Genomic DNA, 71,402 nt, shown 5'->3' on the forward strand with positions numbered 1-71,402 from the left:
TCGATTAGAGGAGGAAAGAATTAAATCATCCGAGCTACGCCATCGATCCCGACACCCCTGTAACTCGAGCACCACGTCTCGAACTTATTCCCAGACGCACCGGGGAAAAACTACACACCTGGATGGCTGTTTAACGCGGATCTAGCCCATAAAGCCGTCGAATATACACTCGCTGGCAACGATAACGTAGTTCACGTTTCACCCCTGTCGGGGCTGGCCGTTCATCACGGCTAAAAGCCTATACCTTATCGGGGCCGACCGATAAGGGGATCACGCCTACGCTGCTCCCCACGAAGGTCACCCATTGCAACGCGAGTACCTGCAGACGTGGCCGCAGGTGAATAAGGGCCCACTTAGCGCGGAACCTTCGCCCTGTGTTCCCACGTCTGCCTCGCGACCCCCGTGATACTCGAGCTACCCTTTGCTGACCCGTTCCGCGACTTATGTTGCGAGAGAGAACCCGCTTTCAACGTGTTTTCGCGATTCTGTTGCAGCATCACGTAAAACTGAGGCACGAGAGACACCGTCGTCAACACGGAGAGAGCTATCTGACCAGCAGCTTCGTGTTGGACACGGATGAGCCTGAACGAGGAACCTGGGGACCATGGTCGTCGCCTAGCTCCTGTTCCAGGACCTGCGGCGGAGGCGTCACTCATCAGATCAGACAGTGCCTCGACATAGAGTAAGTGACTTTAATCATTACCATAGATATAATTATTCGTTGACACTGGTGATAATCCTTTAGTATACGGAGTTTAGACTAGGGTAAGGGATAGGAATAGGATCGGGACGGTAAGCCTAGCAAGGCTGTTATTAGCATTAGTACGTCACCTCTCACGTGATAACTGTACTGTGTCGATATGGTCGTGCGTCACGTGGGAGGTGACAAGTCGGAAATCTTTCGCATATTTACCGAAACCAACTACAATCTAGTGAGAATCACGTATAAAAAGCTAGCGTTCGATAAGAGGGTAACCCTTTCCAGTGCCATCGAGTCCACGAAATCCGGGCCCAAACGGTAGATGTCAACGCACGGTAAACAGACCAGACTGATGCTCGAAAATAGTCGCAATACGAGCCGAAATGTAAATACGTGTGATATGTCCACATGCCTGGTTCGTGGTATTCGTGTTTGGGCCAAAATCCTCGTCACGAGTCAGACTCGTCAAAGTACGGGAAGGGGTTAAAGATTGAAACGAATTTATATATAACGAGTTCTCGTTGTACCTCCGGTTCCAATTATCGCGATTCAGCCGTGGTATCGATGCAAATCCGATTTCTAAACGAAGCAATGTAATAATAGGTTATCGAGTTATCGTTATCGGGTATTTTGGTTAATTATCCCACTATCGCCGCGGGCACTCTTTCACTCTAACACTTGGAATTAAATAGCTGCATGTACGCGCGATTCACTGTTGCCTATGGGGGGCGTTTTAATTAAATCCTGGAAACATGAAATATCCAAATAGAGTCCCGGGAAAGGGAAACAACGCGGAATTACGGCACACGCCGCGAGTAAGATCCGCGAATATTTTCGTCGTATAAATATTCACGAGACTTTTTCCCGCATTCGGAATCACCGCGTTAATATTAATTACAAGATGGCTACAAGCAGACGTTGGCGAAGTTGGTCTGAAAATTCCAGCGACTGGCAAAACGTTGCCAGTCGTGGCTGGTAATGGAAAATTAATTTTTTATCTCGTCATTTCTCGCGAAGATGGGTTTGCTCAAATTCAATCCCGCCCCGCCGGCTTTTCCACGCTTCGAGGACTTTCCTCGCGGAATTTTTTCACGGGCCAACTTCTTCCCGGGGAATCACGGTAAATCCTTCTTATCTCGGGGGATGCTCGGCCGGGATTAATCGCGACCGCTTCCGGTGCCTCGCGAAACCCTCGCGTCTCAAAGGAACCCCTCGCTGAGGAGATCTGAGAATTTGTTGGCGAGTTTGTCGGCCGATCTGTTGCGCAAACGAAACGCGGAAACGGGGACGGGGTGGAAATGGAAGGTGAAAAGGACGGGTATCGACGGAAGAAATCGAGAGCGGAATAATGAGTCGTTAATAACACGTTGGAGGGAACGAGAAAGCGGGCTAATCGCATCGTGAAAGCATTCGACGTGTACGGAATGATCTCGCGGATCGTGTCGTAGGTCAGGCTTAATCGCGCCGCTTTACAGTTCTTTTCAATTTACGATCTTCGCTCACCGCTTCCGCCATTGGAATTTCCAAACTGAACGGCGTTCCTGCGTTTACTGCAATTCCACGGATACCCGGTGTTAGATTAATTTCGCGTTACGCTCGGTCGATTATATCGGAGGTAGTTCGAAGCTAGCGAGTCGAAATTGAACATGAAATGTCCTGGAAAGTGTTCAGAACGAGGAGAATCCACTTTCTAGACGATGCTTTTATTTCCTTTGGATCGTACCTGTTTTTAACGCGTTCGATTATGTGAGAGATATCGATGATTCTCCTTGTAGGAATTAATTGGTTAATTTATTATTCGTGTACTGTTTGTGGTACCTCGTATGCCATATATTGCTTAAAAAATTGTATTACTTAACACTAGAACTACCGATCTTTACTGGATATCTAAACATAGCTGCACAGATAATAGAAATTTTATAATATTTGATAAAATATTATATATATATAAGTCATTGATAATTTTTTGAAAAGCAGGTATATATTTCTGGTAATTGCAAAATGGAACATTCCGAGATCAATCGTTTTGACTAGATTGATAGTTCTAGTGTTAATGAAGCAGGATTCGAACTATAAAATAATAGCACAGCTTGTAATTTTCAGTGTTTCTTGAAACTAATGCAGTGTATGCGTATGTTAAAAAAAATTGATTTTTGTCATTTTTAGGGAAATATTCCGAGGATAGTAATTTTTTTCCAACATTTTCCTTAACTGTTTTCAATAATACTAACCTCCCCCTGTAAAATCACATTTGATTTATCATCGGACGATTTTTTTTTATCGAGATATACCTCTTTGAAGTCACTCGAGAAACACTGAAAATCGTAGAGTGTGCTATCATTTTGCCACCTGCTGTACAATTTTGCACGCCATATTTTATAAAAATCACCATCGATCCAAAGGTGTAGAATCGAACTGTGATAGTCATTACAAATAATTTCGATACACCCTTTGTCTAAAATTCATCTACCTCCCAACAACGAACAGTAAATAATTTTCGTACACCGGTTATCCAAAATTTCTTTAACACCCAACGCGAGAACCGCAAAATAAATTTCTTAAAGCTTACTTCTCTCGCTCTATCGGAGAGTTTAAAGTTCTATCTCGAACCGGGAAAAGAAATATCGAAAGTTTTCACCGCGACATGCAGTGGAACTTATCCGAAGCTAGCCTCGAATCTCTGAACTCGATGTTCCAAAAATCCCAGCGAGTAGTTCAACTTGCACGGTTCAACTTATCCGAAGCGGAAATTCACTGACACTTTACAAGCGCATTAAGCTGATACGTTAGATTCCTTCCACCTGATTTCCGGATGAAAATTTCATTGGAATGGAAACCGCGCGGGGCGAGAGAACGCAATTTTCCCGAAAGGATTGCGCGCGAATTATTTAGGAACCGACTGCAGCGAGTCGCATTTTTACCTGGCGCGGTGCTGGAGGACGTTGGCGGTTTACGGGGCGAGAAAAAATTTGTCGTTCCACTTTTCCTGCGAGTTTTCCTCGAAAGAAGCTCGTTAACGAGGAGGCACGACCGACGCGGAATTTAACGGAGTGTGAATTTCCGATTAGAGTCGCGAGCCGCCATGTTTCGCCGAATCGAGATTCGAGATTCAAACGAATCGGTGGTTCGTACTTCCGATATTCCCGTGTTTATTTCACCCGTTACATTTTTGTTAAGTCCCTATTAAATTCCTGTTACCAGTGGATTAACAATTAACCATTTGCACTCGAGAGGTGACCATCAGTCACCATTTCGTAAAATTTGGAAGATCGATATTAATTAATATATCAAATTTAATGGAATGTAATAGTATGCGAGGAATCGAAATCAAATAATTCGAAAATTCTATTATTATACAATTCTTTACTTACTGCTCAAAAAGGTATCGTTAGTTTTTTGGTGGAGAATCTATGATTCTCTATTCTTCGCTAGCCAAAAAGTCGTCCAGTGCAAAGGGTTAATTGTTAAGTTAATTGTTAACCACTTGCGCTACCTATAAACTTACAGACGCGTGTGCCAGAACGGTGCAGTGTTTCTGTGACAATGCTTGACGACGTGTATACCACGTAGTTGACGATTTTGCGACAAAAGCATTACGACGTGCGTGGCACGTCTTTCTAGCGCAAGTGGTTAACCTTTACTCGCGATGAATTTCGAAATTTTTCAGGAATTTGGCATTCTCGTGTTATTACTTTTATTCGATATCAGGTACGATGAGTTTTTGACTTTTTAAAGTTCATTTTATAATCGAATATAGAGAGTTTTAGATCATTTTTTAAAATGTCACTTCGGTGTTCTTTCAGTTTGTCGAGTATTAATTTTTGGTCTACGGCAGTGATTTATTTGCAAAGATTTATAGCATCGGCCTTATTGACTGCCTAGTCGTATACTATTATGAGAAGACCCAGTTCGATCGCTATAAAATCGTCTTATCGTTGCAGTGACAATGGCTACAACAGGTGCACTGGTGCGTCCAGGCGATACTTCTCCTGCAACATTCAGGTGAGTCTGATCTATAAAATACGGTATTAGAATATTGGATGCACGTTAAGGTTCGTACAATATCAACGCGATAATGTAATACCAAATCCATAACGTCTAGTGAAGCTTAATATATAAAATTCATAGCGCACGTGAACTTTTCAAGTAATTTAAACATGGTCTTAACGATCGTCGCGAAAGAGAGACTCATTTATCCGAATAATTTAAAAAATTTTTATTATACCGGATAAAAGGGATGAACATAAAAATGATGACGAAAAATACGCGAATGGAATACACAGTTACACTCGAGCCAGAGAAGATTTATGCGATTTATTTTAATTTATCCGTCCGCTTGACAGTCTATCAAAGGACTAGATCATCGACGCGTGACGCGAGTCTCAATTATTTGCATCTGCACGAATCAACGAATCGTTCTCTATTATCTAGCATTACTCGATATTTTCACTTTCTGTGAACCGCTAGTGCACACTTGAATCTATCATTATTAATTCGTAGATAACGCTTGGAATATTATTATATTAAAAAATTTTATAATAGTACCAGCGATGATTATACTTTATATCATAAAATCTTCTTTATTAATTGAATTTCCATCGTCCATATTCTTCACGGAAAAATCATTTTCGTACAATATCTATTTTTGTTTTACACTTCTTAATCTCCAGTTCATGCTCCGCTTTCTACCCGACGTCACAAGTACCCATATCGATCATAAGGCCATCTGCATACCGACTCAAGTACGAAACGCAAATAGAGAATGCGAATTTGCATAACGAATGTATTCCAGCTAAAATAAATTGCAAACTCGAAAACTTGGAGTTCACTAGCAACGCGACGATTGCCCGCTTAACACCGATTCGCAGATATCGGAAGAAGATGCAACGATTCTTCACCTCTGATCTTTCGATGCAGGATTTTGCAATCCGCCCGAACCCGAATACTCGTCAATTAAATTTCTCCCGGCTACTCGCAGAAGCGTGTCTCTCGTTGATCCAACATCACTCGCCCGAGTATACACGTTTCATCGCGCACGTCCCTAACCTTTAAACATGTCGGTCAATTTCTCGCGGATCGGTTCGACGGTCTTTAATAAAATGATTTATACGATTATTTAATCGAGTTCGTTAAATGTCAGCCGCAGCCTGGTTGAACTTTGAACCCGGGACGTCTGCCGACGACGAGGTTTTCACGTGTGGCCCGTGGAAAGAGCTTTCGTCTGTTGGACGCGATTCATCCGTTTAGGCCGAATCGATCCGACGATTATTCTCCACGGCCGCACGTGGCAAGCCCGTCCGAGATTCATTTAAAACCACTTAATCAAAGCGATACTGTTAATCTCCATTCCTTTCTGCCCGCCTTGCTTCATTTTGACAAATTGATCCGGTGATCGATTAATCCGCCCGAATCGTCGCGACTCCAGCGCGACTTCTGAATCGAGATCGCAGAGTGAGTGATTAGCGGGCGGTGTCGGGCAGAAATAAACTATTTAGCCGAGATCATTCCTCCTCGAATGGATTTTAACCTCTTTGAGGACGAATTTTTTAAAGTGGGAAAAAAATCCGTATGATTTTTTATTTATTTTATATCGATAACAATTCTACGAGTACTCGACGAGGGTTTTTCATCATCGTTAACGGATTCTGTGGCGAATAATTCTCTAACTAATTCTAATTTGTCCCTTACTTACACTGATCATAATTTTGTCAGTATTTCTGAAGAGGTTAAACCGATTATCTTTTTAAAATTGGTATGATTATTATTATCGCTAAATTGTTTCTCGAATTGCTAAAGAATGGTGCAAAACGTGCTCGTTTCTTGCAACAAATTTTTACAAGGATATAGGAAACCCTCCTCGGGGACTAATTTTTTAAAATGGGAAAAAATCTATATAATTTTTATTGTTATTTTTTATTCGTTTTATATCGATGACAATTCTAGGAGTACTCGATGAGGTTTCATCTTCATCGCTGATGGATCCTGTCGCGAATAGTTCTCCAACTGATTCTAATTTGCTCTCCAATTATAATAATCATAATTATATCAGTATTCCTGAAGAGGTTAAACCGATTATCTTTTCAAAATTGGTATGATTATTATTATCGCTAAATTGTTTCTCGAATTGCTAAAAAGTGGTGCAAAACGTGCTCGTTTCTTGCAACAAATTTTTACAAGGATATAGGAAATATGTAATTTCGAATAATCTCGAGATCTACGCTAATGAGAATGTTAGGTTTCTCTAAATTGTCTCTTAAATTGCTAAGAAGCTGTATAAGACGCGATTGAATAGGAACAGGGAAAAACGTGTAATTTCAAGCGATTTAAAAACCACGTCCCGTTAATGATAATGTCAGTCTTGTCGAACCTTCGTGACTCGAGCTACGAATCCTAAATAGTCTGACGAAGAGTGAGAAACTGTGACAGTTAGAATCACATACATGTGTACTTCCTTTCGTAACTACTGTATTACGTCACTAGGTCGGTCTTGTTTGGCGCCGGTTACGATGGACGAATCCAAAGGGATATTGTGTGGTTCTTGAAACGAGTAGTGGACAGTGTTTTTCAGTGGTGTTTTTGTCTATAATAGACAACGACTGTCTTGTGCTCCTCGCCAGAGTGTCACAGAATCCAGAGATCATAAGAACTCTCGATAGGGCTAAGTATTTTTCTATTCCTTAAAATCGAGATGAATTATTACCCCATACATCACTTGACGCATATGGTCGCTAAGAGTCGATATTTCATCATGCTTTATCCGAGATACGGGGTCGGCAATATGGTATTTTCTCTTCTAGAATAATTATCTCGAAGGAAGGGTACTCCAGGTCCAACAACAACTTTTCTCAAAGCGTTTTTCGCTAATAGCTCTACTCGGGAACACACAGATCCCTGGCGAAAACTCGGTCACGCAGACTAAGGATTTCCACGTGAAAAGGAGTCTACTTCCAAGGATCCTACTCCTTTACCGTCAGACTCCGAAGTATCGGCAACTGATTTAATCCACGAAATTAATGGCACTCTGCTTTTTCCTCGATCCTTGGAACGATCGCCTTCCAAGAGAAACTCTGACACCAGCCGATTTAGCAGACAATTGATCTCGAAGCTATCCTTCCCTCGCATCTCCGGATTACCCGCCGCGCCCCCAAAAACACGATCACTGGTCGCGATAAATTTCTCCAGCGACGCGAAAAACACGCGACCATATTCTGTCCATGACACGTTGGACTCGAATGAACCACCGGCCGAGAGGACGGAATGGGACGGGATGAAATTATCGATTAATAACCACGCGAAACGAAGGGTTAATAGTCGGTGACAAGCAACCGGTCCCTGGAACCGTGCCCGCCGCTCTGTTCCAGCCGGCTCGAGCTCACGGGGTCACCGGGACGCCGTAAAATCCCCGGTCCAGGTAGCGTTGCAGCAGCCACGACGATCGTTTCGTAGTACATCCGTTCGTTGATGGACGCGTTGACCCGTTTCGAGCCACGAGCAGGGATTAAAAGTTTATGGCCGCAGTTAAGATCGACCTCCCGCGAGCCAATACTAAATCCTGCCTCGAGGGCACTCGGGGGTGTACCTGGCTGCGTGGTCCAGGTTCAAACCGCACGATCTCGCCGCGGCAGTCGTAAACACGCGTCGTCGAACATAGTCGTCCTCGCGGATGATCCAATGGTCGGCTCTGGGATCCATGAATTTTCTTCTTCGAGTTCCCCTCAAGTCGGGGGTCCTTCGTGGTAACTGTACGACACTGGTCAAAGTTCTTTTTCGAGGTTCGGAATTTGGGAAGAAGGAATTTTAATGACTTTTAACCCCTTAGGCACGATACGTCACTATAGTGGCTTTCGCGGATGTCATCTTTCTGAACGATACGCCACTATAGTGGCTCTTTTTGATATACCAATGTCAGGTATGCAGTGCCGTATCATTTACGCAAACTCTGTCGTACAGAAAATCAGCTTCGCAAAATTCAGTCGTGCCTAAGAGGTTAACGGTGAACTTTTACCCTGTCTGTACACTGAGTTTGTGTGTTGTGGTTGGTGGTATTCTGGTATTCGAGGTGGAGAAGAATTGTACGTGTCTGGGGTTAATTGGATCGAGATAAAAATTGGGAATGAATAATTGATGTTTATATGTACGTCAGTTGTAAGGTACCTGGAGTTGTCTTAACGCGCAGTGTCTGTGGTATTGCTCCATCTAAAAATACCGATATACTCGAAAGCCTGGATGACGTGACGGACAGATATTAAAGGAGTTTCATCCGAGGATCTTTTTCGTGTAACATTTTAATCAAAGTTACAAGAGCAGCGTTGAATTTTTGAAACGGAGAGAAACAGTTTAGAAGCTTAACGAGATCAGCTACTTAAATAATTTAATGGTTCAACAAGACGCTTAATTAAGGGCTGCACGAGCTGATGACAGCGTAAATTAGTTAGCCAAATACGTCTCGTCTCATTTCATCTTTCTAAACTATTTAAAACTCCAAATAACTCGTGGCATTTGAAACTTCATTTCCAATTATCGAAAGATCGATGAAATAAATTAAGCTACGTTTAGGGTCAATTTCGAATTAGAATAGACTATCTCGATCGAGATGAAACGAACTTTTCCTCGGATTCGGACTCGTTTTATCTTTTATTTTTTATTTCCAATTCTGCGAGCAGTACAGACTGTCGGTACTCGAAACAACGGAAACAACGGAAAGTATCGAAGCGCATTGTTAGCAGTTGAAGTGGCCACGTGACTGAAACAACGAGCCTAATTTTTGTTCCATGGCATCGATGGAGCAAACTTTGGAAAACCGCGCGAGGGGCCGGAACGAGGTTTCCCTTTCGTGTTAAAAATTAATTTCACCGTCACACACGGTCCGAGGGATTTTCCCTCGCTGCCCGCCGATAATTGAAGCTACGTCGCATCAATTTCCACCAACGCCCACCACGCCAATCGAGCCACCGATCCCACCGCTTTAATTTAATTTTCCCCAGTCACGAACCCCCGATCCGGCCTACCGAGACACAAGAAACTACTTCAAGAAGAGGACCACTTGCTTAACCCTCGTCCACTTCCTCCCGGGACGCCAGGCTGGAAATATATTTCCGAAAGTCACGTAGACCCCATAAAAATTATTTTCACCGTATCGCGAAACTTCCAGTCGCTTTTTCGCTAAATCGATCGTGGAGACTATCCTTCCACTCATCCTTCCCAATGAAATTTTTATTACTATAAAATTTCTAGATACTGTAGAAATTACGTAGAAGGTATAGGAAACGTTTCAACCATATCTATCGATTTATCGAGAACATTTTATACATATAAAATTTCGATAACACGTATACCACTTCAACGGTGAAATTCGCGTTGACAGAGATTTCGGATTGTCCAAGTAAAGTTATTTTCGATATCCAAATAATAATTATTTCGAAACGAGTGAATAAATCAGCAAATCGTGGAAGAAATATTCCGTAAATTTTATAACGCGGATTTTACAACACGAATTCTCAGAAAAGGTTAGGTTTGGGTTAGACAGCCATGAAATACGTTATAACGCGACGGGTCAGCCTGTCGATGTAAAATCGTGCCACGGGACAGGAGGATCGTCGAAAATCTTGCACGGCATGAAGGTCCTTTAATGATCCTCGAGAGCAACAATATGGCCACGCGATAGTGCAGCAGTGCACTGTCGGAGATGCTAAAATTTATGAACGACCGGCCATTATGGAACGGACTCGCGAAGTATTAACTTCGTTAAAACGACGTGCTAAATGAAACGGGCCGCAAGCCACGTCGTTGTTATGCGTTCGTAGCCTATGGATATGGATCGCTGATTCATCCTGCCTGCCGATGGATAATCAGCTTCGCGTGTGTATAAATATTCATTGCCGGTAAATACGAGTATTTCCGTTATTGAAGCGAACATCGTGACTCGATGATACTGCTAACCTTTCAGCCGATGATCTAACTCGCCAAAAGCGCATTCTGAGCGTGACACGACGAACGTGCCGAGAGGGATGATAATACGAAAGGATGCAACTTACACGTGCTGTTGCATTATCTATGAAGACATCTGTAAAAAATACACGATTATGTTCTTCGATAAATACAGTATATACTAACACTTTGACTGCCAATTTTTATGTGGTACGCTCAGGGGGTCACGATAAAGTTTCCATTATTCTTAGGATATAATGATAAATAATCGAACAATATGACAAAGAAAAAAGAATTATGGAAATTATTAGTGTTTTTCATTCAGAGTTCTCTATTTATTTACGTTGTTCAAATTTTTAAAAAATAGTTAGAATAAAATAAATATAAATTTAAAAAATTAGTATCGCCAGACACTGATGACCATCATGGCAGTCAGAGTGTTAATACTAGAACTACCAAGTCGAAATGATCGAAATTTTCTCTTTCTCGGAATTATCTTCTCGGAATTTTGGTCTTGGAATTTTCCTCTTTGCAATTATTAAAAATATATAATTGCTTTTTAAAAAATTAGCGTCGACTCATATTGATACGTTTTTACTTATCTTCATCGTACTTCTAAAATTACTTTTATCTATGCCCGCTATATTTAGGCACCGATTAAAAATTGGCAGTTCTAGCGTTGATGGAAAATTAATTTTATTCGAGTGTACGGATAAGTTGACGCGTCAGACTCAGTTAAAATGTTAAATATAAACTTCAGAAGCGAGAAAGTTGCTCTTGTTCTATTCTACATATGGCGATATGGAAACGCCGACTGACGTAATCTGCCAGATATGTCTGTTAATTAATTACATTTACTCCGTACGAGGAAGCGCATAAAAGCTCACAAAATCGCGTGAGCAGCTCCACTTATGAACCCGTGTATTCCAAGAATCTCTGCTCTCTTTCAAACCTCGCTTTCATTGCCATCTGCGTTTTATTTTTACACACTCGCCGAGTATTTTTCAACCCAGCAGCGATTTCGCTATTTAACCCCTCGAGCTTCTAATTCTTCCCGATCCTCCTTCCGACAATTCCCTATTATTTCTTTATTTTACAAGAAACGTACGTAAAATGAAATAATTAAGAATATCAAGAGTAGCTCGAAATTCTTTGAAGCACCCGTGAATGAAACTGGCGTGGAATCACGGTTGATATATTGAAAATTCTTAACACAGTGTTAATTTAAAACCGCAAACTTCCGGAAAAGGGTATGAGCAAAATCGAATAGAAAAATTAAACGATCGTAAGAGAACAAAAATTTTCCTGTCCCTGTTTTATATCTCGATCTACAACTTCCTCGAGGTACAACGTCGATCCTTCTACAATTTTCCAATTATTCTTATTAAATAATTGGAACTTTCTAGTGGCGATTTCTATCGAATTATGGAAACTTAGCCGTCGTTTCTACCGAAATCGTTCGTCGTTTAATATCGTCGTTTAATTTCGTTCTCCAGCAAAGTGGCGTGCCACAGTGCGATAGATTCCTAGGGAATTGAACGGCCGCCAGGCCACTTGGAATATCACAGCGATCCATTTCTCGCTCGCCTCTGCAAAAATTCCCTCCCTCAACACCGCTCATTGTTCTCGCCCCTTTGTCCGGGCACCGCGAAACATTTCGTAATTAGTAACAATGCCTGCCGGCTAAACAGAGATTATCGAACGACGGAAACTCCCGGGGGACTTGGGCGGATGAAAGCCAGCCGGCTGGACCAGAAGGAGAAATAAAAAGGGGGCCGAAGAAGATGGATTCCTTTAACGAAGCGAACCTTTAATTGCGAGTCCTCGTAATTGCGGAAATACTCGATGCCGTATTTACGAGCCCGTTTTTACCGATTTCTCGCCAACCTGCCGGGTTTATGGTTGCAGATGGAGCGATAGCGAGTTGCATTCTGCAATATCAAGATTAACAACGATGGAAATTAGATCGTTGCGTTGCGTTACGTTGCCTCACTTGATTTTCTGCTCGAGGCTTATATTCTCTCGAAGAGAAAATTATTTTATAAAATTATTTGGCACGTCAGGATAATAGATATAGTCGTCAAATTTAAAGTACTCGCTATAACCTTGAATGACCTTTAAATATCAAGGTATAATAGATATAGTAGATTAACGAATTCACCCTGAAATGCACGTCTATTTAGCAGAAATTTGTGACCATTGTAAAATGTCTCCCTCGAGCCAGGGTAAGTTTTATTCGAAACAGTGTTTGAACGAACTATAGTTCAGAAAATAATTGAGTAGGAATCTTCAAGTGGGGCATCCTGTATATTAAAGATGACTATAGTTATCCATCAAAACGTCGCATTAACGTACAGCTCTATTGCTAATTCAGTCGACTGGTTCTTTCAATTGGAATTTCATTATTCTGACATTAAAGTTAATCATTTTATAACAGATGTCAGTGCTGATACCTGGCCTCCTAAGATCAATAGAAGCTGAAAAATGCAACTCGACCTGAAGCTAAATAAATAACCAATGCATCGACGACGCTTGGTACCCAAAGACAGCTATAAGCATTATCGAAGAACCAATTCGAGAAATGCGAGGAAAGTCTCCTCCTAAGCTGAGATCTCGTTTGATTTGGAAGTTTTCAAGAGAAACGTAGAAGTAGCTAAAGCGCAGAAGATCGATGGATCGAACTGATAGACTGAGCTTTGAATCTAGGTCTCTCGCTTGTCAGATGATCGCGTTACCAATTGGGCTATTTGAACACGCGATTGAATAAATTCTTCTTCTTTAGGACACTTCGTAGAGACGACACAGAGAACGTAAGAGACCTCCATTCGGCATCGAGTGTATTTCCTATCTCGCACTCTTTTAATAGATCCGCGGAAATAGTCGATTGGTTGGCACTCTTCTTTGCACACCTAGCGGATGTTTGTTCGAAAACCAGAACAGGCACGGATAACGTTCCTTCAGACCACGCGTGTATATTTTTCCTCTTGCTTCTATGCTGAAGGATGTTTGACGTTTAGGGGGATGAACGACACCTGGCCGAGACAAGTGGCGCATAAAGGATCGGAACAAACAGAAGACGTCCCAAACGTGAGATATTGCGATTCTTTTCAGAATTACGGCCAAGGTGTGTCAGAGAAATGACAGACCCACCGCGAACTTTAATACTAGCATCTTCATAAATCACAGGGGAAATGGAACGCGGAGTTGAATCAGCCATAACGGCCACAGTATTTCAAAAACCCCAATGCTTCATGCTATAATATTATTCTACTGATAGAATATACTAACTATATTTATGGAATTCGAAAATTTCCCATTGCTTCGCCAATTAACCCTTTGCAATCAACGACCTTTTCGTTACAGAAAAATAGTAATTCGAAGACTTTATTTTTAAAATGGTAAATGAGAAATCATATGCAAATTAAGACATGGAATTATTTTTCTTCGACATTCTACACATCGTTAGGTAATTTTAAATTTGATATATTAATTAACGTCGATCTTTATCGTCTGACTAAATAGTGACTGAGAGTCACCTCTCGAGTGCAAAGGGTTAAGAATTATTTTAAGAGGATATATTTCGATTATTAGGCAAGAAATTTTTTTTCAAAATTTTACTTGCAGAGCTGCAACCGACTCTTTCATCCGATACCATCCATCGGTTTAACCTCGGGTCCCGAGCAATAATTATAATCCCGAAAACCGTAGTCCCTGATCACGGCCCATGCATCTTGCGGACTGTCCACGAGGTTCGTGCAGGTTCCTGTGACCCTGAAACGGTGCCTCGTGAACCATCGATTCGCCAGCGGGCGTTCAAGGTCAATCGTAGGACCGCCGCGTCCCAGGAGAAAAGCGGTCCGCCATAAATCAGCGGGGTCGCGGGACCTTTGACATCGTTTCGGGATCGCGGGTCTCGCGATCGAGATTCCTCCTCTTCTGCGGTCACCGTGGCGGCCCGTTTCCCCGAATGGCCCCACCCCGTCGCACGGTCCTGTGTCTTCGCAAGAAATCTTCCGTCATAAATCCTGCCGTATCCCCCGTGCGTGTGCTGTACCAGTCCCGCCGGGATATCTCTTCGTCCTTTTTACCTCGCTCGATTTATCGACATTACCTGAACGTCCCAACTTCCCTCCTGTTGACTCGCCACGGTGCTCCGTGCTCTCCAACCACCAAATTTTTGCGACTGGTCACCGTGGAAAATAGCCTACGAGCATCTCCGATGGTACTAGGGTGGACTCACAGCCGCGTGATATCATCGGGGCTGATCGAAATGGTGTTTGCTCGTTTGATTGACGGAATCGACCAAGGGGAGTCCCGTATGGGTGTTCCTAGGTTGGTCCCAGGCCTTTCTTCATTCTGCGTGTTGGTTTACGAGCTGGTGTCAGGGGTTCTTTTTTAATTAGTCGCGTTGAGCGAGATTTATTCTCTTCGGCTTGCGGTGGATAGTTGGAAGGATGCTCGGTACACGTGTTCTACTAGTTATCCGATTATTTAACTAGTCAACGTGACAATATCGTCTCGTTCCTCGTAAAAACGATGATTAAATTTTAGCAAAGTCCAAAGATCCACTCGCATTTGTAAACCATATTCGTCCTTTTCTTTTTCATACTTGAGAGTCTGCTTGTGAGCTCGTCTCGCAACGAATGATCGTGACTCATTGTCAGTCCATGTTAGAGCGTTAATACGCAATAAACACGTGCCCAAACGATTTGTGAGCAATATGTATTAAAATTGACGTTTCGAGGGTAGGTTATACGTAACGTGTTCGGTAGTGTCATGATAAAATATCCGAAAGGAGTCGGATTTCGACTCGCTCGATACCCCCGACATTGAACCCAGTGTCGTCTGTAAATACAATCTTCCGGATCCACGCGTCTGGAACTCTACTGGGTGTGATGCTTCAGCTCCAGTCGCACCCTCGACCCCATCGCATACCGTGACCAGACACATTTTCCAATCTTCGTCCTTGCCCCTCGTACACGCGTATTTCTTCATGAAGAAGATGGGGTCTCGGCCCCTGGTCGGTTTCAATATTTATTTCGACGTCTCGCAGGGACGCGTAGGGTGAAGTGCAGTTTCGCAGGCGAACAAGGGGAGGAAAGAAAAGCACGCGAACGCACCGCACTCGTAACCGCAACCGCAAGCTTTTCGAGCGCTTTCGCATCGGGCTTTTTTCCCTCGAGCTCCCTCGCGACCCAGTAAAACACCCTCGTGTTCCAGTTCCTAGGTGGGGCTCATTTCTCGCGGCCATCCATGTCCCCATCCTCGAACGTTTAACCGATTCTATCGAATTTCCGATTTTCGCAATCGGATTTCGCGGTAATTCGTTTAGAAGATGTTTCAGATTCTTAAAATAACAACGGGGTGAAAAATTAATACGACAGACAGTGCGTTAAATTTTTCATTGGTGCTATTTATACCCGAATTGACAGGTAAAATGGGGCGAATTATTTATTAACTCGAATTTCGACTTAGTTCGTTGACTTCGTTGGATTTTATTTAATACCTAGAATATCTTAACACCTTTAAAATATCTAAATTGTCAATAACACACAGGATCACCGATCCAAAGAATTACCATTTGGAAGATAGGTAACACTTGTCATCCTTATCATCCTGATACCAGTACATTAGTCATACGAGCTTATAAAAATCGGTGCGAATTTTTCTCACACTTCTGAATTTCGTAATATCATCTAGACTTTCGCAGCGAAACGGGGGAAGAAAAATTCTCAAGGTTGGAAATTAATTCCGTGCGATTTATTCACGCTGTCCCGTGTTTCTTTGTCCAGGAATGAAGGCGAAGGACTTCAGAGCGGAGCAGTGCGCCGAATTCAACAGCATACCGTTCGAGGGAATTTACTACGAGTGAGTATCGAGAACGGTCCCAGTGACGCGTACTGTCAGCGCATCGCTGCAAATCGTTTTGGAATCCCGATGGAGTTGCTGGATACGCGGCGAATGTGATTTATCGTCGACGTCATATTCGACAGGGGAGGGTCGTGGCCTTTTCGCCGATCTCCGGCGAGATCTAATGGTCGTTCGAAGTTGAAATCCATGCTCGTTCGAACCCGCGTTCGAATTTCACGTCACCGAGACGTGTAGACGATGGAACGCGAATTGTTTCGCGAAAAGCGCTTTTTCACGGCGGGGAAATATTCCGTCGATATTTAACGGAATATTATCTCCACAGAAGGAGACATGGTTTTTCATTTTTCGAAAAATAATACGGCGGAAAGATCGTGGGATTTTTTGGCTCCAAATATTTTTACGCGAATCGAGTATATCGGCCATAAATTTTGCGAAGATTCGAACGTTCCATACGCTCGTGTACTCCTATTTCGTGGTTGAAGCGTTCGTTCCAGAGCTACTTTTTCTCATAAACGCGCGTTAATTTTAGAATGGTCCTTCCGAAGGCAATCGCAATAAAAGCGTACGTGATCTGATGGCAAAAATTGAAGGTGACCCGTTTCTCTAAGCACGACACTGAACTGACGTCATGCCTTTGCGTTTACTCCAGAGACTATAAAAAGTGATTGCGTAATTCGCCCACGAGCAAGTTGCCCAAATTTCAATCTTCCATTAGCTGGATCGTTCCACGGATAGAAATTTTTCCAACTGCCTATCGAAAAAATAAAATTTGCGTTCAACTATGCAAGAAAACTATATAGAGCATAGAATTGTAGCCTGTAAATATATTTAAATACATCTATGAAAAGGATCCCAAATATAGGTAACCCTCCTATAACACGGTAGATAGGTTCCTAGAAAATGCCGTGTTATGTGAAACCGTGTTGTATGAGACCCAGAGTCAGTAAAAAAGGTTACGTTTCGAAAACTTATTAAAAACAAATTTTTTTCTTAATTCTACATAAACAACTTAATTTTCATTGAAAATATAAACGTATGTACGACACAAAACAAAAGAAATGCAAAAATATTATTTTAATTTAACGCAACTTTGATTTAATAAATTTCTTCGTCGTCACTGCTTATGTAGAAGTACAGTGTTGTACAAAGGTTTTTGCAATTTTCTTATCGCGTTAGAGCGAAACCGTGTCATAGGATGTGTTGTAGGTGGGTTTCCGCAATTTATGAATCGTGTTATAGGATACCGTGTTGTAGGAGTACCTACCTGTACTTAGTTTACCCAGCATCAGTTTTAAACGAGCGTGTCTTTATGTGCCTCCGTAGAGTGAAGCATACAAAAAGAAATTGCAATACCACGAACAAATACGTGCTAAAAAGTCGATTCGAGTAACGTCATTGACATCCTCTTACGCAATGCAAACAATCCTGGTAAGAGCGATGGAAGGTTGAAAAAGGGCGGGAAACGCAGCGTCTAATCGCGTCAGGTGGATGCTTAAAAAGCTGGCAGCTGCTTTGAAAGAGGAGAGCAGCCAGTTATCGAGAAGATCGATGGCGATCGCCGGATCTTCGCGCCATAAAACGGCCAACGGCGAGACTAATCGCGCAAAATCGTTCGCAGTTGGATCCCGTACACCGGCGGGCCGAACAAGTGCGATTTGAATTGCATGCCGCGCGGCGAGCGTTTCTTCTACAAGCACAGGCAGATGGTGATCGACGGGACGCCATGCGAGGCCGAGAAGAACGACGTCTGTGTCGGAGGCAAATGCATGGTGAGTTAACGATCCCCGATTCACCGCGACGGGACCAACGCGAATTCATTTCCGTTCGGGCCCGTCTCGTTTTGTCGCGAGACAATCGGGGGACGGGAAAGCTTGTGATCCTGTTAGAGCAACTCGACGATACCGATCGACGCGTCAGCGTGTAATTCCTCTTTGATTGCCAGCACGTCGGATGCGACATGATGCTTGGAAGCGACGTGAAGGAGGATGCGTGCCGGGAATGCGGCGGCGATGGCTCCGACTGCAACACCGTTTCCAGTTTGTTCGACACCGACGATCTTCAACGGGGTAAGCCGAGGAATCTCTTTATCTCGATTTCTTCCTTTTCTTCGCCGGTTCCCGCACGATCAAGGCTGCGACCGAGAGATGAATGAGAAGCTGCGGCAATCGGCGAGGAGAGCAGTCAGCACAGAGTTTGCTGAAGATTCTCTTAGGACATTTCCTTTGTTTTTTAACCCCTCGTGAACGGAGGTGTCGAGGAAAGAGATATATCGAGAGATAAATTGCGAATTAATTAATTAAGGGGTACTATGCATATTATATACTCGATTGTCAAGCGTCGATGACTCGATAATCGTGGATGAACCATCGATATTTTTAGGGATGGTTCAACTCTTTGGGACACGATGTGATTAACCCTTTGCACTCGAGAGGTAACTCTCAGTCACCATTTAATCAGATTCTAAAGATCGACGTTAATATATCAAATTTAAAATTACTTAACGATGTGTGGAATGTGGAAGAGAAATAATTCTATGTCTTAATTCTACTCTATATGACAGAAAGTCTTCGAATTACTATTTTTCTGTAACGAAAAAGTCGTCGAGTGCAAGGGGTTAAAAGTGCCCCACATTTTCGATGCATTGTAATGCATGGTGCAATATAGGTTTATTTTATTATGTGAAATTCTGTTAGAAAAAGTTGACCCTTTGACTGCCACGCCGAAATCACATGTCTCGCTCAGGACGCCATGGGAGTGTACCCCTAAATGCAAGATTTGTTCTAATATTTTTTTGATCCATGTTCTAATACAAATTTGTAATTATTCAATAGGGCACTTTTTATTTCAAAGTATCTTCTAATTAGCGGTTATATTCAAATTGCACTGTCAATTTTAAGATGCAAGATTTGTTCTAATATTTTTTTGATCCATGTTCTAATACAAATTTGTAATTATTCAATGGGGCACTTTTTATTTCAAAGTATCTTCTAATTAGCGGTTATATTCAAATTGCACTGTCAATTTTCGTTCAATTTTTACAATTGTAATTTTACAAGTAGTTCAAATGATTATCTTGGCGTCACAGGAGAAACTGTGGCCGGTCATATATAACTAACGTGGCAGTCAAAGTGTTAAGAAATATTATAGGAATTAAATTGGAACACTTGCAGATAGCGATTATAGCGAATAATATGCTAGAATATCGCGAGATTTATGGTAATTGTATTTTTCCTCGAATTTTCCTCAGGATACGTCGATATCATATTGATACCCAAGGGAGCAACGAACGTGGTGGTAAAGGAGATCGAGGCGTCGAACAATTATTTAGGTGAGTGAATCTAAATATCACGATTTTCGTTCTAACGGGGAAAATTAAGAGTTGATAAAGCATCGTTCGTTGTTGACGTTTTAACTGGTTTCATACCGGCAGCTATTAGAAACACTTCGGGGCACTATTATCTAAATGGAAACTGGAGGATAGATTTTCCGCGAAGCCTGAAATTCGCCGGGACCATATTCCATTATTCGAGAGATCCGCAAGGTTTCGCGGCACCCGATACCATTACCACCTTGGGGCCGACGAGTGAACCAATTTACGTGGTGGTAAGTGGCTGCATCGCTCTTAAATAGCGAATTACACCGTCATATAGTCGAAAAGATTCGCTTCCCTTCGTTGAAACAAGTAAAACGAGTAGAACGAGTGGAACGACTAAATGGTAAAATGCTCCTTAATTCCAGCTTCTCTGCGCAAAATTAACTCATTTCGCTAAGAGTACGAGATTTAATTAAACAGACGTAATCACAGAGACAAATTATCCGAGTAAAATTATCAGTCAAATGGGACCAGTCCTAAAAATTAAAAAATAATTCCGACAGAGGAAAGAATTAATTGCTAGCTATTATTTAGCCAAATTATTAATTAATAAATTATCTAGCTAAAATTATGAAATAATTCCAACAAAGGAAGGAAATAATTGCTAGGAAAAAATAATTTGTCTCTCGATTATGCAATTTCTGTGCCACATTTCCTAACTTGAAAATCAATTAGGAGAAAGTTAACCGAATGCCAGTCGAGCGAGGAGAGTTTAGAGGGAAGCTTAATACTTTTTATCGACGATCAAGCGAGAAGAGGGATAATTCTTTTAACGCAATGTTCAACAGCTTCTCTATCAAGAGCATAACGTCGGGGTGCACTACGAGTACAGCATACAGAAGAAATTCTCTCAGCAAACAGGCGCGGATAGCTACACGTGGATAACCGAAGAATTTTCCAGCTGCAGTGCGACTTGCGGCGGAGGTAATATTTCGAAAATTAATACCTAAGTACACGGCGAACGTGATCGATAATCGGATAGCCTGGGCAGCCAGTGCGCCGAAGGACTCCATCGGTTCTAAATTTGATAGAGCAATTTACGAGCGGACGGATGCTAGGGTTTGATGAACGTTTATTAATTAATATGCTTTCCATTTAGCCTCCGTGAAACAGATCATTCCGTGTCTTTCGCGCGTTGAATTATCGGACAGGTGGATCGGCCGTTAGGGGTGAAAGTTGTCCGTGTTCCCTGCATTCGAAAGCAGATCCTCCTTCCCGTTTCTGAAATGGAATTTATTCCAGCCCGTTCACTGGAACTCGCGCTTCATCGTTCCACGAAACGTAGAATTTATTTCATTTTTCTCCCCTATGCTCGCGTTGTAATCCATCGGTGAAGCTGTAAACGATTTTAATCGTAATTTTCGGGTATCGTGCATTTTATAGCGACCAAAATTTCTGTAAAATTTCGTTCGTTACGGTATCGACGTGTCTAATACAGTGAAAAATTTGTCAACGCGAGGAAATGTTTTGTCAAAGGTTATCAATCGAGACGAGTGGCCTGCGTTCGAAGAAGAGATAACCAACCGGTGGATGAGAGCCTTTGCAACCCGGAGTTGGAACCAGCTGACACACAAGCTTGTAACCAGGACCCGTGTCCACCTGTGTGGGTGGAAAGCGAGTGGGGCCCTTGTAGCAAGGACTGCGGCGAAGGAGGTGAGCAGACCAGAGAGATCAAATGCGAGCAGGTCATCTCCGGCGGAATCCCCACGGTGGTGGACGACAGTCAGTGTCTGGAGAAGGTGGGACCAAAAGGGCCCACCAGCCAGGAGTGTAACAGGAAATTGGTGTGCCCGCAATTCCACGTAGGACCATGGAAACCGGTACGAATTCCTTACCCCGAAACAAGTACTCATCTTGCAAATTTGAAAGGGAATACGTTAATTTAATCAGTTATTTAAGAATGAAGTTTGAAAAATTATCTAGATCTAGATTTCCATTTATTTCCGACGGAGAAATGATTTTAAATCCGAAAAGAAAGCGATTATAAGATTTCGCGTTAGGGTATTCGAAGTTGACCGGAATTTTATGGAGATGTCTGTTTTATTGTTGCACAGTGCGACCGTTTGTGCGGTCCAGGGAAGCAGGTGAGAAAAGTGACGTGTTACAAGAAGATAAACGGCAGGATCCAAGTGCTGGAGGACAAGGCTTGCGAGGGAGAGGTTCCCGAGCGTGAGAAACCATGCGAATTGAGACCTTGCGCGGGCCTCGACTGGGTCACGTCGGATTGGAGTGGTGTAAGCTCGCAATTTTTCACGCGATACCACCCAAAAGCACTCGTGCCTATTCCATTTCGAATATTCCCACCGCGGAAAGTAGAAGCTTCTGATAGAAATATTTCGGCAAGCAATATTACAAGAGCACGTACTTAAATGAAAAGTGTCCCATTTCTTCCCGGACGGTTCTTCGAGATTACTGCCTGACTCTGGTCACTTTTCCCCAGTGCGACGAGAAATGTGGGCTGACTCAAGAGACCAGGACCACTCGCTGCGCCACTCAAGATGGGACCGTTTATCCGGACGAGAAATGCGACGCGACGAAGAAGCCGGAATTGACGCGGGACTGCGAGAGCAAGAAGGAGTGCGAGTTCTTGTGGTTCGCTTCTCAGTGGAGCGACGTAAGTTAATTACATATCTTCTCGGAACCTTGTCGACAGTTGTGACATTTTGCCGATGTAATTTTAACACGCGTCACACGCCATTCTCCACTGTCCCGAATTTAACGAGATTGTAAATTCTTACGCACGCGATACGTCGCCAAGTGGTGGCTCTTATCGGTCTAACGAGGTCAGACTCGTTGATTTATTCCAAGGGATGAAGAAACGGGGACGAGAGTTTAATCATACGGGACATTATCGCCAGACTTCGTACTAAACCTTAATCGCGTTAATTTATAAAGTTATGGAACACTTGTGCGAAAAAATCCCGTTTGTAGTCCAAGTCACGATCGGCTTAACGATTATTTTGGGCCCTCAGTGTTCGGCGGACTGTGGGTCAGGTGTGCAGAGCCGCAAGGTGTTCTGCGGCACTTTCGACGACGAAACGATGAAGAAAGTATCTGACGAAAACTGCGATCCGAAGAAGAGGATGAACGAGACGAAGGTCTGCACCGCCGAAGAGGAGTGCAAAGGCGAATGGTTCGCTGGACCATGGAGCAAGGTAAGCGATATTTCAAGTAATCGAGAACGATTTCCCACAAATAATGACGATCGAAGATAAATTCTTCGAAATTTTCAAAGGTTTTTCTTTCGAGCTATTTCGTAGAACCTAATTTCGCAGCTTCTTCCTTCGTTTCCTCGTTGAACAGTCGAAGATTTCGATTTGCGATTGATTTTCTTAGAAAATCTGCCCTTGCTGCGTGAGGTATTCGCGAGAAATGCACCGCGTCGTGTTCCCTTGGTCGCCGAAGAAATCCAATATCTTCGACGGCTTTGTAGCGAGCCTAACAAGAAGCGTCCGCCTCAAATTTCTTCCATTAATCACCTTATCGTGTTCCAGTGCTCGAAACCGTGCGGCAGTGGCACGATGGACCGCAAGGTGATTTGCATGAAGGACAACATGGTGTCGAGCAACTGCGGCCCCGACAAGATCATATTCTCCTTTGAACACTGCAACGACCAACCGTGCGAGGAGGGTACGTTTCAAGTCCAAGGAAATTGACTTGCGTTCGATTAAATTCAATTTCCTTCTATCTTTTCGTAATTTACTACGCAAAGTAAGAGAAAGTTAGCACAAATTGGTACGAGAAATCATTCTCGAAGTGGATTACTTCGTTGAATCATTTAGCTTCCGTTCATCCTGACGAGCTGCGATATTTATCGGTAAAAATACACGGAACTCTCGATCTTGATCCAGACCTTGTTTTCAGACCAGGTAATTCCAATGGAGCCGGACAAAATCAAAGATCTCACCGATGAGGACGAAGAATGCGAGGTATACGAGGACGAGGACTTCGTGACTGTCTCCTCCAGTCTCTCCAGCGTTAGTAAAACTTGGTTATAGTCCGAATTCCTTCCGAATTTAAATTCTTGTTGACATATTACGGAAGAATCACTGTCTAAAAATTTATTTTTCTAATCTTCCAACTGGAATCGATACAATTTCGTTCAATAGGATAAATCGAATAAGATGGCAGACCTTACCGAGGCAACTCCCCTCAGTTCACCAGACACTGGTGATACCTCTGTTAGCGACGCATATGACGGAATGTTAGGAGATGCCGGGTACACCAGGGGCGATATACCTCCTACAGAAACCGGAAGCGGTGAAGGAAGTGGCACAGACTTTACCGATTCGTTCATGTACACGTACTCGTCAGGATTCGAGACGTCGTTCGAGGGCAGTGGGACTGGCGAAACTGGGAAAGATGACGACTTGTTCACTACGGTGTCTGGAATCACGGAATCTGACATTACCGAAGAGACAGTCGAGGGATCCACCTCGGGTTCCACCGACGAGTCGACTTCTGAAACGGAGGAAACTCCGGCGTCTGGTGGTAAATTGACGAGATTCTAATTCTAAAATTATTTCACGGATAATTTTGCTACGTTTTATGATTATTTCGAATTATCCAGAAACAAACATGACAACCGAATCCGGAGCAACCGAGGAAACGACGAGCGAATCGACCGATCAGAGTTCCGAGTCCACAGTTTCTTTTGAGACGGAAGGTACCACTGTTTCGTCATTGACGGAATCTACGGAGCCAGCAGCTACTGGATTGACAGAATCTACCGAATCAGGTGCAACAGCGGAAACAGAGAGCACTGTCACTGAAGCGGATGTGAAAGGCGAACCTTGGGAGGAATCAGATGAATTAGTCACGGAGACCACAGAATCAGGTGCCACTGAAGAAACCACTGAGTCAGGACCTACAGAATCAACCATATCCACGGAATCAGGAGCTACAGAGGAATCTACAGAATCTGGAGCTACAGAAGAATCCACAGAATCTGGAGCTACGACAGAATCTGGAGGCACAACTGAGTCCGGAGCTACGACAGAGTCCGGAGCTACGACGGAGCCTGGTGCTACGACAGAATCTGGAGCCACGACAGAGTCCGGAGCTACGACAGAGCCTGGAGCTACGACAGAGCCTGGAGCTACGACAGAGCCTGGAGCCACGACAGAGCCTGGAGCTACGACAGAGCCTGGAGCTACGACAGAATCCGGAGCCACGACAGAGCCTGGAGCCACGACAGAGCCTGGAGCTACGACAGAACCTGGAGCCACGACAGAGTCTGGAGCTACGACAGAACCTGGAGCCACGACAGAGCCTGGAGCCACGACAGAGTCCGGAGCTACGACAGAGCCTGAAGTGATCGGAACAACGGAAGTCACTGAAACAACGGAATCTGGAGCGACGACAGAAGCTGGACTAACAGAAACTGGAGCTACGACAGAATCTGGAGCTACAACAGAATCAGTAGCGACGGAAATGACCGAATCAACAAAGTCAGGAGCAACTACCGAGGCCACGGAATCTGCTCTGATCGAAACTACCGAATCAGGTATGACCACCGAGTCTGGTGTAACTACCGAGTCAGGTATGACTACCGAATCTGGTATGACTACCGAATCTGGTATGACTACCGAGTCAGGAATGACTACCGAATCTGGTATGACTACCGAATCTGGCATGACTACCGAATCTGGTATGACTACCGAATCTGGCATGACTACCGAATCTGGCATGACCACGGAATCCGGCGAAACAACAACCGAGGCAACCACGGTTTCCGGTGAAACCACTGAATCTGGTGCCACCACCGAGTCAGGAGAAACTACGGAGTCTGGTGCAACAACAGAGAGCAGTGAAACCTCTGTGTCTGAAGTGACCGAGACGACAGTATCTGGATTAACACCATCGACTGACGAGGAGGAGACTGAAATGACCGAGAAAACTCACAGTAAATTATTTCAGTCGATTGATACCTCAGCTGATTCACTAACAGATCACGAAATTATACTTAACTTTTCCGTTCCAGTATCCGAATTCTGGACGACTATCGGCCCAGACGAAGAAACCGCATCGCGCAAACCTCGCATTTGCAAAATTCCTAGGAAGAAGACCTGCAAGACCTCGATCTACGGTTGTTGCTACGATGGAGTCACTATGGCACAAGGACCATTCGGCCAAGGCTGTCCCATTGCACAGACCTGTAACGATACCAAATACGGTTGCTGCGACGACGGAGTATCCCCAGCCACTGGTCCAGAGAATCAGGGCTGTCCCGAATCGAACTGCGATGAAACGCTATTCGGTTGCTGCCCCGACGGAGTTACTATTTCCGAAGGCAACGATTTTGAGGGCTGCAAGAAACCTTGCAACGAGACTGAGTTAGTTTCAACAAATTTCGTTTTCCATCCAGGCAAATATTTAAATGTTCAATAAATATTCTACCCTAATGTTTAACAAATATTCCAGATTTGGATGTTGCCCTGATAACGAGACTCCAGCCAGTGGAGAAGATAATTTGGGATGCTGCAATGTTACCGAATTCGGTTGCTGTCCTGATGGAATGAAATCCGCTGCTGGACCGGACGGAGAAGGTACAGTATCACCATCTCATTTTTGCTAGCTACGATTAAGAATCTACCATAATCGCGCAATAGTACTTAGAGGTTTGGTTCATATAATGGTTACAGGTTGCGAGGAGATTACTTCTGTCACTCCCACGACGGAAGAATACGAGACAACTACTGTACAGGAAGTTTGCACGAATACTACCTACGGATGTTGTCCAGACGGTGTCTCGTTCGCGACTGGTTTGAACTTCGAGGGCTGTGGTGTAATCAACGCAGACAATTGCACCGTGTCGTACTTCGGATGCTGTCCAGACAACACTTCCCCAGGTTAGTCACAAAACAGTATACAATCTCTACATTTACGGAAATTAATCCCTTCGTCTAGAACATCGTGCGAGACTCGTGGTAAGAAAATTGGGCCAAACACGAGTGTCACGGGTGAAAGACATGATTTATAGATAGGGCCCAATATAAGTAATACGGGTCGGATAAAATGGCGTGATTGATTGTATCGTTAATTATGGCTCATGCCATCGGAATTTAAATCGTAAGCCAAGGTATTCGATTCCTTCAAATTACATACATTTGTTATCAGAATTTCGAAATTAATCATCGGCCGATTATTGCGTATCAAAGTACTTTTATTTCATACTCGAATAACTCGAAAAATCACACAGCCCTTGGGCCCAACTACCTTGGCTGCTATATGGCCTGCGAGAACAGCACCTACGGCTGCTGCGAGGACGGTGTCACCCCAGCTCACGGTCCAAATAGAGAGGGTTGCTGCCTGTCGACACCGTACAAGTGCTGCCCAGACAACATACTCCCAGCCCGTGGGCCAGACTTTTATGGTTGTGGATGCCAGTACACGAGATTCGGCTGTTGCCCTGACAATAGCACTGCTGCTCGCGGACCGAACAGCGAGGGTTGCGGTTGCAAGTACACGCCTCACGGCTGTTGCCCTAACCGCTTCACCCCGGCCACAGGACCGAATTACGATGGCTGTCCGTGTTATACGTACCAGTTCGGATGCTGCCCTGATGGTGTCACTATCGCCAAAGGACCTCGCGGATTAGGTAATCGCACAGAAGTGAAATCTCACTAATTCTGGTATAAAACATCATCAATGCAATAATCATAGTAGTTAATCGCAGAACTCCTGTCTATCTTCCGACGATATTACACGGGATACTCCTTATCATTCTTATCTTAATCACGCGAAGACTGCATCGAATGTAAGGAGCAGAGAAAAATTCGTAGCAACCCGTCTCGTGACTAAATTCTCAGGTTGCGGTTGCGAGAATACCGAATTCAAGTGCTGCTCCGACGGAAAAACGCCGGCTAAGGGTGCAAACTACGCTGGCTGCACTTGCGACGCCTCGAAGTACGGATGTTGTCCCGACGGGCAAGAGGAAGCTCAAGGGGAGAACTTCGAGGGCTGTCTGTCGGTTCCAGTTTCCCTTGGCTCGGCTTGTGCGTTGAAGAGGGACAGAGGACCCTGCCGAGACTTTACCGTCAACTGGTACTTCGACACGGAGTATGGTGGTTGCTCGCGATTCTGGTACGGAGGCTGCGAGGGTAACAACAATCGATTCAAGACTCAAGGAGAATGCAAAGACGTGTGCGTGCAGCCTAAAGGAAAAGGTAAATTGAACCTAGTATAAATATTTTTGGAGAATTTTTCAAAAATATTTGAGCGGTTTAAGGGATGATTTAAAGTTTCCTTGTCTTCCAGATTTCAGATTTTCATTAAATCCTGTGACAAATTTCATCATTTTTTATTTCTTTTATAACCTGTAGGAGACACAAATTTTATCGAAGATATTGGAGATTAAGAAACTAATTTTTCCGACAACTTTGCAGATGTCTGCTTCCTACCAAGGATCTCCGGACCCTGCGAGGGCTATTTCCCTAAAGAAGAGTGCGAGGAACTCTGTGTCTCTACCGATCTGGGTAAGTTGGTCTTAAAAACCATGCAGCTGATGTCTCCTCCCGTGGATCGTGTTGATAAATCCACCTAATTCTCTACAAAAATTACACTCGCGAAATAACGAGTCAGGAAATAACTTGTAAAGGTGTTTAATCCGCGTCTTCGATTTTTCTATTCGTTAAGATGCTTGCGAGCAGCCGAAAGAGGCAGGTCCATGCGAAGGCAACTTCACCAGATGGTTCTACAACGCGGAATTGCAAGCCTGCGAGCAATTCCGGTACGGCGGGTGCAAAGGAAACGATAACAACTTTGCAACGGAAATCGCTTGTCACCAGCAATGCTTGCAGCCAGGAAGAAGAGGTACGTTCATCCAGCGTGATTCCTTTGATTCTACATCCGCACGTATCACGCTCGTTCTACTGCCTGAACTCATATATTTTATTAGACGTCCCTCCACTAGATACGTTTTCAAAGTGTTACATATTTTCCCGTATTTTTTTTCATTTTATCACGATTGTTTTTTATTTTAATTTCATCGGACGAATTTTTCTCAACGATTTTTTCCCTTCGATTAAGAAAGGAACGGAAACACATGTAACGACGTGAATACCGTGACGAGATTCATTGGTATCATTTATCCGAAAGGATATCGAGAGAGTTGAAGCATCGTAGAATTCGTCTCGACGAACAGAAGAATCGGTTCACGAATTGCAATGATTTTTTAATCAAAAATAACGAAGAAACTGGAAAGTGGAACCGAGATTCCTGAACCAAAATCGCCAGGAAATTAGATCAAGTTTGGCCTAAAATTTCACCCCGGTACACGAATCAGTACTCTCGTTAATCGATTCAGATCTGTGCTCTCTAATCCCGGCTCAGAGACTTAGTTACTCATCCGAATATCACATTGAACCACGAAATCGAATCGAATTCTCACTTTCAACCACACCAAACACGATATCAGCAAACACTCAGGCACCACACGCCACATTCAAGCACCAATTGGCACCTATCATCGTCGAGCGTCGAGACCTCATAGTAATCCGTGCAAATACATATTTCCAGTAAAACTGACAGACGTGTGCCGCCTGGAGAAAGATCCCGGTCCTTGTCCGGGCTCTGTGTTGCGCTGGTATTATGACGCCGGGCGTCAGACGTGTAGCCAATTTGTTTACGGCGGTTGTAAAGGCAATGCCAATAGATTCCGTTCTCGTGCTGCCTGTGAGCAGCGCTGCCCCGTAAAAGGTATCAGAAAAAGCAAAAAGAAAGCGAAAAAAAAAAAAAAGTAGAAAACGCAGAAGGAAGAGAGAGGAAGGTTGATCGAGCAGGAGAATATAGCGCGGAGAGGAAAAGAGATGGAGGAACAAGCTTGTCTGCTTCTTGAATAACAGCAATTCAGTAGAAAGGGAGTCGTTTCTCGTTATTGGGTGTCGATGGGGCTGTTTGTGCTTTCGAGAGACAATTCTCGATGTTATTGGTGTTGGTTCGTCTGTTGCCCCTGTTCGTCCTCGCAAAGCACGTCTAACGAGAGAGCTACGAGTCTAATGGATCATCTGTTTCTGTCTTAACCACTGATCGTAATCGATCGCTCCTATCATCACTGTGCACAGAAAGAGCACCCCTTTTTCTTCGAGTTGCACGCGATATCACGCTGTCGCACCGCTGATCGAACAGGTGATTCGACTTTGTCGAGGTTCTGGCCTCGAGGACGATCGTTCGATCACCTTTGCCTGGCCTGTAACGAGCTCTCTCGATGCACAAGTGCGATTTCGTTCATTGCTGTTCGTTGAATGATCGCGTCGATACGGAATTTCGAGGAGAAATATCGTTTAAACATCGATTAATTTGTTTAAGCTTGATTTGACCAATTGACCGATTTTTCATTTTTCTTATAATTTTTTCACCTTCACTGCCTTCCTGTTTTTAGTTAATCAGGGTAAAGAACAGAGCAGTGTCTCGAAATTCGACGCGAGCATTCGATACCGTTTCAGAAGTCGATTTGCTTCGGTGAGGGGAGAAATGGAATCGGTGTCTGCGAGAAGTAACTCATACATTTTCAGGAATTGAGGAAATATATTCGCTTCTAAGGATGCGAGAGTCATGATAAATTAACCGTTTGCGAATTATTCAACCCTTTTTCTCGTTAATAATAAACGAAACAGACATTGAAATACGTGAAATAGACACCGGTAAAAATTTCAAGTGATTAAATTTAATTTAATTTTTAATTAACCTTAATTAAGAATTCTAATATTTGTCATCGATTTGATGGTGAAATAAAAGGATTCGTAAATCGCAGACGGTCAATATTACTCGAGAATCTAATTCTGCATGGTGTAATAATTAATGCGATTAACAGATAGTTGCTTGCTGCCTCGAGCGGAAGGTAACTGTGGTGAGAAGCAATCTCGATGGTACTTCGATCAGTCGGAGAACCGGTGCATGCCATTCTACTATACTGGTTGCGGTGGGAATAAAAATAATTTTGAATCTAGGGATGCATGCGAGTCTGATTGCCCTGCTAAGATTGGTAAGATTTCGCCTAATCACTTTCTCGAAACGAAACTCTTCGTTTCGTTCGCTTTCCCACGAATCTCTTTCAAAGTTAATCTCGGTCAAAGTAAATCGTTGCTTACGAATCATTAACACTTTCTATGGCAATTTGAGTTGTCGTCGTTCCTTGTCTGTGTAGTCGTTTCCGATGTCAATTGTACCGTATGCACGCAAATCTGCTCTGCGAACTCTACTCTAACGCGTGTTCCTTCTAAAGAGAAACATGTTCTTAGTATACGTGTATCACGTAAATTTGCAATCAGTTTATACATGTCCTATGTTGCTTTATTTGTCAGAGAATGTGGGGTACAAAGTTCCACGAGTCTCGAGAGAAATTGAATTTTGGAAATTGGGAAATGTTTTAAATGATGGAAAAAGAAAACGCGAGAAAGACAGGAAAATAGAGATAAATTTCATTCGTGGAACTTTTTATCTCGCAAACGATGATAAGAGACATGTCCTCATATCATCATTGCTCAAACGCAGAGCAAGACACCTGTCTCTTGCCCGCGCATATGGGAGAATGCCACAACTATACCCAACGATGGTATTACGACTCGTACGAGCAACAGTGTAGACAGTTCTACTATGGTGGTTGCGGTGGGAACGAAAACAATTTCGTCTCGGAACAGGACTGCTTTAGCAGGTGTCAGACTACCATCACCACCGCTGCGCCGTCGAAAGAGGTCGAATTTAAACCAGGTAAGTAATGTCTTTCAACCTACCATTTGATATCGTGAAACGTAAAATTCAAAGCTACCTAAAACTTTACAGACTTCTGCTTCCTTCCGGACGAGCATGGTCCCTGCTCCGAGGAACAAGTTAAATGGTTCTACGACAGCAGAGAGGGCATCTGCAAGCAATTCAGGTACGGCGGCTGTCACAGCAACGGGAACAACTTCAACAGTCGCGAGGAGTGCGAGTATCGATGCGAGGACGTGCAAGGTTTGTAACCAATTTAAAGATTGTGTAAATTTACATTCGTAATTTTCAGAAAAGATCACTCGACTGTTCTTCTGTCCTCTTCAGACCCTTGCAGCCTACCCAAAGTCATCGGTCCCTGCAATGGCTTCGTCAAGCAGTACTACTATGATCATCGAACGGATTCTTGCTCAGAATTCGAGTACAGCGGTTGCCAAGGTAACAAGAATCGCTTCCAGGATAGAGAGTCCTGCGAGAGGAAGTGTCAGAAACAACCACCAACGCAGGCAACTCCAAATGTCACCGTCACACCCGCACCTCCGGTCGAGACTGTCTCGAAGAGTCCGATTTGCTACATGTCGTTTGATCCTGGCACTTGCAACGGTGATCGTACCGCTTTCTACTACGACTCGGCTAATCAGATGTGTCAGGCATTCATCTATGGTGGTTGCGAAGGAAACGCCAACAGATTCCAAACGGAGGAACAGTGCGAACGACTCTGCGGAAAGTTCCATGGACAAGGTTCCAATCTTTTAATTTACCTAGCGAGCCATACCTTTGTAAATGCATTTTTCATAGTATCTTCGCTTTTGTTTCGATATTCTTTAGGCTTGTAAAAAATATCGCGGTTCAAAACTCGGCGACATTAGAGGAAAATATTTCATTTCGGTGAAGAATTTTGTTCTCGAGGAATGCAATCTTCCTTTGCAGATATATGCAACCTACCGGTGAATGCTGGCGAGTGCAGAGGTGACTTCAGGAAGTACTATTACGACTCGGTCACTCGCATTTGCCGCGAATTTTCATACGGTGGATGCGAGGGCAATGCGAACAGATTCAGCTCGATGGTAGAGTGCGAATCCATTTGCATACATCACGAAGAACCCGTCTCCGGAAACGACACCAGCTTCTCGAGCTTGTGTAAGTAGCTCTATTCGTTGCTCGCGTAACCTGATTAGATTCGCGGGGGGAAATGTGGAAGAGAGCTCGAAAAGAATTTGTCGCAATTTTCTCCGAATATTATTGTATACGCGGGAATTCTTTTCGAGAAGAATGCAATTAGCTCGAGATAACAATAACGAGTTTTGAACGATGATGATTCAGCGGTTTGTAAAGAACCGGTCGACAGTGGATCTTGCACTTCCGGTTCGTCCAAGCGGTACTACTTCGACGAGCAAGAGCAAACCTGTCGTACGTTCGTGTACACTGGATGCGGTGGCAATCGTAACAGATTCAAGACCTTCGAGTCTTGCATTAGCACTTGTCTCAGCAGTAAGTCGTGAAAACGTGTTCCACAGCGTCCGAATATATACCTTTTTACCCGTTCAGATTTTCAGCTTCGAACGTGGTGAACGCCTTTACGTGTTACACTGTTGTACATTATATTTTCGTCGTTGTTTCGTATCTATATCTTTTCAAATCTCCATGCACCTATTCCAAACATCCCTCTTCCTTTTATGTACAAAAATTCTGCTTTTCTCTCCCTCGTATTTATAATTCTTCGATTATTTATCTTGTCAGCTTTAATCGTTTCCAAGCTTCGAGACCCTGCTGAAGAGCAAAAATGTAATATTGCTTTTGTCCTGATACTTATATTTTTATTATTATCTTTTATTCTTTTTATTGTCTTATTTCGATATTTTTCGTATCTCTGTCTGTTCGTTTCCAGAACGAATATATCCTTCTTCGTTCTAATTGCGACGAATTTTTCAACAGCTACTAACGAGATCGACGTAGACTCTGGAGCGAACGCGAAAGATCCTTGCGTGGAAACTCGCAAAGAATGCAGCACCATTCGTTGTCCTTATGGCAAGGAAGCGTTCGTGGACTCCCAGGACTGCGAGCGATGCCGTTGCGTGGATCCATGCAGGACTCAGGTTTGTCCGGATGACACCAAGTGCGCCATCACCCTCGTCGCTACTAAGGATGGCACGGAGTACAAGGGAATTTGCAGATCAGGTAACCACGGACGAGTTAAACTATTATTTTCAGTTTGAGGAATGAAACTAATAATAATTGTGATCTTTCTCGTTCTTCCCATAGTGACGAAACCAGGCCGCTGTCCAAACGTGTCGAACAGCACCAGGTGCGAGCAGGAATACGCGGATTGCTCTGGGGAAATGAAGTGCTGCAACAATGGCTGCGGCACTTCCTGTCTAGAACCAGCAGCCATGGAAGTTTCCACTACACCGAGACCATGGATTACCTCGCCACCGCCTGGAGCAGAACCAGCTTCGCTCGAGAAGCCAAAGGAGCCAAAGGTCAGCGCTCAGGAGGGTAGCTATGTAACGTTGCAGTGCGTAGCCCTGGGAAATCCGAAACCAACCATCACGTGGAGGAAGGGCACGGCATTGGTGAGATTCTTAAATCTTCATGAATATTTCATCGAATTATAAATCCATAATTATCCCAATAGTAGAATACGGTATAATAATAACGAAGATTAATCACACCAGATTGCAGCTTCGGAAAGCAGACGTCGCATCCTGCTCGATGGTTCTCTTCAAATTATTAATTTAGATCGATACGACGGTGGGACTTATGTCTGCACTGCTGACAATGGTTTGGGACCACCGGTAAGAGTGGAATACGAATTGGTGATCACAGGTACGTACCATACGTCAACCACTGACAAAGAGTACTGTCTTGTTACGTTGCAAGGTGTTTGATGGAAGTGTTTTACATTGCACACTGTAGTCGATCTCTCAGTAGCACCTAGCTAACCCAGTTCAATATTCTAGTTCCATACACGATGTTAGACACGTTTATAATCACTTGGTCCATCCAAATAACTCGATGAAGGTGTTCACGTTTCTGTCTTCTGCACGTTGTTTTCTCTCACGCTTTGCACAGAACCGACAGATCTAGCCGCAGCCATTTTGGGAGAACCTAACACTCACGTGATAGTTTCCATGAACTCTCCCATATCTCTGCACTGCTACGCATGGGGTTGGCCCAGACCTTTCGTCACCTGGTGGCGAGGCGATCGCATGTTGCCGCTCTCTTCGGACATTTACGAACAGGATTCCGAATACACACTACTGATACGAACCGTCACGCTACCCATTCTGGGCGAGTACACCTGCCAAGCTTTCAACGCCATCGGCAAAGCCGCGTCTTGGTCGGTGACATTGCAAGCTGTCGGTCCGGTGTACAATATCAAGCCCGAGTACGACGAGTACATGAAGTACCTCGTTGAGGCGCCTAGAAAACCGGAGAAACCCCGGTACCCCCATAAACCCAACAGAACGCATGCCTCTGACTATCACACTTACGGACCTGGACACCCGACTAGACAATCTCACGTTACCACTCCCAGTCCCATTGGATTTACCACCAGTGCAGAGTTTGGTGCATCGTTTAGAGGTGAGTGGGTGACGCACTGTGATTTTTCGATTTTTCCGATTGCACTGTAAAAAAGTGGATGTTGATACTGGGATCAATGTCTGTTTCTCAAAGTGACGGTGCAATTGGATTTCTTTTTTCTTCTTTTCACTCTTGCTTTCGCCATTGCGGATTCTTTGGTACGCTTTCACTTGTTTGGCTATGCTGAATTTCGTTTTGCTTGCATGCTAAATATTAATTGGTAACAGAAATCGATCATGAGGTGAGTCCATGTGCATATTTCCAATTTATCGACGCAATTTGGTTTTTATATTTCTTTTTTCTCTTTATTTAATTATCTCGGCTTCGTTTCGAAACGTTTTATTATAATATCGGCTATTTGACAGTGCCCGTCACAACCAACATAACGTTAGGACAGAATCAGTTCCCCGAGGGAAGCGATATTAGCATCCCTTGCCACGTAGACGGTTATCCGGTTCCTCGAATATATTGGTACAAAGAAAACGATTTGATTCAGCCGAACAATCGAATACAAATCACCGGTATGTTTGCTTTATGGAAACGAGTTATCAAATTTGACAAACGAAGGGTTATTTCACCAACTTCTCGAATCTGTTTGCAGAAGTGAACAGACTCGTGATTGGCAACGCGAATCGAGAAGATTCTGGCAGATATCGCTGCGAAGCGAAGAACGACTACTCGATGTCTTCCTCTGTAGTGACCATAGAAGTCGCAGGTACACTTTTACACTTTCTTCATCACAATAAATTAAGAATTACGACTTATTCGTTAACATCAGATTTATCGGATTCGTAAATTAAGGGCTAATTGCAATTAAATTAAAAATAAATTGCCCAATTGGAAAGAAAGTTCGTATTTTTCCAGGAATCTTTATTCATCCGAATTGCGTGGACAATTCGTTCTTCGCGAAGTGCGATCTGATCGTGGAGGCGAAATACTGCATGCACAAGTACTACGCGAAGTTCTGCTGCCGATCCTGCACCAAGGCCGGCCAGCTACCCCCCTGAGGTTCTCACCTGGCCAATTCGAAGAGGAGGCGCAGGTGCATCATGAAGAGCCTCGTCTAAGAACACTTGGTTGCTTCCGGTGAGCCCGACGAGCATGATAAAGAGCAATTACGATCGTGCGTGTTTTAATTAGCTCTTAATCTATCGAGGGTTGAAAAGGGAAAAACAATATATATATAAACGAAGGAAACGACGACGAGGCCGCGTGATGATTCGATTCGAACACTCGTCTGTCTCGAGCGTGTGTGCCGCATAAACGTGACGTTAATTCACTGCCAAAGCCTTAGAACGTCTATACATAGATACCTTTAATATATAATTAAGCAACAGCGAGACATTCAACGTCGTCAACGTTGTCGTTTATGTATGTATATACGATCTGACGCTGAATCCTAGTCGGTCGAAGCCATATCAGGACAGGAATGATCGCTGTCCTCCGGGGAACGAGAGAAAGCGTCTCGATCGGTTCATCGATCGGTACTACTTGCTTTTCTTTTCCTTTTCCTTTCCGTTCCGTTCGCGTTCGAGTTCGAGTTGGTGGACACCCACGAAGGTACTCTGGAATCATGCGATAAGATATGCGAATTCGAAGCTGGAATAGTTGGTCTATATATCGTTCAACCGAAACGCACGTCTGTGAATTATGTGAATTATTCGAAAGATTTATCGATCCAAATTTCTGAACGATTTACTTCCAAAAAACACAAAGCGTCGTTCTTTCAAACGTCTCTCGAGCATCCGCTGAATTTTGGTGAAAGATTTAAGAGTCGGTGGAAAATGTTGGAACAAAATTCTCGATACTATGCAGAGAGAAAATCGCACGATTTCTAAACACGTCGCAGCAATGGATCCGCGAAACAGACATGTCAGGGGATCAAAAGCAGTCGCGATATCCCCTTTCTTTTCTTTCTCATCGAGCACGTCGCGTTGCGTGATCGAGTAAAACGAAAGAGGAAAGGCGATAGAGAATGGGGGGATGGGAACTTGTACCTATTTGTATGAAGCATATACACACGTTACGTTGTACAATATAAATAGTTTATTACGCTGTACGCCATTTATATACTCTATGATACTGTTATTACTTATTCCTTATCGATATTCCGATATATTGCCATAGCACGAATTAGTCCATTATCGAATGACATTTAACGATATCGTAGCGAACGATTGATGAGAATCACGAAGGTGCTGCGTCGTGAGATGGAAAATATTCACTCGCGAGATGGAAAAACGAAAGGAAAATTTTCTTTTTAAACGAGTCGAACATTTCCGACGTTTCCTTGTCGATCTTCCTTTTGGAAATTATTCCAAACATCTCAGATACGTGATTGGGATTTTAAGGAGATCGCGAAAATTCTAATAGATCAAACGGTTTCTGTCATACGTTTTCATTTGCAAAGCTTGTTAAGAAAGCATTCGTCGAGTTAATTGTTAAAGGTACATACGACAACGTACAAGCATTATTCAGTCACGATACGCACCTTCTTTCACCATATTAACGTGTTGCATTTATATATTTGTTCCTGAACATTTTAATCGTAATGTTAACTACACACTGTTACTATGTATACTGTATCATCTATCGTGAATCCTTGGCGTTCGAAAATAACAGCATAAGCTACGACAACTCGGAAACTTCGTAGAGAATATTCCAAAGCCACGCAATTGTCGAAATTTTCCTCTTGAATAATGGAAGCTTCCAATTGTTAGGATCTTAGATACAAATCTGTCTGAGTAATTTTCATTTTTATTGTCAACCGTATTAATACTGTATTTCAATTAATGCGATCGTACCTAAGTAAGGGCTTATGCTGTTAATCTCGAAACGACAGGAAAATATCAGTAGCTCGTAGCGTATCGAAATTCCGAAGGGAAAGGTACCAAAAGCATTTATAATTATATATATTATATATATACATATACTGTAAGCATAAGTTTTACTCGATGATGGAAAGAGAATCCACGGAACCGTAGGAAAAGACATTCTTCTTTCGTCTGATCGTTTCAGTCACAGTAAATTACAGTGCCTTATTAGGAGCCCTTCGAAAGTGTCGGGGAAGGAGTGCTAAATAGAACTCTACATACAGAATACTGTTAGTGTAAATACAAAACGTAGCGTACGCGAAAGCAGAACGAATTGTCTCGGGATGTTCAATCAGAAATCTGCCGATAGTTACTAAAATGGTGTTAGATCGATCGCGCCGGTTGTATCGAGAAGAATTCCTCCGATTTTGCGTTTCCTTGTCGAATAATGACTCTTTGCCTGTATTTTCCCTAGATGTAAATTATGCGCGTAGAATCTAGACGAAATTTCGGAAATCGTGACAATCAACGGTGTTGCTTTAAGTAAAAAGGAAAGGAAAACGCGTAGCAAGATCCTCGCGCAGGACGCGTTTCTAAAACGCTGATTCGTTTAACGGGAATAGTTGCACGCTCTGTTTCATCGTTTCGTTGATTTTCAAACCCGGAGGAATCGTAGGTGAAACGAAAGAAAGAAGAAAGGAAAGATATTGAGTACTCTTCTCCTCCGTACTCTTTTTAGACGTGACCAAACTAGACATGACATGATTGTAATAACGTAGCAAACACGGTTTATTTAGCGAATGTATAAATAGTCCTCGTAGTTTAACGGGCATAGATGTATCCTATTGATCGCATATCGGTGAAAAAAAAGGAAAAAAAAAATGGAAAAGATGAAGAAGAAGAAGAAGGAGTGACGTAGTAAAAGGGTGTGTCGTCTTTGTTAAGAGAAACGACGTGGAGTCGAAGGGAAGGAGCAAAGGGTTTGCATATAGGTACGTCAGTGAACGCAGTCGTTTCGGTAGATTTTCTCTATTCTATAGTAAATAATTTATATTTCTACCGTGTGATTTTAAGTCTGTACAATGGCCACGCATTCACTTACTCGTTACACACTAGAGATGTATATAATTCCCTCGATATTACGTACTATACTCGTTTAATCGACCTATCTTATCGGCCACTGGAAACTCCTTGTAGAGACTTTGTAGAATTCGTAGGAACGATCGTGATCGTTGATTCGTCGATCCTCAGCCGACATTTTCTCTAACGATAGTCTCGATACTAATATTACCCTATAGAGATGTTTAGAATGGCTATGATAGTTGTAACAATGTTGTAATTAGACCGAGTTGATCGGAAGAGCGTTGATTTCGTGCGATAATTAATTTTAGTTGATTAAGGTTTCTCTATCGATAATTTCGAAATTTATTTGCTTCTTCTCGTCCTACGGTTTCGAATAGTAACATGGGACATTGAGTTTCGCTTGGTTTCCGTAGGATAAAGCTGAGCAAAAGTATGGAACGTACCTCGCGTAGAATCGACAGAAATTCTTCCCAAATTTTTGTTGCAACCTTTTCACGTAGATTAAAGAGAGAGAGATTGTCAACGAGGCAAACGACGTTTGCGATCGTTACTACGAATACACCGACGATGGATTTAAGCGTAATCGCGTGCAAAGGAAAACAAAATTTGCCAAAAAGGAGAAAAGAAAAAAAAAAAGAGAAAAACAGTAAATTAATCAAAAAGTTCGTGTCTCCAGTGTATTATCTATACATGCATATAGCTCATCGCGACAGTGCTAAAGATTTTAGTGAGTGTATTTGTAACTGTAAGTTATACCCTAGGTAACGATTAATATAATATAAATATATAATTATAAAATAAAGGTAGTCGTAAAGGAATGCCACTATACAAACATTGTATGGACAATAATAATATATAAGATCCTTAAATATATGGTTAAACGATCAGCATGATTATTTTTCTCATCGAGTAGTTTTCTTTCTCTCTTTGTCGATTAAGGCATATTCATTTCAACGTTATTTTATTGCATTTCAATTCTCGCTTAACAATCAGGTATCGTTAACTACTATATTGTGTTGATTACGGATTAACCTATTAACCTATCAATTATATTACGAACGAACTATTTTCCATTTCAACCATTTCTTCAGTAATATTCGGGTCTCAAACGTTCGCTTTGCACAGAATTTCGCATAAGATAACGCTTGTGCTGTTCCTCGATCACCACAGCCCTCTCGATCCTCTCTCTCGCAGTTCTCTCGATCCTCGCAAACAATTCCGTGTGCACGGCGACGCATTTGCGAAAATCCTTGCGATCCAAACGATACACTTCGCACACCTCGATTGCTATGACGCTTGCGACCCTCCTCTGGTCGGGAACCAAAAGCGCCACTTCCCCGAAATGAGCACCGTCATCCAGGTGACAAATCTGAGAACCATTCAAACTCGCTTTGACATTACATTTCTTCTTTCTAAATTGAGATCCAGATACTCCAAATATTTATTATCCTTTTAATCAATATTTTAAACGGACTGAAGGAAATGGGTAAAGTTAAACGAAAAATACACCCGGAAAAATTGGTCCGAACAAATCGACGTTATGTCTAGAGATAGGAGGGAGTCTACCCTTTAAAATGCATTTCGTTTCAAGTCGATATCTCAATCCGTTTCGGAGATACAACAGTTTGAAGTGACACGTCCAAATTCGGGGAAACCATGAATGATCGAAAATCCCGGCAGCGGTGTGACCTACTTATTCCCCGTACGCGCGTAGTAGAAAGCTAGAAACTGGGTCATCCGCGACCAGCGCAAGTGAGACGGGTCAGGGAAGGCGCGCGCGAGCGAGAGACCCGAGCATAGGAGAAGGACAGCGATAGCGAACCGCGCCAAATGAGCGTTCGCTTTGAACGAACGTATCTCGAGAACGAAAAGTCACAGGAAAATAAATCAAACGGTATTTTAAAGGGCAGGATTCCAGCTTTCCGATGCGCGAAGAAAACGGAAAATTCGAATATGGGAAATATTTTTATTCGAACCGCAAAGTAAGGAAACAAAATCTAGGTGCATTGACTGGTGTATAGTACGGAAAATTAATAATTTTCGTTAATAATACACGCAATTGGAGTAGCAAACGAAGAAAGATCAATGTACGAAATAATTCCTATCGATAGGGATTAAAGTGAGAGTCAGAAGAGGGGTAAAATTTTTGTAGACCTTTCAAGATTCTCTTCTGTCATAAATCTCAAAAATAGGTTTTTAACATGTCGAAATAATACCTCTTTCCCGGTGGGTGTCAGGACAGCCACGGTCCCAGCAGATAGAAAAAACATGCAATCGCCATGGGCTCCAGCCTTCACGATCACGTCGTTCGGCAGAAAGAGCTCGAACTTCAAATTCTTCACGATGGATTGCAAGGTAGATTTAGGCAAAGCCTTGAATATCGATACGTTCTCGACTAATCGATGACTCGATTGGAAAGCAATCTCTTGACGCAGCTTTTCTGAATCACGACGACGCGTTGGTCAAGGAATCATGGCAACGAATCGCGAAATCGAAGCCCTTGTTACCTGATAAATTCCTCAAAATAGACTTCTCGCGAAAATAACTGTTTCTGAAGCGGTAGTAGTAATAAGCAACGAGACGGATCCTCATGTGCTTTGGCAACTGCTTCTGCCTCGTGTAGGCGCTCAGTTGGTTTATTATCTCTTGGAACTTCGCCTTGGACGCCTTTCTTCCCGCTTTTATCTGAATGAGCATCACTGAAACGGAATTCGAGCATGGAAAATACAGTCCTTGAGGAGATAAGAAGTTATAAAATGCTCGGAGAGCATTTCAACTGGAAGATCTGGTAAAGACTTGCCTGCGATGTAGCTCTCGAGTGCTCTGCCAATGATCACAAGAACGCTGCTCAGTATAATATGTCCCTCTGTTCTTGGCACGTAGTCACCGTAACCACTCGCTGCCAATTTTTCTACCACGATGAAGAGCGCGTACTGGAACCTTATTGCTATCTGACCCTTGTTCAGCCCTGTCATCCAACACTCGGGACAGTCCTAAGAATTGGAACGTTCGTTGAGCTCAAGCATAGTTTGAAGAATACAATGATGCAATATTATATTTCGCACGAAGGAATCACTAACACCCCAAGTCTTTCACCTCATGCCAATACAAATTGAAATAGGATAATGAGGAAATAATTTTGGAATAAAATTTCGTGTCAGTTCCACTGTCAACAGGGTTAATAATACACAGGGAACCCTCTCTCGTTAAAATTACTTACCTTGGGCGAAGTGTTAGTGAAATGCAGAACCAAGACTTGCATGGAATAACACAGACACGCTGCCCAATATATCATGTAAAATCCAATGAGGAAGATGGTCAACATTTCGTAGTAGAAATGCATGATTTCGAAATGCTGAAATATGGAATACATCTTTAACGTCCATATCTCGTTGATACGGAGACTCGATGTATGTATATCTCCCAATTTATTTCAAGTGATCTTTTCAATTTCGCTGGAGTCTTCAAAGAGGTTACCGTGAACAGTTCGAAGATTTGCAAATTCACGTAGCTATAGCGTGCCAGCTTCAGGCAGGGTAAGAGATTGATCAGGACTATTAAATAATGGGAATCTTCGCCGGGAACCCGCCGCCAGGGTAAAGTTATGTGATCCCATGGCAAGGAGGAGAGGATGTCGAGTATGAGATAGGATTTCAAGTAACGTCTGCGAAAATAAAAGTTTTAACAAAACTTTACCAGAAGTCATTTCGATAATTAAACACGACTGACGTAAAATACAGGAATAAAGTACATGAATATCTTCAAGGGACTCAGTATAACACGCTGTTGCGTCTTATCGTAATATCCAGTGAAAAAATTGCCGATAATGTCGAACCAGCAGAAGGTATAAATCAGGATATTCACTTCGTCGAGTAGGACATCGTCGTGACTCATCACAACGAAGCAAACTGAAAATGGAATAGTCAGGAAGGATACCAGGTACACCACCGTCATTAACAGGTCCCATAGAAACCTGAAACAATTCTTTAAATGAATTCGGCTCGAGTTCGATCGCCTTTCAAAAATAATCGCGTTTATTTTTCTTCTCTTTCTGATCTCTAAAATCATAGTTCTGTACCTCCAAGTGCTGAAGGGGTGAATGACCCACCAGTGTTCCGACGAGGCGTGCCTCCTTCTCTCGGCAAATACACGTGACTTGCTGTCAAAGTACATTTTTGCCCTCGGCGTGTTCTCGTTGATTTGGAGCATGTACATCCACGATTCTTTACACGTAATATCGTTCATGTTTATTCTGGAACCGTGTGGATCCAATTTGCTATGTTCCAGTCCACACGTGTGCTCCTTCATGTTGGAATTCCTCTCTTCGCTATTCTCTGCCTTTAATTTCGTTATTAACGTGCAATGAACGAACAGAGCTTGAAATTTGAAATATAGATGTAGGATCGGGGTGGGTGGATTGGCTAAAATAGTGTTGTTTTACTTCTCAATGGAATAAAATAAGCTTATACGTAGATTGACGGCTATGAAGCAAGAGGTATTCGCTATGGGCACGTTCGACTTTGACTTCTTACCGACATACTCTTAGACACTAGCTTAAGAACTCTTAAAGACTGTTGAAAGATTGGAGACTGTAGACTGGCTGCCCGCGCCCTTGCACCCTTATTTAAAGCATTCATTCTATCCTTTTCATCCCTAAACTTTCACTCGACTCTACCATAAACATTCTTTGCAGTCAATCCTCTTGCACACGGTCACTTTCATTCTAGGCCCAAACACACTTGACATTCTTTCAGGGCCGTACTTATTCCAATCCCACATAGGGATTAGGTTAATAATCATTTCTAAATGGGTGCAGCATAATATAACGTGACTCCAATGCGTGTTATTCGTCACCTGAATTTATTTTCTTCTACTTTCTCCAGAAAATGGAAGGTTTGAAGGAATCCTCGCGGTTGTTGAATCTACAAGCGAAATTCGTGGCTGAAAATTGACAGGGAACGAATGAAGGCTCGTGACGAAATAGTGAACTGTCGTTTATTAAAAAACTGCCGACGATAAAAAATATACCCAATCCTGTGCCGCCGTTAGAATACGGCCAGCTCTATGAACTAAAGTACATGTATACAAACGAGTGCACGCTATCGTTTACCGTGTGCATATCCGCGATGTTCCATCAACGATTCGGCTTCCTCCGATTTCTGCAACGCGAACATAACCTTGTGCGTGTTGTCGATCGCTCGGATCGATTCTCCATGATCGACGAGAACCGAGCTTTTGAATGAGAAGAAGCATCGATATACAACCAGAGACATATACCGACAATCGTGTGTTCTAATTGAGAAAAATATAAATCAAACGTGTTCCATCGGCCCTCGTTTAACCCTCCGATCGGTTTATCGATTTATCGTTATATTTAATGCACTTCGAAGCTCTTGAGCACAGTTCTCTCTCCGAAAACGTCATCCTACGCGTATGTATATCGAAATATCTAACCGTATTATAAACGACTATAAACGTTTAAAATCAGAAATATTTCGTGCAAGATTTAACCCTTTGCACTCGACGATTTTCTCGCCAAAGAAGGATAGGAGTTCAAAGAATCTCTGTTATCAGGTTGACGATATTTCTCTGCGCAGGAGTAAAAAATCGCGTGATAATTAACGCGTAGAATTATTCGATTTCGATACCTCGCACAACGTTACGTTATCCGAAATTTGACATACTCGTGAATATCGTGCTTGGAAATTTGATCGAATGACGATCGAAGTGCGACTCTCGAGCGCAAAGGGTTAAGCTTCTTAATTCTCGTATTATACGATACATCTGAACAGACATATGGATTATCGAAATATTTGAATCCTCCAGAGAATATTCTACCAAATTTTATAGTAGCTATTGGTTATAAAAATTGTTGGAAATCAATGTCTAAAGTTTATACATTTACCGAGGAAAGTCAAGAAATAAACGAATAATTTTATTATTTTATTTCTTAATTTTCGATCGGTAAACATACGTTCTCTCTAAAATATCGATCTTCGGAACACTGTAACTGTATGGTATCTTAGACATCTAAAATACATAGGAACCACTCTTAGTTACTTTAAACCCTCGCAATGTATACAATTTAAATCTCCGCGAATCTAGTATCGTGTATTTAGACTTAGAAACGTGAACACTCGTTACGTTATAACGAATACTAACAACGTTCATTTCCTCGCGAATTTTCGCTTCATATATCTCTGACGAACAACGAACGTTCGTCCGTTCGAATGTTATACAGTCGGGAAAGAAAATAAGACACGAACAAATCGCATTTGACGAATCGTTGCTGATTTTCCACCTCTCGGAGGGTCAAGAGGAGTCCCTAGAAAAATCGTGGTTCGTTAAAAAAATAACAGCTAGCCAGTTAATTTAACTTCAACTATCAGTCTTCCCGAATATTCCTGTTTGTCGTTTCATATACTCCCTAGATTTAAAAAATACGACGCTCAGGCGCGTGTTTCCTTTAAAGGTTTGCGTCGCGGGTACAGTAAAATTCATATCGACGCACGATCGTGGAAAAATCGGCGCGATCGAATCGATCGACAAAATCGAGTCAACGTTAGATTAACGAAGACTCGAAAATGCGGGCGAGATCTCGAAAATATTTTTTCCACTGCAAGATATCGAGATGACGAGATGCTTTGAAAAATTTTCAATCGCATCTGCACGAATCTGCTCGTCTTGAATCGAGATCGTGATATTTTCGCAGCCTCGCCTATGTTTAATAAATATATTCGCGCGAACGACGTCGATTGATCCAAGATCGGAATTTTCGTAGCTACAAAATGGCGTCGCTGCCCGAAGTAGATATTTCCCTCCGTCGATTTACATGATCGACGATTTACACGAAATCTCTCGTGTTTTTCGTCTTTACGTCTACTAGTAGGTACAAACATCGAGTCGTATATATGTAACAATCACTCTGACGAGGCCTGGATATTGTTCTCGTCGTGTCTTATATATTATTGTCCGAAAAGCTCGCGCCGATTTTGAAGGAAAATCGAAACGCGGGAGATTTTAATTTTGGTATACGTTTACTAAATTGTACAGATGCTATTTTATTCTACGACCTCTCTCCATCTTTCAGGCAACTTGAAAATTCCGCCATCCCAGAATTATTCAGATTTTTCAGCGAAAAACTTGCGAATTAAGGGAATTTTGTAATAATGGAAATGGATGGAAATCGGGGGGCGCAGAATTGTACCTATATAATTTGCTATAAATTTGTAGTCAAATTTAAATCTCCCGCGTTTCGATTTTTCTTCGAAATCGGCACGAGCTTCCCGGACAACCCAATATTCGGTATACGTATAAATAACAGTGATCGCTTGCTTGGTCTTCAAACCGATCTTCGCCTGTTCGACTTTCATAAAACGAGATTATTTTCTCCCTCGTGAGTATTGCTTTGATCTCGGAATATTCTGATAACATTTCGCCGTGATGTTGTAGTCTGGGTATTAACACATCGTCGATGGGAAACGCGATGATTCCGCTTTTTTAAATATTGAACACGCGAAACTCGAATTGGCATTTCTCATCTGTCAAACATCGAAGATAACCGCGGATCGACGACCTTGTATTCTTCAAAGGTCGAAAACGGCAGATGATAGTTCGCACCTTGCTCGCGAATACCAATTTCTGGTAAAAGATTTCGTCGAGCAGAACAAGTTTACATCGCTTTGTGTAAGTGTATGCAAATCTCACGTATTTTTGGAAAATATGCGGGAACCATGGCTTCACGCATTTCACAGTATACCATCGAGAATGTGTTAATTTAAAGCAACGCGTGTGCCAATTGTCGTATTAACTTCGTGTTCGGAATATTCTGTCAAGGAATCTAAAGGTCTAAAGAATTCGATACGAATCGATTCCTCCGTTTAATAAATTTGGAAATAATCGAACTAAAGAATAGTTATCTAGAAGAATTGGTAGATCTAGTGTCATAACTCCCAAGAAAAGGATAGTATCATATCCTGAAATCAAAGCAATTCTCCAAGCAACAATGTCAGTGTCTAAATACCGACTTAACCACTATGTTACAACTAGTCTTCGATGCCAGTCACTCTCACGGTGACATAAATTCGAATCCGTTGAAAATTCACGGTGGGAATGGTACGTGGAACGATATGAAATATACGAAATCGTTAGAAAATCGTCTACAAACGATCGGATACCCTCGTAACACCCTACGTCTATGCGTAATATTAACACGAGCCAAGCATCCGCACTTGAACTCCAAGATCACCTCCTCTTCGAAATACGTCTTGAAGAATCGACGAACGTGCACGAACGAGTCCTCTTGAAAACACAGTCTCCGTGTCGGTGCAGCTCGAATCGACCTTAAAATTCCGTCGAAATTTCCGCGGCAAGTTATCCCTCGTATCCTCATCCACGGGTACGTGATTGCGCGATGCTGTCTCCGTTCCGAGTGGATCCTCTTTACACGTCGATGCCGAGCAGCTCCCTGTTGTCCGCCCCCGAGAATCGACGGCGCAAACTGCGACGACGGAACTCCTTCCATCAGACGGATGCGCGTTTCATGAGGAAGCTCGAGCTCGAAGGGGGCCTGTAGCCTCGGTAACCCTGGTCCAGAAGCTCGGAATTCGGGGCACCGAGGCAGGTGCACGAGCACACGCTCACGCAGTCATCGGAGTCATGGACTATGGGCACGTGGCTGGCCAGAAGCTTCCCGTTCACCACCTCGCCGTCCAATGCCAACACGGGATGAGACACTGGCTGGAGCTCGTTGTCATCGCGACGCGCGTCGCCGATGTTTCTGTTCGGTGAGTGACAGTGATTGACAGTTATTTCGAGTATTTATACCAGGGTGGTGTGTCAGTGGAGCGTTTTGTGTTTCATTTTCTACACAGGAATGATTATAGAATGATTGTTATTTGGGAAAGGCTGTTTTAGTTGGCAGAGAATTGCTATGTTTGTTCCGTGTAAAAATTTTAGGGTGGAAGTACAGGCGTTACTACAGCTTTATATGATGTCTGTTGACAGGTGGAGAGTGTATTCGGTTGGAGCAGACCTTCGACATGGTCTACACTTACAGCAGGGAGAGAATTGCAGTGACGAGGAGTGAAAGAGTATCATAGTGCAGTCTTCGGGATTCAGAGACGAGTACTTACATGGTCATAAAGCGGAGTACGAGTAAGTTGATGCTGGCAGCGACGACGGCCAGACCGAATAGGATGAAGACTAAGCTTAAGGCCACGTATCCAGGTTTGTTGGAAAGTGCATGATCGTTCTGCAAGATTACCATTACAGGTCACGTGAGCTATGACAACCAATGTAAATAACCCAGCTGTGGAACTAGATCCGAGTATTAACCCTTTGCACTCGACGATTTTTTGGCTATAAAGAAGAGTAGGAGTTTAAAGATTTTCTGCTATAAAGCTGACGATATTTGTTTAAGCAGTAAATAAGAAATCGTATAATAATTAACACGTAGAATTATTTGATTTCGATACCTCGCACACTGTTACATTCTCTTACATTTGACATATTAATGAACATCGATCTTCGAAATTTTATCAAACGGCGACTGAAGGGCACCTTTCGAGTGCAAAGGGTTAATTTTGAGCAGAGAAAATTCTGCTTAATCTGACAATTAATTCACTCCATCAAAGGTGGATTTATTAAATTCGGGAGAACATGAGGATGTTATAGTACTGGGATCCAAAGGAAAATTTAAATTTAGGAAATTTCGATGATTTGTTTCTCGATAGATCAATTCTAACGAAATTTAAAGTTCGTTCATGGATATTCACCTGCAGAGCGACGTAATCGCCGAAGCCAATGGTGGTGAGCGTGACGAAGCAGTAGTAGAAGCTGTCAAAGTAGCTCCATCCCTCGTAACGCGAGAACACGGCAGCTCCAGTCGTGATAATGATGCTGGAGAGCAAACCCGTCGCGAGCATCAGATTCATCTCTGTTGCTTCGGTTTTCTTGCACCTCAAATAGGTTTTCGCCCGCTTGATCACTATGGACGCGAACTTGTTCAAGCGTTCACCGATACTCTGAAACATCACCAGACCCAGAGGAATGCCCACCATGGCGTAGCCCATGCAGAACGCTTTGCCTCCTATGGTGACTGGCGTCGAGTGTCCGTACCCTCGAAACGTTGACGAAAATCGTTAGACAGAACGTGCAGTGGAATAAATATTCGGAGAAAAATTTTTCACGTGCTCGGAAATATCCCGAATTAAATGTACGGTGTAAATTCGGGGAAAATAGGGAATATACAATATAGGGAATAAATGTCTGTGGAAATTTAAGGAAAATTGTATATTCGGTTTCAATCGCACGTATGACAGATTTGCAATTTTTCTATTCAATTTTTCTCGAGGAATTGGGAGATTGCTTTATAAATATACGCGCGTTAAAGGTACCAAGGTCGCAACGAGATATCGATTACGTATGATATATATTTAATTTCCTGATGGGATTAATTTCCAAAGTTTCACGCTGTTGGAAGTATCGCTTACCTATCATAGCGAGTACAAGGGTGGCGAAATAAAAGGCACCAGCGAATTTCCACTGAGGACCCGCTTTGTGCGGCTTGTTTTCTATTATAACTATCTCCAACATCCTGTAGTCCTCTTGCGTGATGTTGTACTTCTTCATCATGTTCCGACGAACCTCTAAAATCATCATGAATTAATGTATGTCTACAAAAATTCTTCGTGTTAATTAATTTCCAACGTGCTACTAATTATCCTTATTATAGCGAACATTAGATTATAATTTTTTACTACCCTTGTTTATATATTTATTTATTACTTACATGCAAGTTGGGAGTTTAAATATTCATTATTCTTAATAACGCGGTAAAATATTCATAATATGAAAATAGCAACCCCCATCCATCACACCCTAAGTCCACCCACTCTATTTAAGTTTGACTCTTAGCATTTCATTACGCTTGACCCCAATCACACGTTCAAACACTCGTGTACAGAAATACCAAACTCGTTCGACACTCTATTATCACCCATCCTACACCTACACTCGCTTCCCTGCCAATCATGCAATCGTCGAATATTCACACTCGAAAATAACTCTTCCTCTTCCAGTTCCTATCAGAATCCACGCGTTTACCTACCACACGCGTACTAGCTTAAACGTTTACAGCAAATTTCTATCTTATCCCCGATCTTCGTAATCCTCATGCATCATTCTCAACGAGCAACTAAAACACCCTATATCCATCCATCTCCCAAACGCGCTTTCAAACATTCTCTCAGGAATACCACACTCATACTCATACAGGGTGGAACACTTAACGCCACCATCGTGATAAATCTCTAATCGTTCAATTATCCAAAAAGAGGGTAGAAATTATTTCCCAGTAAATGATAGGATCTAACAAAACAACGAGAGAGTTAACCCATAAACGAACATTATCGAGGTAGCCACGTCACTCTGTATACTAATCGTATTCTAATCTATGTTCGTTTTCGATGTTGCAGTTACGATCACACGCTGAACACACGGATTACCCACCCGAGAGGAACTCCCAGCGTTTCCTCTCCGTGTCCGACTCCATCACGTCGAACAGCGCCGCGCCGACCAGCAGGTACGTGAACGTGCACACCACTAGCGCCAGGGTCCTAACATTCTGCCTCTTCATCTTCGCACAGTTCGTGAACCGCGAGCACCAAGCCGCACACCTCGCAGGGATCCCTCAGGTTTCGCTTTCCTACGCGCTCGTCCGCACGAACACGCGCGGCGCGTGGTTCATGCTGGTCGCGGCTCGAGAGGAACGACTGACAAAGTTTCCGTACGCGCGGCGCTATCGATCCTGCGGCCTCATGTCACGGGACACGCTCGAGGAGGTAAAACGTCGCGACGCGTGCACGATACGCGAAGGCCAGCACCTACGGCAACTCCACGCTCCACGCGACGACGCTCCACTAGGTGCCAGTATTGATCGCGTCCTCGAGCGCCGCGGGTAGCTCCATGGAAACGCGGCGTCGCTGCCAAGGGGTTGGCTATCGGTAAGAACGCTCTTGCAGTGGAACGAGTCGGTCACTGGTCAGACCGAAGGGTGGTATTCGTTGGATTGACTGGGTAGACGGAATTGACGAACGGTAATGTAGATAGAACGGGATGGGAAGAGAAGATTGTAGGTATATGACGAGAATCGTGGATTTTTGATAGTTTCGGTGAATTATTTTGAGTCACAGAGTTAAGAGCGAATTGGTAAATTCAGGTGGACTGATTTGTACATTTAGGTGATTAATACTAGATGTTGGTGTATATAGACACTAGGTGTATATTTGTATACATATTTCTAGGGACACCTGTTAAATTGACAGGTAAAGGAAACCTTAACGATTAGTTTAATTTAAAAACAATTATATATTATATTAACAGTCTTAGTATAAGTTAATTAAATCTGTTACCATGGTATAATTGGAGCAATCCTTCAGTCAAATTGACAAGTTCCGTAAATCTAGTGTTAAAGTAGGAGTGAGATTGCGAATCATTGATGTAAATTAGAGTTTCTTAATTGTTCGATTTAAATACTATAATTGAAATATTTTCTATGAGAACGTATGAAGGAATATTTATTATACGAATTCGGGTTACCATGGTGGGTCACGTCACACGTTTGTTAGTGTTCATTGATAAGACAGGGACCTGTTGATAATTGAAATTGTTATGATAAGTGATATGTATTTCATTGGAAATAGGAATAGAATAGGCAGACAGGGAGAGGAACGATAATTAGTTGAACTAATTTAATCAAATTGTTTGATTAGGATTAATAATGAGACAGACCATTGTTTATATGACCGTGTAGAAATAAGAGATATACATCTAGGGACTTCTTAGAAAATTATTAAGTAGACACAGTCTGCACCTGGTCAGGCATATTTGAGTAGAAACGCATGGGCAATGGTGAGCCAGTACTACTTAAAAAGTCTAGCCAACGGCGGGTCTATGATAGTAGAAATGTATGACCAACTGTTGACCCATGTTACTCAAAATGTCAGGTCAATGGCTGACCTATGTAACTTATATCGTGCATGACCGACGCTATTTAAATTATTTCTGTCCAACTGCGAGCCTATTCTACTTAAATTACGCCTGACAAAGCGGTGGCCTATACTATTTAAACCACATCTGATCAATCGCGAACCTATACTACTGAATCGTCACCCTTCGTTCAAAGTGTGATAACTCGACGACAAAAATTCGTACATTGACTTTTAAGAGTTCGTTGTAAAGAGGATTCTTCGTTCTTTAATATCCACCTAGAAAGAGAGCTAAGTCTAAGTGAGTTAGCTTCGCAGTTAAGAAGCGAACTATAAAACTCTCGTTGTCGACGAAAGCAGCAGTTGTCCAGTAGTCCAGGTCTGTCGTTGATCAGGCAGACCACTCCGAGAGTTCGCTAATGGGGTAGCAAAGGGAGACCCACGTTTCCAGCCCCCATGGATAATTCAGAAGATACTTTACCGATCAGGAGGTCTGTCGAGGGTACCCTTTGCCCGTTTGAAGAGAGCGTGCCGCTTAAAAGGGAGTTGCTACTCGATATAGAGTTTCGGTTTAACTTACCGAACTGGTTCGCGCATAATCGAGTTGCCGACACAGCCGTGTTCTAGTTTTACGACCAAGTTAAGCTTCGTCGTTGCTTATGCAATTATTTGTTGCTCATAAGCCAACATTGTTTACCTCCGAGATCATTTAACTTCCGCTTTTCTTTCCCGGACTTTTACGTCGAGAATAAATTACAAAAGTCGTAGATATTTTTATTAAATATTTTAATCCTATTTATTATATCGTTCTTCGGATAATAGTATCTTTATCTATATTCCAGGTATTCTAATCTGGTACTTTGTATATTTAATGCATAGGTCTCTCAGGTGTCTTCGCAAACTCGAATTATTTCGTACCTTTTATCATTGTAATTCTATTAGTTCTTCACTTGACAAATTCCTAAATTTTCTAACGTTAGTCGAAGATAATTCATCTTTCACTCTTTCGTTACTATTTGAACGGAATATATAATTAGGTGTAATATATAATGAAGGTGTAAATAAGTCACTATTCGCCTGTTTATTAATCCATTGCTTCCCAAATACTCAGTCGAATCTATTCAATTTGACTGGCAACGAAAAAATTCGATACCCTTCCAAAATTCACTAATTCGTAGTACAAATGTAGCATCGATGTATAATGATATTCCCCTACGGCCAATACTCATCATACAACGCACACGTCGATCCATATACACAAACAAAAATGCATATAACCTTTCTGTTAAATTGCAGTTTCTAGCAATCTATCTGATACATTGCCTCTTTATCGAAGCGTTAAGCAGAATGTCATACGTTATTCAAGCCCGACACGAAATTCCCCTGGAACCAGTCGCTGAGAAAGACAAACGCGTAGGAATGGAGAAAAAATGTACGTGCACTGCACGGAAGCGGTGACTTTGGATCTAGGTTAAAGGTGAAGGACCGTGAAAGCGTACATTTTATCGAGCACCAGGCACGATAAGAATTTCATTAAAAAAAATCAAAAAAGGGAGAAAGAAAATGGAAGTCTTCGTTAACGAGACAATTAAATGGACTTACAAAGCGTGCAAAAAAAAAAAATAAAAATAAATGGGAGAAAATATTTTTTCCACTCGAGATAGAATTCGAGTATGAAGATTCGAAATCGGAACTCATGTTCGATTCGAATCGATCCTCGATCATGATCGATCTCGAGGGGATTTCTTCGAGGCTCTCCAGCGGTGCTGGACACGTCTTGCTATGATTTTGCGTTCGTGCGTTTCGCAGTTTTATTGCGGTTACATGTCTTGAAAGACGTTTACGAGCAAGAGTTATGGTTCGAGGAGCACAGAAGGTCCGATCCTCGTGTACAGTGATAAGTAATGTTTTATATACGGGAAATCTATGTGGTTGGATAGCGAGGGAATCCAGATACAAGGGGCACGTGGACACTGTAGACTACATACACCTCGAGCAGAGGCTGGATATTTCGAAAATTTATATTCGTACCTTCTTTATTGGAAAAGCCAGCCTGTCAGAGGCTGTTGTGACAATAGAGGCTGAGAAATTTGCTTACAGGGAAAATTGAGAAAAATGAAATAAGTCTTGCGTCTGACGGTGATATTCGTGAAAATGTTCCGGGGAACAGGCACCTTGTCGCCTCTAAATCGAAATTTAGGGTATAGAATGGAAATGACAAGATAGTAACGATAAAAATAGCGAATAGGAATAACATAAAAGTTCTTTGTCTGACACGAATTGCTACGAATTGCAGTAGCGTATTCTGTAGGCTTTTCTGAGGAAGAAATCATCCAGAGATAATATTAGGATGATCTTGAATATTTTCAGGATGACAAAATAACATGTAAAATATAAAATATAAATAAAAATACAGAGGAAATCAAAATATTTTGACATACATGTAGGTATATATCGAGGAAATTTATTTTATGGAGGTTCGAGTGTAGTTATAATTTATACAATATGTATAAAGTATCAAATTTATTGTTAGTAATAAATTAAAATTGTTAATAACAAATTTCTCGAAGCATAAATTTATAATAAAAACGAAAAAATCGAGAAATTCTTGGTTACTACGGAAGAAAAGTAAGTATTTACGAAATCGGCAACGATCGTCATTTTCCGTCGATCTTCGGCCCATCGTCGACTATATAAACATCGCGCGAGCACTAACGAGTCCATTTTCAGGTTTCACCTCGGGCCGGACGGATCTTTCTCATTGGGCCTGACTGCTGATGCGGAAGAGGTGACCATCGGTCATCGGTCATCGGTCAACGGTCAAGGATCAGTGGTGAGTACTATATATTATATATTGTATATATATAATTTCATATTCTGCTTATTTATTCCATATTAATTTCTAATTTGTTTCATTTCTCTTAAATTTCCTTTAGGTTTAGATTCTTCATCGTTGGGCATTTCTGATCATCATGAGATGTATACAGCTTAGTTTCAACTTGTTATAAGATAAAGTGTATGTGTTAGAGAAGCGAGCAATAGTTGTGTGGCAGTAAAACTCCCTATACAGGTCACCCAGGAATATTTTCTCGATCTTATCGAATTAGAATCTGTTTCGACAATTCTGTTCCATGGTTTCCTCTTCAGAACTTCGAGTCTCGCGTTAGAGTTCCGATTTTCTCGCAGATCTGTGACACAATAATATAGGAATCATTTCGGAGCTCGAAATTGCGACGAAGAGACGGGTAGGTGCAGAGAAATTCATAAAATAGGAAGCAAACTTTCGAGGTATGTTTAGAACGTCGGTAGGAACGTTCGCACTATCCAAACTTCGTGTTTATCTTTCGCACTTGGTAATTTTCCTTCGACCTACGCATCGCGCGTAATGAATTTTCTCGACACTTTTGTGCTCCCTGCCGCCATTGTTTCGATCACGCGCTGTGAATCAACTTCCTGTATAATCAATCCTCTCGCAAGACTTGTACAGGTTGTAATAAAAGGAGAGGAGAAGGTAATTTTCCAAAAACTCCATCAAAGTTTCTGAAATCGACAAATTCGCCTGATATCCTACCGCAGTGGCAGAATACCTTCATTCGAATAAGAATTTATTCTTCACCCGCTCGTATGTTGTTCTTTTTACGTGGTAATTATTACTTTCGATTTATTTTCGAGTCGCTTTGTAAAGTGCAAGCTGCATCGCTGATCTGAATAACGCGATTTCCTCTCATCGCACTCTGATTAAAGATTCCTTCGTGAGAAACGATGAAAGTGAACGACTATCGATGTTCATTGGGCGAAATGCCTTTACGCTTGGTTACATGCAACAGAGAATAATTCTTTATTCGATATTACTCGAGATAAGTTATTGAAAATTACATAAGGGACTAATAAACGAATCGATTTTTTAAATAATTTGTATTTCCATGAGAGTATAATTCTATTCAAGTAAGAGTTCACTCCTTATGCATAGTAATTATTTTCGATGCGTTTCGAAATTTTTTCAGATTGCAAAACGGTCTTCGAAATAAATTGGCTTTTCCTTATTACTCTTCTGCAGTAATTTCCAAGCAAAGTATACTGCAATATTCAAGTGTTTAGTGATTATTCGATTTCTTTTTCCCTAGATTGTCAACCAGCGAAATGAGAGAAAATTCAAGGTAATAGTTGCAATAGAAATTATTGTACATTTACTCTTGGTCCATAGTGGACTAAAATTATATCTACTTCTTTCCTTTATACCGGAAAAATATTATAAAAATTATATTTTTCCTTCTCCCTGTATTTCTCTCTATCTGTCGCAGAATTTACATACACGGTGAGACGAGGAGGGCTTAATATCGTTAGTCCATACTACTGAAAACCTCTTTACAACAGGATACGAGGAACCATCGACCTTGGTTAAAAGAAATTCCTTTGGAGCCAGAATTATTAACGAGCAGCGATTAAGTTTGCACTCGATAGTCCTCACAACTCTATCCCAATGTGGAATTCGCCTGTTCGAAACAAAGACCACAGAGACCGTTTAAATAACTTCGACTTCCGCTCTCTCAAGGTCCGCGCCGTCGGTCGAGGACGTTTTTCCAGCGAAATTACACGCCGATCCCCACGGGGTGCCTGTTAATCGAGCACATTCGTACGAAACAATGCTTCGAACCCGATTGTTGGACTATTTGCATGCGGATGCCATCCCTGGCGAGTGATCCTGTTTGCACGAGCAGACCGATAACGAACGTCCCCGCTATATCGCTAATAACGAACGCCGCACGGGGCTTCTGCAAGGTGAAGTAGCGAGAAAATTACCCTGCGTTTCGTCGACCGTTAAAGGTTTAGCCTTATTTGTCAGGAGAATTACCCTCTTCCTCGATCTTGCGCTGGATCTCGCCTTGAATACGACACGCTCCGAATACGCCATCGAGTGAGACACCAAAGAGCTGCGTGGCGCCTCTGGCTACGTTCTCTCTTCCTTCCCTTTTTCCTCTCTGCTCTTTCTCTCTTCCCTTTGTTCCGTTAATGGACAGGCGAAAGCTGGGGAAAAGGGAAGAATGGCCGCACGTAGCAGTCGACTGTTGCGTATGGGGAGGGTGAGAAAGGTGATTAGAATTTGATGTCGGACGGTTAACCGAGAACTCTGATCACGGGGACATCGATATCGGTCTAATCGATGCGAATCTGACGACTTTTGCTGAACTGTATTTTTGTTACAGATATATAATCGGGATACAGTCGATGACCAAGTGATTTATTCGATTTTTTCGATAATTTAGTAACTATGTAAGAGGGTGAGAAGAAAGGACTCGATTATCGCTATGCTGTCCGCACGTTTAATCAGGATTCTTTTGTTTGGTGCCAGTAGAACTCATCATTTGCTCATGATACCAACGTGGTGTCACCGGTATTTGCCTGATAGCTTTCGCATGACAACAACGTGGTGCCACCGGACGACATAGCGTTAAATAAGTCTACTTCTCGATGGCTGATTGTACTTTATTCCGTAGGATATTCACACGCCGTTCTACTTTCTCACGTAAAACTCCATCGTCCACTCCTCGATCTGCCCTTATAACAGTGGGTCTTGTTTGTCAATCCGCCGTGAAGATCAAACGGATTGCCGCTTCTTTTTGAGATTCCGGTTATCACTGCTACGTGCTCCTCACACACGCTGCCTTAATGGTAACCGGAACTCGCATACTCTTACATACTCCTACAATTATAAAATAGTAATTAAGTAATTAAAACGGTAATTATAAAATAATATTTTTAAGGGACCGGAGATCGTGATACGAACGCCGTCAGAGGTATATTAATTCATTAGATTCGATTTACGATCCATAATTTGAAGATCGATGATGTTTTATATAGGTACGTTAATGTATATAGGCTCGTGTTATACGCAGACAGCGAGGATAAATATCAATTACAGTTATAGGCACTTCAAAACGGAAGGATTCGATACCTGGCGTTTGTAAATGTCGAACGTCGTTGACGATGCAGTTACGTTTCGAGTAATCCCATAATCCCGATGTTAAACCAACTTACGACGAAGATCAGACATCCTGGACTAAAAAACCAATCACGAAACGATTGAGGAGCACTTTGGACGAGGAGTATTTCTCGAGATAGGCACTAGCATTTTTATAGCCCATCTTTATTATAGTCTTATTCTATATTACCGATGGAGTTTATGGAATACCTATCCCATAAACTTCTTACCAATATCGCAATTTCCAAACAAAATATTTCCAACCTAAAATATCCCAAAACACACAATTTTGATAGAAAAACCTTTCTTCCAAAGCACTCCTCAATTCCTCAACTCCTAATTTTACACGATATTCGTCCGTATTTTTCGCGATGATTATTAACACTCGCAATGGTGCTTAACCCAATACTTTTCGTTCGATTTAAGAATGCACGGACGGGATAATAATACCAGTGATCTGTCGAGATCGTCGAAGATCGTCGAAGATCGTCGAAAATCGTGAGGACGACGTCACGATCGTGACAAGCGAAGAATGGAAAGGATAATAATACCAGTGATCTGTCGAGATCGTCGAAGATCGTCGAAAATCGTGAGGACGACGTCACGATCGTGACAAGCGAAGAATGGAGCTGCGATTTAAGAAAGTGACAAGGCGTTGTTCCCATTGAACGCGTCATTAAATGAAAAATTTAATAAGATCCAGAATGCTGCCTGCGAAGAGAAAGAAACACTCGGTAGTGGAGAAGAAAGCGAAAAATAAACGATCGCGAAGAGGTGTTCCGTGGAGCAACGAGAAAGGGAGGATCCTCGAGAAGGGACCGACGAGTGGCGTCCCTTTAAGAACATGCTTCGTTCGCTTTTATCATCGCACAAACGGACTGTAACGACGAGAATAGGAGAAAGCGCGACGATACGCTGCGACAATAACTCGAAATCGCTTCCGGGGTAAGCTCGAGAGCTAATAATATCTGCCGTAGCTTTGTTTGCCTTCGGTTCGATAAACGTGGACGTAACTGCCCACTTTTAGACCGATCTTATCCGACCTCGGCATATATGTAGGATCTTCGAAATCTCGCCGAATTTGCAGGCTGAGTAAGTTAAACGATCGGATTAGAATCCTCCGTTAGTAAATTATAGTTGTTTAAGATCGAACCTCGAAGATTTTCATCTGTTTACCTACTAAATCGAATATCTTATTCTCTCCTTATATCTTATGCAAGAAGTTCCAGGGGTGAATAATCGTAGTGCTATGGAAATAAATTTCTGAGATCGGGATAAATCTCGAGGATGTATTTAGAAAATAAAAGCTCGTCGAATTTAGGGAACAAGAAATTTGAATTCTCCGGTATTCGCAATTTTTATCTATTCATTTATGTGCCAGATAGAATATTTTATTTCCACTTTCTGGCTTACGTAAAAAATTCGCAAATTGTTCGACTTAGGGTAGTATAAAAATGTCTTCAAATGGTCAATTTTAGATTTCAAATATCGTTTGTATTAGTGGAATATTGTATTAAAAAATTTGCTTCGAGTGAGAAATTTCTACGTGGAGTAGAAGGGAAAAGGTTTAAAATTTTCGAAAGCTCGCTGCTTCTGCTATCAGGATAAGCCACGCCATGAGAAGATCGCTTCCACCCTGATGACCCACCCTGGACCCTAGACCCAACCTTACATTATCGCGAATTTCATCTTCCAATCTTCGACGAGATGAACGAATATCGAGACTGCGAAATAATTCCGAGAGCTACCTCTTAAAATGAACAATGGGTATATTAATAATGGCCAGAGCTTCCGGAGCAACGATGTATTCTAGAGTCACGAATACATTCTCTATAGTACATTAAGGATTATAATTGTCCCCGCATAAAGAACACAGAATACGTAATAAGTTCCCACGGAAATTAAATTTACGTAAAATTCAGCTCGTTCGTCGTTTCAAATTCATCTGGATTTATATTTAAAATTTCCAGTTTTTCTTTCCCATTTTCAGTTGCCAGTTTAATGTCCCAATTTGCGGATACATGTTTCCAAAGCGATTAAAATCTCGAAGGTCCTCTTCAAAAATTGTAACACGCGTTGAAATTCAACAGCTCCGAGTTTCCAGAACGAATTATAAATTTTAATGAACACGCGAAATTTTTAATAGCGACCCGCGGCGCCTCGGAATTTTCACGAAATAATTCCCTCGGCGCAAAACAAACACGCGAACTTTCTCGATTTTCGATATTTGCCGAAAAGGGAGGAAATTCTTTTATTCACCTTTGCGCACACATTCCGTCACCTTGTTATTTTCATTCGCCACATCCCAGCGGCGCCTGGGAACCTCGAAATTTGATTTCCCGAGCAATTCGTTCCAAAAAATTCGTTTGTCTAACCAGTTTGCGAATGTTTGTTTAAACAATGCCTGTATCGAAACTGTATTTAACACGTTGAATGCCATGGGGGTCTGGCGCGCACAAATTGATAGAAATATATATAATTTAAACTAAATGTCAATATTTAGAAATTTTTATTCTTACCATCGTTAATTCAGTGATGACCCCCGTCGCAATTAACATGTGAAACATGGTTATACATTGTAACTTATCTATTGCAGATAATACTTTAACGTTATATGTATCGCATAATAGAAAATTCATCCGATGCGATATAATCCCTGTAAAACTGACGTGGCATTCAACGTGTCAACAATTCCACGGCTCATTCCTCCCGAAAAATAATACGGGTAATGTTAAGCCAATATTGCGCAAAGAATTTAACACGAATTGCAGAGACTGAAGCACGAGAACTCTCTTCTATCTGTAGAGCGAGCACGAGGTATATAGCGCACATCAAACGCAAGGTAAATCCATCCCAGACGTCCATTCAAGGTCCGAAATTGGTCGGCATGGAAGTCGCGGCAATCACTTCCGTTTCTCATCGCGGCGGCTACATCAAGGCACCGATGTCGAGCTTTCATACCGTGCAGAAAGGGCGTGGCTGGTGGCGGTAAATGCACTCGAGTTCCTCTCCGGTGCTGTCGAAAGGAAAAACCGAAAGGAAAAACGCGACGAAGAATTTATCCGAGCTATGAGCGATCTAAGCACATCGCTGACATGCAAACGACGTTTTTCTTTCGACTCGACGTCTCTTTCACACTGAACGAGCGTCGACTTTATTATCCGATGAACTTTCAGCGATATCATCTCCAAATCCACGGCCTAAACGGATATCTCTGAATTTCTTTACTCAAAATTCGGATTCAACGATATTCCTCCTTTAAATTCGCGATTTTTCTCGTGATACAGGTATGTGGAATCGTTTTTGAGTGAATTGGCTTAAGATAGCATTGTTGGCTTTTTGATGGAATAAAATAAACTTGTAAATGGGATGAGGACGATCTGGCTATGAAGCAAGAGAGATTCGCTCTGGGTACAATTTTCTGATTTTTCTTAAAATTGATTTTCGAAACTGTCTTTTCACACCCTTGCACCCTTACTTTTAATTATTCATTTTGTCTGTTTCAGACTCAGGCTTTCTTTCTGAATCATACCCTTTTCTACGCAAACTTGGTGGACCAGGTACTTCAACCACTCTGGAAGTATCCCTAAATTTTCACTCGACTCTATTACAAACATTCTTTGCAGCTAATCTTCTTGTAAATAGTCACTTTTGTTCTAGGCCCAAACACTCTTGATACTCTTGCAGGGCTTCACTCATTTCATTCCCATAGGTATGTGGAGGTAATACTGTTTCAAATTTCCCGCCTTCAGAGGGACGAAGAAGACTTTATTTTTCAAAGGTTTCTATTTTATTTCATTTTTTCAAAAATTTTTACGTGACTAGGTTCTTCAACCATTCTGGACGTATCCCTACATTTTCACTCGACTCTATTACTAACATTCTTTGCAGCTAATCTTCTTGTAAATAGTCACTTTTGTTCTAGGCCCAAACACTCTTGATACTCTTGCAGGGCTTCACTCATTTCATTCCCATAGGTATGTGGAGGTAATACTGTTTCAAATTTCCCGCCTTCAGAGGGACGAAGAAGACTTTATTTTTCAAAGGTTTCTATTTTATTTCATTTTTTCAAAAATTTTTACGTGACTAGGTTCTTCAACCACGATCCATATTAATCCCACTTTAGATAACGATACTCGGAACAGATGGAATATAAAAATATTTCGATCTTCTTTCCAAGATTCTTCTGCAACCCGCTGCATCGATCACGATCACTTATTCGATTTTTAGCGTCGATTCGAAACCGATTCCGATCTTAATTCTAGCAATAAAGCCTGGCTACTCTAAATGGAAATAACAAAAACGCAGTGAACGTCGGAAGCCTTAATTCCTGTGGTAAAACCCGCGCCATTTTAAACTCTAATAAGGAAACGGGCAGAATTAAAAGACACACACACGTGGATACATTGTCGAAATCGCGGCGAATTTGGAGAACCGTGAAATCCACAAGAGCCGTACGTTTGTTATCGAAAATTCGACGCTTTCCACGGCCGGCAGGTTAAACGAGATTTCACGATTCACTTGATTCTTGTACTCGATATTCGTCGAGCTTAAACGTCCATTGTCCTGCCTGCGTGTTATTGAAAAATTATTCGAATAAATTCCATCGTCGATATTACTCGTATCGCGTTTCCGCTCGTGACAGGAGGCATCTCGGATCACTCGAATTATCCTCGAATTTTCGTTTTGGTTATTCCCGTTGGAGCTGTTGGAAGAAGGCCCGCTAATGGTGCAACAAGATGGCCGGACGCGTAATTTGGGCATCGGTTTACGCCCCTGTTTCGGTTAACGAGGCGAAATGTCGCGGGTCCGCGGCACTCGCAGACATCCTCCGTGTAATTAAATGGCAGACTGTAATTGCGATCGCCGGTTAACGACATTCCCGCGTCGCGTTCCTGTCATTAAGCTCACTTTTCTACGGCTCAACAGCCCGCCTGCTCGAACTTCGCCGAGCTTTATTACACGTAGGAAATATCAGGCTTTCCCTTTTTCCCCAGACCGGGCTTTCTCGTTTCGTCCGTCAGACCATTGTTTCGTGCACGATTATCGGGCTTCTTTCACAATGCAAACGTTCGCCCACTATTGGCTCGTTATTGGATCGTTATTGGACCTGACGTAACGATACGTAGTACGAGCTTAACGAAGTGATTCGATGCATTGTAATTTATGAATGCCACGGGTTGCAACCGGGTTCGCGATCGCTTTGATCCGTCTGCTAGCCGGGTGTCGTTTAATCTTCGCTCTTTGACAACGTCTTCATCCGATTAGTCGTTAATTCTTATTATTTTCCGAAATATTTTCAAAGGGAAGAGAGGTGAAATTGAGATCGGAGAAGGGAAATGTTTAAAAAAGTTTGAAGCTTTGTACGCTTTGCGCGCTTGCTTGCGAAAATAAGAGCAAATAGCGGATCGTAGGAGGATAACGAAACGGATAATGTGGGTTGATACACGTTGGTCATCGAAGTTGGATCGTAGAAAGTTGGCGAGGAAAATTTTTTGATTTTCCAGAGTGTCGTCTGGATATTATTATAAATGGAATTTCCATGCTTCGAGGTAATTTCAGGATTTATTGTATCCGAAGTTTTGATTGCTTCTTTATTATATCGTGTATTTGGAGTATTATCGAGGCCGTTTCGACATTTCCATTAAAATTCCCTGCAAATCGATGATTGCAACCAGAACCTATTTTTCTATTTTCTTTTTTCATTTGTTTCGGGTGCAGAAATTAATTAATTGTTTCATTTCGATCAATCTTTTTTTGTTTCAGCACTTAAAATATATTTGCAGCAATGTGTGATCGATTTGAGCACATCGAAGACAGGTTCGACATTTATTATTAGCACTGCAATCACCTTAATTAGGTAATTAATACCTATATACTGTATACTATTTTTATACATTTTATACTTTTATAGATGCTGTTGATTATATCCTATACTCCATGCTATAACGTTCTCTCGGATATATAATGAAAATGAACAAATATGTATAATATTACATTTTAACCAGAAATTACACAGGTACAGAAATTAATTAATTGTTTCATTTCGATCAATTTTTGTTTTGTTTCAACTCTTAAAATACATTTGCAGCAATGCGTGATGGATTTGAGCACATCGAAGACAGGTTCGACATTTATAATTAGCACTACAATCACCTTAATTAAGTAATTAATACCTATATACTATATACTATTTTTATACTTTTTATACTTTTATAGATGCCGTTGATTATATTCTACACTCTATGCTATAACCTTATATCGGACATATAATGAAAATGGACAAACACGTATAATATTACATTTTAACCACAAAAACCAATACACTTTCACTGCGTAAAGAATTTTTACGTTAACAACGAACAATATCGGACCGATGAAATGTCCAATAACGAAATATAGCCTCGCCCACGATCAACTGGAGTACTCTATGAAATCAAAATAACCCGGCCAATCTTGCCAGCACTTTGCTTTCGAAAAGTCTAAAAATCCTCGTACACCCACGCCCGATTTTATCTTCCACATTTTCTCGCAATCTTCGATCATCAGGGCCAGTACGTCTGGCAGGCGAAACAGGCAACGATATTGAATTATTCCCGACGAATCTCGGCCAGCTGGATTCGCTGCTTACGCTTTCCGTGGCCAATAAAGCTATCAGCCGGTGCCGGCTCTCTCCGTGCAGCTCGTTCAGGTAGATCGAAGAGTAATTGAACTTGACTCCCTCGTCCGTGTGCCGAGGCCTGTCCTTGAATCTCGTGACGAGTTCGTGGCACAGGCGCGCGATAAATCAGCCTGGCCTGATGGGGTGCAGCCACGTCTAGAATTAATCGCCAGTGCCACGGGGTTTTCCCTTGCATTTTGCGCAGCGAACGAGTCTTTGGCTTCGAAGACGATGGAACGACCGTCGTTCGATCGAAAATTCAGTGTCGATCGTCGCAATTATTATACACATCGCGTGTACACAGCGTCTCCATGCGTGGCTCTTACGATACCTGGATGATTAAGCTCTAAAGTCCAGACGTTGGGTGAGAAATCTTCGCTCCACGTCCAAACGGCATAAGGTCTAAATGCTTAGAGAAACAGGGTTTCCTGATCCATCGTCAGTCATAAGGAAATTTTCTTCTAGGATACTATGGTTCGCCTAGACACATAGCATCCAATATTTGCATAGATGCGTGGCTTTTACAGTACTTGGGTAATTTGTTAATTAATTAGGCTTTACATTGCAGACGCTGGGTGTGAAATTTTCGCTCCATGTCCAAAGGACACAAGGTCCAATCGCATAGAGAAACAGGGCCTTCTGATCCATCGTCAGTCATAAGGAAATTTTCTTCTAGGATACTTATGGTTCGACTAGACACGTACCATCCAATATTTGAAGAATTCCTGGTCCTCGAATTTGAAAAATCGATAGTTGCATTGTAAATACCGATGAGAGAGTTCATCGCAATTTTTTGGAAAGAAAAATGGGTAAATTTGGCAAATAATACTTTTCATGCGATTTATCGTCAGAGTAAGCTTCGTAAACACGATTCCCATCACTTTAGGATCCCTACACACAGAGGACTACGCGAATTCGATTCCCATCGGAGTTCCTGAAGGTTTATCTGCAAGAATAACTATCATCTGACAACTAGGCTACCCTGTCGACGAAAAAACCACGAAGATAGATTTCGCCGAACCTCGTAACGCTTCACCCTCGTGTCCAGAAGCTCGACAAATTGCTTTCTATATATGGGGTGTTGTAAGAAAGACGTTTGCGACTCTGCGAGATTACAGTATCCACGTCGACGGGTAAAAAGTCTAATCAATATGTGTAGATACTAGACTCGGTCCCTTTAATGCTGTATTACCTTGAAATTTTCTTCTAGAGTAAGGAATTACGTTTCTTTTTACACCACTGCAACGATTTGTATTATCCGGTTTCCGGGGAAAAAAAAAGGACGATTCACAAATTGATTAACAATGTCAATTTTAATGTTTAATTTTGTTATATACTCGAATTAATTTCTCGTTTTACAAATTCATTTATAGAGACAGATTCGTTATCAGAAAATCATCAATAGCCTGCGAAATATTTAATTCAGCGTGTCTTCCTACCCCTAACTTGGTGTCAATTTTCATCCCTTCAAAATGGACAGTGGTGAATAAAATGAAATACGGGTCCAATATTTTTAGCTATTTTGCTATTATGCAAAGTTTCATCAAAATTGGCGATTAATTCTTAATTCCAACGCTGTATATTACTACCAAGGAAGTACGAAATGACTGGTACGAATCATTTTATTTTTCTAATTTCCGAAACTGGAAAAATTAGTATTATTCACGTGCCATAATAATTACCTCCGTTTTCATTTATTCTCATATGATAATTTCAGATATCATCGTCTACGTACGTTATATCTACCCGCGCATTTCAAATCACGGTAAAAACTTCCTGATACGTCGAATATTGTGAAAAGAACTGGTTCGTTACATCCCACGCAACCAGGAGCATAACTAATACGAACGAAGGTTACCTAAAACGCAGTAATATTCGAGAAACGACATCCGTTCACGAACTACGTCAATCTTGCATCAAGATGGATCAAGTATCTCGGTGAAAACAAATTCCCCGTGTCCTTCGTGGAAAGGACTGTTCTTAGGACCTACTAACCTACTCGTTGATCAGACATTTCGCCTCTGTCGAGTAGCACGAGCTCGGATGTGTCTCGTAATATTCCATAACACGGAGACGTAAGGGCAACCTCTGTCCTCGGTATTCCCGCAGCCATAATCACCGAAATCCATTCTTCCCGTAACTCGGTTCGTAAACGAACCGCGATGACGTTTGTATCGAGTCGTTAACGACGCGAGACGTCGGATCGGACAATCGTTCGACGCTTGACCCATTTCCACGAGCTTGCGGGCCGGCAAACGTCGACCCTAGGGGTGAGAAGAAACGCGAGACTCCCTTTAATGCCTCGACTCGGCAGCAGAAAGGCCTCCCGGGAGGATTCTTACCTTTCCTTTCTTCTTCGTTGCTCACCTGCAGCCGTCGCTTTACGACGTCCTTCCAACAGCTCAGCGAGACATTACCACGGGACATTGCTTTCGCGATCATGGCGAACTTTCGTCCCTCTATCCTCGTTCGTCCTTCGTGGTGCGCGTTGCGCCAGCTAGCAACTCCATCGTTAGATTTTCATTGGCCTACCCGGTAGCTCCGTGCCCATTACTCGTGGCTAGGGTGAAAGAAGGGAAAGTCGGTAAACAGGGGGGTGTTTCAGGGTGGTTTGAAAGGTTATTCTTTTAGAGGACGGTTTGGGAAAGGTTCGTTACGATTGCTGGATTTTTAAGGCTCGTGGATTTCATAGTGGATGTACCGAAGAGGTAGAGATAAGTTCTTTCAAGTTCTTCATTTTGGTAGGTGCAAAGTTGAGAAGTTGATGCTGGAGAAAATTGGCATTGGCTTTCGTTGATATGGGAAGATTAATTCGTTGTTATTAAAATTGTGGTATATGGTTTAAATTTGAAGGGGGAGAGATACGCGAATGTGTGCGTGCGTTGTACGTTTGCCAGCTGGTGCCTCGTGGAAAGCTAGTATGTCTCGTGACTTGGCCGGGTATGCACATTCTGTATTTTATTTCCTCGCAGGACATATATATATATTGTAAATAAATTATTTAATATCGTTCCCGTCAGTTGCACAAAGAACATATATATTACTTCACACAAACTGTGTTACAATTTAATAATTATTCTGCTGTAATTAATATTATCTCTTACAGCTGAAGAATTATGTTCATTACACAATTCTGCAAATGAAGAAATATTCGATTGCATAGAAAATAAATTAAAAATTATTTAAAGCTGAATATTGTCAACGAATCTATTAATTTTTAGTAACGCAGAATTTTTAGTAAATATAGTAAATATTGTAAATAGATATAGCAAAAGGAAAAGATTATGGCACATCGATAGTATTGAAAGAGAGGACGATAAGTTCCCTAGTTTACCTAAAATTCGGCAAACTTTACTTTGCGGAGAAGCCAATAAAATGGAGGCTAGGGAAAGCAAGCAGATGCAAATGAAGAAATATTCGATTGCATAGAAAATAAGTAAAAAATTATTTAAAGCTGTCAACGAACCTATTAATTTTTAGTAGCGAGAATTTAATTTATATTAAATTGTAGATAGAGTATATATAATAAACAGATATAGTAAAGGATAAAAGATTATGGCACATCGGCAGTATTGAAAAAGAGGACGATAAGTTCCCTCGTTTACCTAAAATTCGGCAAACTTTACTTTGCGGACAAGCCAATAAAATGGAGGCTAGGAAGAGCAAGCAGATTCAAGGCTGAGCACTTACCCCTCGACGGGCCGTTTCGATTTTCTTTGGTTTCTCTTACGGTAGTTGTTGCAATATCAGGTTGTAACTTGAAACGTTTCCTCGACCATTTTGTAATGTTTCTTAACCCTTCGAGCGCCGATATTGCTCTCTCGTGATATGGAAATGGAACACGTACGAGTTCCGGGAAGTCACAAAGAGAACTGCTCCCGGGAGAAATATTTTTACGTTCTGCCGCTCCGTGAAAGACACGAGAATAACGCTGCATTTCTCCTCAAAGAGAATGTCTTACCGATCAACGGAATGTTACCATAACCACAGTACTTAATTCCACAGTCATCGAATTTCTATTTCTTTATACACACCGACTTAACTCCTACGAAACTTCAACGACAAGGATGTCTCTTGAAAATTTAATTGACATAATTATATCATGTTAACACTAAAGATACCGATACTTTACACGTACCTGTTTTTACCGTAAGAGGTGGTCAAATGATCCCGCGTCATTTGGTATAAGGTATGTAAATAATTTATCTCGGTAAAAAATAAGTTAAGGGAAAAATGGAAAACGAGAAATTAAACGATCAGGTAATATAAGAATTTACAGAAAGTCAGATGAGCGAAAGAAATAATAATAAATGTACTATTATAATGTAAATTTTGAAAATGGTCATTTGACCCCGTTTAGTGTTAATTGAGCCGTTCACTGTACAAATCGATTAACTCCACTTTTTGAAAAATCTTAAATATAAAAAGTAATGACTATACCAAGTGTCTTGACACTTAAATTTAAGATTTCTCAAATAAGTGGAGTTAATCGATTTGTGCAGTGAATGGCTCAATTCTAACGCGAAACCTATCCCTAGATCAACGATTCCATATCCAATTACCATAAACCGATGAATATATTCCGTAAATACGAATAAATAAATAAACGAACAAAATTCAATTCAATCATGGTCTCCTTCGCGCGGACATGTAAACCAACGACAGGCCGCGATTTTCGCGATAAATCTTCGGCTTTCTCACGGTATATAATACACCTCGACTTTCTCGAAACCCCTCACGTTCGTTCCATTACTCTCCACTCCCCTTAGCACGCGGAGCCGACACCCTCGTGGTCCAGAATCCACGCGTCGCGACGAGCCGAAACCCTTGAGCCATAACTCGTCACCTCGGTCATTCGAGTCGAAGCAGATGCATCCTCCTCCGAAGCTTCATCGAGCATCTTGGCTCGCGTTCCAGTCCGTTCGAACGCGACGGAAATCCGCGATAATCCCAACGGCGAGAGGCATTGGAGGAGCCGTGACACTTCCGGGTGGGCAGTGGAGCGCGAAGAGCAGTAAATTCGCGGGGGATGCTGGCGGTTTCCGCAAAGTCAAGGACAAAGCTCGAAAGTTTCCCGTGCTCGTGACAGTAGGTCGATACTGGAGGCTGACCGAAAGAGGCAAACGAGCCAACTGCGAGCCAACAACGATCAAAGTGCGATAAATCGAGCAACGAGCCGGCGCTTCTGCTAAAAAGCGTACGTTCCAAAGCACACGTGCGCGCGAACACACATGTTCCTGGACACGCAGGCAGATGCACATGTGTGTGTGTGTATGTGCACAAACTTTCGTAACACCTGTTAGGAGAGATTCGCCGAGGGAAGTTCGATAGGGGGCCATTTTGGACGAGACCTTGAGTGCTATGTGCAAGGGAGGGCTTCCACGGGGTGGAGGTTACAATGCACGAAGGCTGCGCATTGCTGACGACGAACGTCTTGTCTTGGAACTCCACGACGAGTTTTAACTTTTTCACTAATCCGTAATATCCACTAGGCGATGCTGGTGGAGTTTACTTTCCTGAATACGAGTCCGCAATCGAAATTGCGATATCACCCTCAGCTTCAGCCACAGAAAAAGGGAGCTTCTGTAAAGAGACTTCTAGCTGAGATGCTTCGTTGTTCGATACATAAGTACTAATTATTTTTAATTAATATTACTTTCCAGGTTAGAAAATAAATTGCCAACCAATATTTAAGACAAGGATGAAGATTAGGATTCTTTTAAGGTTTTTATTTTTCGAGTAATACATTATATAGGAAATAAAAATAATTTAAGATATATATACGTATCACAGAAATTTATTCTATGGAAGAACAAATGCAGTTTTAGTTTATAAAAAACGTATGAACTATCAAATTTATCAGTAATAAAATATTAAAATTGTTGATAACAAATTGCCTAAAGCATACGAGTATTTAGTATATATGCATCGGGAAAATTTATATTCGAAAAGCAAACATAAGGTTTGTAAATTATTATATTTATCGTTAGCAACAAATTAATATTGTTAAAAACAAATTGTTCAGAACGTAAATTTATAGTAAAAGTGAAAAAATTAATAAATTATATGGTTTTAATTCAACTTATAACATTCTCGTGTTAAAATTTACTCGTAATTTGCAAAAAGTTTATAAATAATTATAGTTATTATTAATAACAAATTAATATTATTCATAACAAATTGTTCATAGCGTAAATTTATAATAAATGTAAAAGAATTAATAAATCATTGGTTATCACTTGAAAAATATCATACCAAAGTATAAATGAACCTATAATTTGCAAAAATGTAAAAATTATTGCACTTATTTTTAATAACAAATTGGTCACAACGTAAATTTATAATATAAGTAAAATTTATAATATAAATATAAGGAAAAATGACTAAATTATAGGCTATTACTAGTATATATAACGTATTTGCGGGAAAATGAATCAATAAGTAGCAAAAAGTTAATAAATTACTACATTTATTGTTAATAACAAATATTTTGCAACGTATATTAACGATAAAAGTAAAAAAAGTTAATAAATTATTACCTACTACTTAAACAAACGACGTATTCGTGTTAGAATATATTCGTAACTTACAAAAAGCTAATAAATTAATAAATTTACTGTCAATAGCAAATTAAAATTGTTGTTAACAAATAGTTTGAAACGTATATTAACGATAGAAGTCAAAAAAGTTAATAAATTATTAGTTATTACA

At 41.9% G+C, this 71,402-nt stretch overlaps 4 protein-coding genes across 4 annotated transcripts in view; 2 read left to right on the forward strand and 2 right to left on the reverse strand.

Annotated features, from left to right (window-relative positions):
* LOC108555689 (papilin-like) overlaps nucleotides 1-5,478 on the forward strand; it is a 122,850-nt gene extending 117,372 nt beyond the window's left edge. The window contains exons 3-5 of the mRNA XM_017911470.1: nucleotides 495-682; nucleotides 4,642-4,702; nucleotides 5,371-5,478. Of these exons, the coding sequence (XP_017766959.1) occupies nucleotides 495-682; nucleotides 4,642-4,702; nucleotides 5,371-5,478 (357 nt within the window). The remainder of the gene's footprint in view (nucleotides 1-494; nucleotides 683-4,641; nucleotides 4,703-5,370) is intronic.
* Nucleotides 5,479-16,431: 10,953 nt separating this feature from the next.
* LOC108555694 (papilin-like) lies at nucleotides 16,432-36,500 on the forward strand. Its single transcript, XM_017911476.1, has 34 exons — nucleotides 16,432-16,495; nucleotides 18,117-18,267; nucleotides 18,441-18,564; nucleotides 19,746-19,826; nucleotides 19,929-20,101; nucleotides 20,660-20,795; nucleotides 21,348-21,691; nucleotides 21,926-22,105; nucleotides 22,312-22,485; nucleotides 22,844-23,026; nucleotides 23,366-23,501; nucleotides 23,736-23,848; nucleotides 23,981-24,362; nucleotides 24,442-25,776; nucleotides 25,855-26,206; nucleotides 26,295-26,419; nucleotides 26,516-26,722; nucleotides 27,073-27,471; nucleotides 27,683-28,039; nucleotides 28,259-28,348; nucleotides 28,509-28,685; nucleotides 30,685-30,855; nucleotides 31,365-31,580; nucleotides 31,653-31,823; nucleotides 31,908-32,321; nucleotides 32,511-32,720; nucleotides 32,904-33,071; nucleotides 33,516-33,758; nucleotides 33,843-34,153; nucleotides 34,256-34,406; nucleotides 34,653-35,165; nucleotides 35,531-35,686; nucleotides 35,767-35,880; nucleotides 36,030-36,500. The coding sequence occupies exons 2-34, from the start codon at nucleotides 18,163-18,165 to the stop codon at nucleotides 36,170-36,172; spliced, it is 8,154 nt and encodes a 2,717-aa protein (XP_017766965.1). The 5' UTR covers nucleotides 16,432-16,495; nucleotides 18,117-18,162; the 3' UTR covers nucleotides 36,173-36,500.
* Nucleotides 36,501-40,148: 3,648 nt separating this feature from the next.
* LOC108555690 (potassium/sodium hyperpolarization-activated cyclic nucleotide-gated channel 1) lies at nucleotides 40,149-43,369 on the reverse strand. Its single transcript, XM_017911471.1, has 8 exons — nucleotides 43,140-43,369; nucleotides 42,813-43,034; nucleotides 42,539-42,725; nucleotides 42,282-42,416; nucleotides 41,862-42,054; nucleotides 41,569-41,760; nucleotides 41,278-41,501; nucleotides 40,149-40,430 (listed from the first exon to the last, which is right to left on the reverse strand). Exons 1-8 carry the CDS (start codon nucleotides 43,367-43,369, stop codon nucleotides 40,149-40,151), a joined length of 1,665 nt encoding a protein of 554 aa, XP_017766960.1.
* Nucleotides 43,370-47,432: 4,063 nt separating this feature from the next.
* Task7 (TWIK-related acid-sensitive K[+] channel 7) lies at nucleotides 47,433-50,882 on the reverse strand. The gene is made up of 5 exons (XM_017911473.1): nucleotides 50,573-50,882; nucleotides 49,555-49,710; nucleotides 48,838-49,181; nucleotides 48,196-48,314; nucleotides 47,433-47,840 (listed from the first exon to the last, which is right to left on the reverse strand). Exons 1-5 carry the CDS (start codon nucleotides 50,697-50,699, stop codon nucleotides 47,585-47,587), a joined length of 1,002 nt encoding a protein of 333 aa, XP_017766962.1. The 5' UTR covers nucleotides 50,700-50,882; the 3' UTR covers nucleotides 47,433-47,584.
* Between the last annotated feature and the right edge of the window lie 20,520 nt (nucleotides 50,883-71,402).

The sequence above is a fragment of the Eufriesea mexicana genome, unplaced genomic scaffold (assembly GCF_001483705.2).
Source record: "Eufriesea mexicana isolate 0111107269 unplaced genomic scaffold, ASM148370v2 scaffold267, whole genome shotgun sequence".
NCBI lineage: Eukaryota > Metazoa > Arthropoda > Insecta > Hymenoptera > Apidae > Eufriesea > Eufriesea mexicana.

Excerpts from the sequence above, each read along its gene's own strand:
- LOC108555690 (XM_017911471.1), bottom strand. The coding sequence starts at position 43,369 with ATGAAGGAGCACACGTGTGGACTGGAACATAGCAAATTGGATCCACAC. Across the intron at positions 42,055-42,281 it reads TCACTAACACTTCGCCCAAG|GACTGTCCCGAGTGTTGGAT; the intron begins GTAAGTAATTTT and ends TCCAATTCTTAG. Across the intron at positions 41,502-41,568 it reads TATTTTGAGGAATTTATCAG|AAAAGCTGCGTCAAGAGATT; the intron begins GTAACAAGGGCT and ends GTCGTGATTCAG.
- LOC108555694 (XM_017911476.1), top strand. The coding sequence starts at position 18,163 with ATGCCGCGCGGCGAGCGTTTCTTCTACAAGCACAGGCAGATGGTGATC. Across the intron at positions 23,849-23,980 it reads TCTCCTCCAGTCTCTCCAGC|GATAAATCGAATAAGATGGC; the intron begins GTTAGTAAAACT and ends TTCGTTCAATAG. Across the intron at positions 30,856-31,364 it reads TGATTGCCCTGCTAAGATTG|AGCAAGACACCTGTCTCTTG; the intron begins GTAAGATTTCGC and ends GCTCAAACGCAG.
- Task7 (XM_017911473.1), bottom strand. The coding sequence starts at position 50,699 with ATGAAGAGGCAGAATGTTAGGACCCTGGCGCTAGTGGTGTGCACGTTC. Across the intron at positions 48,315-48,837 it reads GCGATTACGTCGCTCTGCAG|AACGATCATGCACTTTCCAA; the intron begins GTGAATATCCAT and ends GTAATCTTGCAG. Across the intron at positions 47,841-48,195 it reads GTACTCCGCTTTATGACCAT|AAACATCGGCGACGCGCGTC; the intron begins GTAAGTACTCGT and ends CTCACCGAACAG.